Here is a 72,089-nt window from a genome sequence, read left to right as displayed (position 1 = left end):
AGATCATATATGAAAAATGGTGGACACACAAATGTAGGGAAATGCATAATACGGTGCAGAAAATAATTTGGATCACCTTCCATATCTAGTATTTTCCTCTTTTTTTCAAGGATTATGGCAGAATGAATGATGTCTCCCCAGCAGTACTGAAGCACAGCAAATAAATACATCCTGGAGTGAACCTGATAAATGTAACAGGTTATAAAATAACTTGTTGTGGTGATGGAAACAAAGGTTTAAAAAGCATGTTCTTTCTATGTGGGTGAGAAAAACTGATTTTCACAAGAACTGGAAAGGATCTGAGTTTCCTTAAGACTTCTTAATTGTTGGCAAGGAGTAATGGTCTTTTATTATGTTATATAATATTATCCAGGAGGAATTTGGTGACTTTAGGGTGTGTAATTCAAATTATGATTGAGGTTTTTAAATGCTATTAAAAATAATAATAATAGTGTGGCAGAGGTTATTTTGGAGGTTGCTATTTTTAAATTCTGTTAGTAAAGCTTCAGGCAGAAAAGGAAATACTTTAAAAACTGTTTCGCTAATAATGATATTGGGTTGAATCCAGACTAAGTTAGTTGATGTTAGATCCCAATGAAATCAGTGTGAAAAAAATTAGTAAAATCAATGGGTCTTAAGTAATCACTAAGTGCAACTCAGTCTGGGTCCTAACTACTGTATGGTCTCTTATAGTTTTCCATCTGGATATTAAGGGTTAGTAAACCAGCTTTAAAGTGCTTAGATTTTAGAAGCCGCTGGGAGAGGTCATCCGGAGGCATGGAGCTCGGTGTTATCAGTACACTGATGACACCCAGATCTATCTCTCTATGTCTCCGACTGATACAGTGACTAAGGATGGCACCTCCCCTCTGGACCCCTGCCTGGAGTCAGTAATGGGCTGGATGAGGAAAAACAGACTCAAGCTGAATCCAGAGAAAACAGAGGTACTCATGATAGGCACCCCGAATCCAGATAGGGAAATTTGTCACCCTATCCTTGACGGGGTTAAGCTCCCCCTAAAGTTCGCAGTTTGGGAGTACTCCTGGACTCATCTCTACAATTATCATCTCAAGTGGATGCGATGGCCAGGAGTGCTTGGTACCAGCTTTGGCTGGTACACCAACTGCGCCCCTGTCTGGATCGAAAGGACCTTGAAACTGTAGTACACGCACTGGTAACCTCCCGTTTGGATTTCTGTAATGCGCTCTACATGGGGCTACCTTTGTACCAGGTTCGGAAGCTTCAGTTAGTTCAGAACGCCACAGCCAGATTGGTCACGGGTACCCATAGATCGGACCATATAACACCTATATTAAAATCTCTCCACTGGCTGCCTATTAGCTTCCGGGCACAATACAAAGTATTGGTCTTTACCTTTAAAGCCCTACATGGCTCGGGCCCGAGTTACTTGAGGGAGCGCTTCTCCCTACATAATCCCCCCTGCACCCTCAGAACATCTGGGACATATGTACTTGAATACCCCAGGGTAAAATTAGTAAAAAGTTATCAGAGAGCCTACACGGCGACAGCTCCTGCTCATTGGTATGCTCTCCCTGAAAAGATCCGGCTATGTTCCATGCTGGAAGCCTTCAAGAAGGCTTTGAAAACGCATCTTTTTCAAATAGCATACCCCCCTGATTCTCTTTAGGGATAGAATACCCTAATTAATATCCAGATACCCAACCACAACCGATTGTTTTTAAATGGACTTGTATTTGTTAAGAGATTTTTACTGTACTGTGTAATATTGCTGATGTAATAGATGTTATATTGTATTGCTTGAGTATTGTACTGTTTTGTATTATATTGTATGCTACTGTGAACCGCTTTGATCAGACGGAAAAGTGGTATACAAATAAAATTATTATTATTATTATTATTATTATTATAGATTCATCATCCACTACACTAATCCAACCTCTCGCAATATAAATGCTACAGATAAATAACACTGATAGAAGGATGTAGAACTTACATGTGAAATCAAGTTTATAACTGTAAGAAATGCATATATTCCACACATTGATTGCAGCTAATACTACTTTAACTGTCTTGGCTTCATTGTACAGAATCTTGGTATTTGTAGTTCATTGAGGTGCATAAAATTCTCTGCTAGAGAACTCTGTAGTATTATAGTGCATGGGAGTATCCCAGCAGAGAATTCTAAGTACCCAATCAAACTGGAAATCCCAGGCTCCTGTATGATGGATTCATTGCAGTTAAAGTGCTACCTAATGCTGCATGTGTAAGGTAGCTGCACTTGTTAGCCTAAATCCTATTATTAGTCCTGACTAGTACAGACCCATCAAAACCATAGGATTTACTTATGTGTTGTCTTTCCATACAATAACTGAGTCAATGGGTTTACTCTAGTCTGGACTAACCAACAGGATGCTGTCTTGTTGTATCTGGTCTTAATTCCAACTACTGAAAGCTGTTTCTGAAATCATCATTATCATCAGTCATCCTCTTCATCATCGCCACCATCATTTGCTGAAGCTCAAGCCCTTTTAAACAGAACAGTAAAATAAAATAATTAAGTAATAAATGGAATATATGTTAAATCAAGTAAACACCCTCTAACAATCAGATTGTTGAATAGGTTACCAATAGTAAAGACTTTTTTTACACCATTGCTTTAATAGAGAATGAAAATGAAATATTCAGGATGGCTCTTTACCTCACTAAACTCATTTTGTGGATAAAAATATAAATAAATCTATAGTCATAGTAGAAGGAGCACCAGAGCCTATTAGAGAAATTCTTGCCCCTCCATCACTTTCACTCTAGCTTAGAGCTTATAAAAAGTAACTTTTTGGACTGCAACTCCAGAATCTCCTGACTAGGGGAACCTGTGGCCATGTTGTGTGGATATTTCTGGGAATTACTGTCCAAAAAGTATATTTTCTAAATAATAATAATAATAATAATAATAATAATAATAATAATACTTTCCTGCCTCCTTAAGGCTTGATGTGGTGTACAGCATGTTAAAAAACAAAGCACAATTAAAAGCACATAAAACCAACAGTTAAAATACAATACTCATAAGAAGACATTCTTTAGAATATATAAATAAAAAAGCCGTGATTTAAAACTGACTCGGCAGGCTTATTGGAAGAGATATGTCTTTAATGCTGTTTTCAATGCAGTCAGCATGTTCATCTGTCCTATCTCTTCCAGCAGGTTATTCCAGCATCTGGGGGCAACAAACAAAAAGGTCCTCTGGGAAACTGGCACAAATCTACTCTTGGCCAGTTGGAGCAAACATTTCTCAGAGGACCTGAGTGTCCAGGGTGAATTGTATGGGAGAAGGCAGTCCTGTAGGTAACCTGGACCCAAACCACATAGGGCTTTAAAGGTAATAACCAATACTTTGTACTTTGCCGGGTAACTAATTTTCAGCCAGCTGAGTGATTTTAAGATGGGTGTAATGTTATCCCTCCTGGATGTACATGTAATCATTCTGGCTGCCATATTCTGGACCTGGTACAAAAGTATCCCAATGTATAGCACATCACAGAATTCCAGCTTTGAGGTTAACAAAGCATGCACTACCACCCTTGGGCCTTCTAGTTCTAGGAAAGGGGGCAGCTAGCATATCAGCTGAAGCTGATAACCGGCATTTCTGACCATCACATCTGTTGGAGAGACTGATCCAGGAGTACTGCCATACTGTGAACACAGTCTTTCAGAGGGGGTGTGACCCTATCCAGAACTGGTTGACACACCTCCAACTCCAGATTAGGACCCTTGATAGTAAGCAACTCAGTCTTGTCTGGTTTCAGTTTCAATTTCAAATTTCAAAAAGCCAGGTACTTTTGAAAAAGTTCTGCCAGGAAGTGTCTGAAGACATCTACTGGAGTAGGGAAAGTCTGACCCTCTTTTGCTGGACTGCAGCTCCTAGCATCCCTCATCATCATCAGCTGTATTAGCTAGGGCTGAAGGAAGTTCAATAACATCTGGGGCAGGCACATATTCTCCAACTCTGAAAAGGAAGCTAAGCTGGGGGCCATTCAGACTACATTTTAACCTGGATCAGAAATCGATTCTTGCATGTGAAGTTCATATTGGCCCCGAATCTCTCACAATCCATTCCAAGGCATGCACAAGCATTTCGTGGCAAATGCCCCTTAGCGCGGGTCATTTGCAATCGGGGCAAAAACCGTCTCTTTTGAAAAAAACCAGGTTCCGCAAAAATGAACTTGTCATGATTGGGTCAAGTTCAGGGGCGGGATTCAGGTCATAGGGAGGGCAGTGGGCAGAGCATTTCCTCCCCTTCATCAGGGCAAAGGAGGAGGAGGAGGAGGACGGAGGTGGAGGAAGGATGCAAAAAAGGGAAATCAGGATGACAGGCTGCAAAAAAAGTGGTGGCTGATGGGGGCTGCAAAGGGCAGTCAGAGGGAGGGCAGGGGGGGAACTGGAGAAAGTGATGGAGGAGGAGGAGGAGGAGGATGAAGGAGCCGGCGGGAAGAAGGGGGCCATGGAGGGCATTCTATAACAGAGCAGGAGGAGGCGAAGGAAGAGGCAGGAGGAAGGGTCAATTCAGGGCAGGTCAGAGGGAGGGCACGAACGGAGCTCGCACCAGGCAGCTTTCCCTTTTTTAAAAAAAAATTAAATTATTTTTAACAAAAAATGTGCATGTTTTTTGCAATAGATATATAGATAGAACGTAAGCAGGACGAATGGTCAATTCAGGGCAGGTCAGAGAAACAGAGCAAGCCTCCCTCTCACACCAGGGAGCTTTCCCTTTTTTATTATTATTTTTGGCAATCTATGCGCATGGTTTTTGCTTCAGGTAGATATATATTAGAACGTGGCTAGCTGCTTGTTCACTTTCCCTTTCATTTCCTCGCTTCCAGCAAAGGGGAAATGCTGCAAAGAGCACTGCTTTTTTCCTTTGCGAATGAATGCTACAATGCAAATGTTACAATGTTTCTCTTTCCAATTTGGCAAATTGGCAAATTGATACACAGAATGCTTTTGCTACTGTCTCTAAGGAATTCAGGGGTAGCCTAGGGAAAGCAAAGAATGCATGGGATCGCATCCTTTTCTGGCATTCCAAGGTGAGGAATTAATTATTTAATTATTATGTATTATATGTGCATGAGGCATTCTGGAGTGGCAAGGAGGGAGGATACAGGATGCAGAGATGGCATTAGCTTGCATTTTGGGGTTGAAAACAGGGCCAAGGGAAGATCATAACCTGCACTGACCCAAATACCCACAACATACACACATACACCGGAGGTTTTTAAATTTGACAAAATATGCACATACTATACTGGCACCTGGTTCTTAAAAAAAAAGGAGGGGGAAGCACACTTCTGATGGGCCAATGAGTGCTGGAAATGTCACCTATGACGATCGCGGAACTGAATTTGATTGACAGCCAGGCGCCTTCATTTTAAACCTGATTTCTCCAAGAGGGCATTCAGGGTTAAAACACCCTGATTAGTAGTCAACACTTTCTTCCGGAGGGATCCGGGGGGAGGGAAACCGGAGCTTCCCAGTTGCCTTCAGCGCAAAAGTACCAGTGAGAATAGGTCCCTGGTCTAAAGGAAGTTAAGTTAATCATGGTCAGACAAATGCTGGCTAGTAGACCTGCTAGAACAATATATTTTTGCAGTAGCTTACACAGAAAAGGCAACAAATAAACATACTGTAATATAAATATATAAATATAATATAATATAATAACTCTTCAGAAAATATAAGAAGAGATTATTGGTGCATAACAAATGCATCATATGGGCTGGCAGCATGGATGTCCACCTCTTCTTTCCAGTGGAGTGCAAGCTTCAATGTGCAAACTGCATGTGAGTCATGCAGTTTACTTGTAACGAAGGAGGACCATCTGCTAGTCATGAACAGATGACAAATTCGATGCATCGGCACTGCTGTTATTTCCAAATTTTTAAGTAAACACATTCTGTAACCTTGCAGTTATCACTTTTCTCTCTCTCCTCCGCCCCCAGCTCCACTAATGGAAAAGTTTAAATGTATGCAAAACATTGAAAAACATCTTATTTGAAATGCAGTTTTAAAAACACTTGCTTAATTTTTACAGCAGAGATTGTGAACATCAAGCCACTGAGTGGAGCCTGTTTCACACCACAAGACAAATAGTTCTGATTTTTGGTGGAGTTTAGGTATTCTGTTTCCTTCCAAAAGCTCCTGCTTCAAAAGCCAGCTAATTGTCTTTTGAATTGCATGATGTGTAGTACAGCTCTGACCTCTACTGGCTACAGATTTTAAAGGGAACTCCCAAAGGGAATCAGGCTGACTTCTTTTGCTGCTTGAAGAAAATGCTCTGTAATTGTGTCAAACCACAGAGTCATAGTGCTAGGACATTCAGTTCAAGTCACTGTACTGTGGCAGAGATTGTTGCACCTACATCCACATCCACTCATGACTTGATCCCACATCCGTGGTTTATTGTGGGTTATACAAGCAGAGTATGCAAGCTAATCAAGAGGTATTGTGTAGGGAGGGGAAGAACATGTGTAATAAATCAAATCCAGATGGCCCAAGCAAGGGAATGGCACAGTGTTGCAACATGCACCACCACACCAGCGCAGGGAGGAAGGGACTTCGGGGGATTAGAGTTTGAATCTCCACACAGCCAAGAGAAACCTACTGGGTAACCTTGGGCGAGCCACACATTCTCAACCTTTTAGGGGAAAGCAATGGCAAATCTCTGAAGAAATCTTCAAAAAAACAAAACAAAACAAAAAAAAAAAACTACCATGATAGGGCTGCCATAATCTGGGGTTAATTTGAAGACATATAACAATGGCATTAAAATATAAATGCAACAGCAGGGATGGGAATCCTTCAGTACTCCAGTTGTCCTACAATTCCCATCAGCCCTACAGAACAATGATGAGAAATAGTTGGAGTTAGAATCAAAGCTATTTAGTGTGCTGAAGAAACCCCACACCTGTGCTATCAGCCTTCCTCACACTCAGTTTCTCAGACCGTGACACACATTTGCCTCAGTCCAACATCCCTTCAGATCAGCATATGACACACTGTTTCCACACCTATGCTACACTGAGCCATATATCCTTTTGCAGATTTACTAATAAACCCCTGACACCACCAAGCACAGCCATTCCATGTCTTGCCATGAGCAGGCAGGCTTGGAGAAGTACCTGGCTACAACTCTCATAGCCAGACACAACATGATTTGCAACATCACTGAGATACCTGAAGGACCTCATCTGAACTCAGTGATGATGTCATCATTTCATATCTGGTTATGGGACATATAGTCCCATATGGTTATGGGACATATGTTTCTCTGAGCCTGCTTCCTTGAAAAGAAGCATGGAATGGCCATGTATCAGAGCACACTGCAGAAGGAGAAAGAGAACACAAGCCCAAACAGTCCCCCCCAAAGGTCATCAAACTTGTGTGTGCAGATATCACTACCATTCCAGCCACTGTGCAACTGTGACACAAAACTTCAAGAAGTCTTCTGCTGACCTGAACATGTCCATGGAGTACCATATTACATTTTCTCCATTTTAGCTCCAAGCCTATATATTAACTAGGACTTCACATAATACAGAATACAAAGATAATTGTAGAAATGCAAATGCTAGGTATTTATGTTATACTGTGGTATGTTTCACCCATCGATTTTATAAGAACATGCAAGGGAACAAAGGATTGAGGGCAAGGCAGGGAAAAGTGCGGCATTGGGACAATTTTTGTAGTGTTAAATTGTTAGCCAACTTTGCTAACAATGAGGCAAATGGGAATAGCCATCCTTCAACATCTGCTGTTAAGAGCATTGTGCTGGTTTTACTGGTTTGCGGGGGTGGGGGACTTTTCCAGGCAATAACTCTCTGCAGGACCTTACAGGCTGAAGTTTTGAAAGTGGATAATTAACCCAAGTGGTTAATTTCCAAATAAAAATGAGGTAGAAGGACAGTGTATACTCAATGCAAGCTGTTTCTCAAAGTAAAGGGGAGGGGAATACAGCATGGAAGCTTAAAAAAAATATCCATCTTCTAACCAGTCTAAGGGGGCTTGAGTTTAGGGACTACATGATAAAACACACACATGGATTTTCTCACCCTTCAAGTTGAAGACAATGATTGGAGATTAGAGCAGCAGATGTCAAGGAAGGAGGTCTGAGAAGAATTCTGTTGTGTATCTGTGTCTGTGTTTAGCATCTTTTCTAACTTGGGGCTGTGTCCTAAGAGTGAAGGGAACATCTCTAAGAGGGGCAAAACATGACCTCAGTGTTATATTTAAGAAAAACCCAAAAGGGGCTTGCAAAGGGCAGAGGTGGATGTGTCTTTCAGGTACTGATAAGGACTTTTAAATGGTCTGGGCAGTATTGAACAATGGGGCTGCGTACACAGGACAAAAGTAATCAATATAGATATTTAACCTCGTTCAAATCCAGATAGGTTTCTCAACTACTTGGGTGTGTGGATAGGTGGGTATGGTGGGTGGGTGGGTGTGTACCATTCTGAGCCAATTTGGCAGGTATCCATTCAGTGGAGGTGGACAAGACAGCTAAGCACTGATTGCTCTCATCCATGAAACCACATCCTTGTCAGCAGGAGGGGGAAATGATGAAATTCCTAGTTTGCACTTTAGAATAAGACTTGACTTCCCCCCAAAAAGATGGACAAGGATGGAGGCTACCATTAGCCCTACCTGTCCAGATTGCTTTCTTAACATTTTTTGCAGTCTCTGGCAACAGATTTCCTATCTTGTGCCTCAAAGTCTAATATTCATATTTACTGAGGATAACTGTTAACACTGCAGGTCCAAAGGCTCCCCACCCTTGGTGTGTGACGTCAGATCCAGGCCATAGGAAGGTTAGTTTTTTAGATTACAGTTCCCAGTCTCCTAGCCAGCATGGCCAGTTTTTGTTTTTTGTTTGTTTGTTTGTTTGTTTTTGAGTAAATTTTCCAAGGGCTTGTTCAGACCTATAGAAAATTGATAATATCATTTGATAATTGGTTAATCAGAGAATAACCTAGTATGCTTCAGTCTTAGAATGTTACCAAAATATATGAGTGCCCACATCTTAATGGCACAACCAAGAAGCCAGGAGGCTCACCTTTTATTTCTGTAGCAACAATCTTCCCTTGTATATACTTGTACTGTCTTACATAACAACAAGCCAGTCAATCTGCAAGTATTTCTTTTATAACCAATTAATGACTATGCACCTAACAGTTTGAGATTAAGAGTGTTCTGCATTGTATTCTCCTACCAATAGGCAGCATGTGCAGTGGCAGGTTAGGTCAAATGAAGGGTGGGGGGATAGGAAGCATTGCTTTCAAAAAGGCATAAAAGGCTCCAGCTAGCACTCCTAGTGATGTTGTCATCATTCTTAGTCAATGAATAAAAAAGGATCAACTTATGAACAGTGTGACCTGACACTAAGTAACTGCATGTATGATCTTCAGGAATGCTTTCAATATACTGCACATTCAGTACTTTGTAGGACTTTTGAGATACCTAAGAACTTGGTTATTTAAATTTTTAAGAAGTTGTCCTCACACTACTTCCATTGTGTTCCCTGCTGATCTGTCTGATGGCCTAGTGAGCGCAGGAACCATCTGATTTAAGAGGTTCATTCTTCCATATTGTCTTACCCATCAGTTCTGCAAATTGTCTTCAGTGATCTCTGCAGTATCAGTCTGTAGATGAATATGGGCACACACCCCCACCCAACACTATTCCCTCATATTCTGTGTCAGTCTTCCTGCTAAGCAGAATGAGACATCCACAAGATGCTGAAGAAAGAATTTGTGTACCACACCACAGCTCAGAAGCAATGTAATCCAATCAATGTCATTGCTTGTAAGTCATTATTTCTTTGGGTAAAGAAGGCATAAAGATGCTACAAAGTAATATAATGGGTGGAAATGATATTACCTTTTAGTTTCTTTAATAAATAAGGGCTGCATTCAGTACTGCAATTATGAATTTGTAACTTAGAGTCATGGGTCATAACTTATCAGTATTCTATAAGACTATGTAGTCTTAAGAGTCAGCAGCTGAATCAGGCAAAGGTCTGTCCAGCTGCTGATTGGGGTGCAAGGATGATGATGTTTGGGGACAAGGCTATGAAATGAACTTATTTATTGTATTTATTTATTTCATTCTCCCAGAAAGGGACCCAAGGCACAAATGAAAACATTTTAAAAGACTTCACAATAAAAGTTTTCAAAACATCAAATAAAACAGTATAAAATTGCATACATTAAAATCTACAATACACACTCCATATAACAAACACCTCATATAAAAGCCGTCCCATGATTATGTATTAAAAGCCTGCCTAAATAAAACTGTTTTTGCTTGCCAACAAAAGGAAAGCAGAGGGCCTAGCCTCCCATGGAAAAGCATTCCAGAGGAAGGAAGCGGCCACTCAGAAGGCTCTCTCTCATGTCCTTACTAGGTGAGTCTGTGACTTGTGACAGGGGTTCAGCTTCAGATTGTCACAGCCTCACATGCTGGCACTTCTGTGAGCAGAAATGTCATCCTCCTTGCACCTTGATCAAAAGCTTAATGAACCTCCTTTACCTATCTGGCTGCTGGCTCTTAAGGTGGGTGGGTGGGAGCTTTCTCCAGGAAGTATTACCAAGTTACATGTACATAACTGAGTAGCTGATGTAGAATATAGGCAAACATTTTCATGGATGTTGTAGAGGCTATTGCCATTCTTTTTTCAACCAGTTTTTTTAACCCATTCTATTATTATACCCCACTCCCGGAAGAGAACTGTAATGAATTACTTTTAGAGGTTCTGCAGTGAGTTGCACAATGAATTACATTTTAAAAGTAGCTTTACATGCTCTGTGTCACATGGGCTACCCAGGAACCAATACCTTAGATTGCTTACTTCAGGGACAATCCCATCAATGGTGCTGAAGATGTATTCAGCAGGATTTTATATATGGAATAGGAAGGGATGTCATCTTGTTCTTTGTCTCAAGGAGCAGCATGTTTTGGAATAGCCTAACTTCCTAACTTAGGTAAGTTAGACTACTAAGAGCCCTGGTGGCACAGTGGTTAAATGCCAATGCAACCACTCACTCACAAATCATAATATTGCGAGTTTAATACCAGCAAAGGGTCCAAGGTTGACTCAGGCTTGCATCGTTCCGAGGTTGCTAAAATAAGTACCCACCTTGTTGGGGACAGTTACTTTATACTTTGTAAACCGCTTAGGGAGTGCTTAAGTGCACTGATAAGCAGTATAGAAATGTACTTGCTATTGCTATTGCTACAATTCTATCTCTACCCCTGCATCCCCTAACACTTGAGCCACTTTTGTAAATTTTCACTTTGAGAAGTGAAAGAGCTAAGCAAAGATCCCATGGGCTTTTGGGTGTCATCATAAATTCTAGTGCCCTCAGAGAAATTTCAGTAGTTACCTTGATTTCACATTTTGGGGACATGGTTGGATATAAATAAAGCTAATAACAATTATCGTTGTTGTTGTTGTTATTTTCTATGAGTTCTTATTTGCATGTGAAATGCTAAAAAAATCCAACATTGATATGCAATAGTAGCTGGTGGCATCCATGTCAGTGATGTGATCAGTCTGCACCAGAATTCAGCCCAAACTTTCAAGGAATTATTTAAAGTGCTGAATGTATTGAGGGATATGGCTCAGCACCTTACACAGCTCCCTTAAAGCTCCTGTGAAATGTGGAGCGGAATCACCTTTCCATTGACAGAGAAGCTACCAGCCCTCACTGCTGACATGGTATCATCACATCTGAAGGCACTGTTAAGCACAGCATTTCAAGAAGTACCCTTCAATTATAATTAATGATAATTATAATCAAGTAAGTAAACAGATTTGGAATAAATAATTCTAGATTATTTTTTGCAACTGTTAAAAATAATGCATTGATACTCTATATTGGCTACTAAGTTGCATATGTGTAACTCAGTAACATCTCTTAGGCCAGCTCTCCAATTTCACTTTAAGATCCAGCAGCTGTGTTAGGCAAAGGAGATCTGTTCAATATCTGAATGGGGCACATGGAGGAGGATGTTTCTAGCCCTCTCCTACCAGCACATGAGGTTGTGACAAGGAATTGTGATGGGGAGCCCTACTTCTGATTGTTGCAGCCCTTCTCATTGATAGGAGGGGGCTGGAAACATCGGACCTTATCACACATGGGGGGGTTGCAGCTCAGATCCACAGTCACTCCTGCTCTAGCAATGCAAAAAGTGATGTTTTTTTACACCAGATCCAGAGTCACTCCTCTCTAGCAATTCAGATTGAGGTTAAAACATCATGTTTTTCCACACCTGGTTGCCTTTCCATTGTTCTTCCGAAGTGAAGGGGAAGAGAAGTCAGTTTGATTCCAAGCAAGTCACATGATGCGGACTCAAGCAAAGGGGAGTGAGTGCACATTGTATTACCACACCAGAGCATACTTTGCGGGGTCAACGATTTGAATCGGCCCCCTTGGGCATGCTCAGTGGTGCTCTGGACGCTGTCCTCCTTCCCTGCCCCCTCCTTAGCTGTCATCCTTCATCGACGTGGAGGAGGCAGGGGAAGATGGGATTTGTGGCAGGTTGAAGGAGAGGAGCAGATCGGGGTCTAGGAGCAGTCAGAGGATGATGGGATAGGTCTCTGGGGGTCCCTGGGGCCAGGATCGGGATGCAGGACAAGGCAGGGGATGATAGGCTAGGTCGCTGGGGGTCCCTGGGGGCAGGATCGGGATGCAGGAGCAGTCAGGGGATGATGGGATAGATTTCTGGGGGTCCCTGGGGGCAGGATCAGGATGCAGGAGAAGGCAGGGGATGATGGGATAGGTCACTGGGGGTCCCTGGGGCCAGGATCAGGATGCAGGAGAAGGCAGGGAATGATGGGATAGGTCACTGGGGGTCCCTGGGGCCAGGATAAGGATGCAGGAGCAGTCAGGGGATGATGGGATAGGTCGCTGGGGTCCCTGGGGCCAGGATCAGGATGCAGGAGCAGTCAAGGGATGATGGGATAGGTCACTGGGAGTCCCTGGGGCCAGGATCGGGATTCTGGAGAAGGCAGGGGATGATGGGATAGGTCGCTGGGGGTCCCTGAGGCCAGGATTGGGATGCAAGAGCAGTCAGGGGATGATGGGATTGGTGGGAGGCTGAAGGAGGGGAGCAGATCGGGGTCTAGGAGGATGCAGGGGACGCAGAGGATAAAGGGATCGGCTGGTTGGCAGAGAGGAGGAGATGGCATGAAGGAGGAGGAAGGGAATGACGGAGTAGGATGCAGGGGCCAAGGGGGTTGGCATCGGAGTGCTTTTCAACACCAGAACAAATCACAGTGCAATCGAAGGCAGCCTGGAAGCGAATTCTCTGGAGTCACTTTTTTCCTGTTTTTACCAAAATGAGGGGTGACTTCAGAAACACTGCTGAAGCAATTCGCAAGAGGCTCCCATAGAAATCAATGGCATCTGATAAAACAGTCAGTTTATGACATGAAACCGCATCACTGGAAGTGCAATCACTTTGGAAGTGAGCTGGAACTGAGCCACAACACCACCAAAAAGCTCCGTGTGATGTACTCCATCAACTTACTTGCACTCTGAGTGGCTGCTGAACAGAGCTCCTTACTTTACTTTACTTTACTTTACTTTTAGTAAAGTAAAGAAATATTGGAACCAAATTCCCAGAAATCTATCTGCTGAACATGACGAATAGAATCCCATAGGAAATTGAGAGCCGACATTGGTGTAAAATCTTGTACATGGTCTCAGCAGGAAGATTACTTCTGGCACAATATTGGAAAAATAACGAAACACTGTCTATAGACGAATGGCTGCTAAAAATATATGACATGATGGAAATTGACAGATTAACAAATATTATTCAAGGAAAGGATGAGGAAGAAGTGGAAAGGGAATGGGAGACACTAAAGATTTTTTGTGGAAACCGATGGAAAGATGTATAAGTTAATGTAAATATAAAAGAACTGGTAAGCAATACCACTTAGCTCTTAGAGGATAGGGACATTTAAAATGATAAAGCAATAATTAGACTGGAGTTATAAAGAAAGATTCGTTTTTGTGAGGAAACATTAATGTAAAAAGTAATAAACACACAAGGCATATGTTATACATTGGAAGTTTACTTATCATCTAAATCTGAAAATACAATAATCTTTTATGCAATAACTGTATAATGAAGATACAGGAAACTACTGAACAGTTTATGTTAAAATTTTTGAACTGTGTATAATATGTATTTTAATCAATAAAAACATTTAAAAAAACAGAGCTCCTTAACCTGATGTGGCTGCTGGCTGCTATAGTGGGCTGAGGGGGGGAATTTATGATCATGGCAACAATGCCACACTTAGGACTACATAGTCTTACTGAATATGGAGCAGTTACAGATCTATAACTATAGGATACAAATCCGTAACTATGATACATTATTTTTAAACAATTTGTTTCATAGATAGCATATTGTTTTCTCCCAAAGTGCATCCATGTATTGTAAAAAGTCCAAGTTATAGACTGGTGATACCTTTATTAGGCCAATTAGAAGGTGCAAAAAAAACCCCTCCATTACACTAGTTTTTCATGTCTTGGACTAAATCAAGTCAAAGGATTTTACTAATGGAACTGCTTCACCTAGCAGCATCAAGAGTGCATTAACCTCCCCTCCCTACTGCAGACCCTGCAACTCCCTAACAACCTGCTCTGGAAAACTCTCTAGAGCCAGAAGATTTGCAGGGCTTGTGGGGAAAGTTCCATCACATCAATGCTGCCTGTAATAGAGTTAGGCCCCTGTGCTAACATTTTTCATATCTATTTTATTTTTCTATTATAATACCATACCCACTTCCAGCCTGTGCAAAATATATTACCTCAATGATTGCAGCATTAAGGGCTGATTCATGTGGCAATGAAACATTGCTGGTCAAGCACTACAGACCATGGATGCCTGGATGCTTGATCTTGCCTTAAAACTGATGTCTCAGTACAATTTGTCCACTCAGCTGGGGCTCCTCAAGTGTGTCAAGCAGTGGAGAGATGAGGTAGTGACTGAGCTCTGCTCATGTATAGAACTAACTTGACACAATGACTCTGATGATATTTTATATTGGCAGAGCTGATGGTAACAAAATGTTAGCCTCATTCTGCTGGCTAATTAGCCCAACTGTACTGTTAATACTGTGCTCAGGTAGTAGGTGCATGCTTCTTTTCTACATACAACACAAGTATCTGCAAATTGAAGACTTGTACAAGAAGAAACTCAAGAGGAAATCAGAAGTGGATTTATTCTTTCACAGGGAGCTAGAAGCTAGGCAGCAAGTGCTGAACATTGCCAACCCTTTACAGCAAAAAGAAAAACTGGCTTTCTTTGCTTAATCATGAATAAAATTAATTTCCACATTATGGCTGCAATCCCATATGGCTCTGCATAGCCTAGTAATTGTGGACCTGTGCTAGGCTGAAGCATATACCACTCCCCTGCATTTATCATGCAGCCTCTGAAGGCTGTCCTGTGGGACACATGGGAAGCAGGGAGAAACATACAGCTGTGCCCCAACAGCCAGACACACAGTTATTACATCAACGCTGAGATCCACCAGATCCTCCAGAAGTCTCAGCACTGCTGTAATCATGTTGTCCATTGCTATGGGGGCATGGCCAGATACCTCTCTCGTCCTGCCTGCTCCCCACAAGGTACAGAACAGCCATTTGGGGGGGAGGCTTCAGGGGCTGGGCAGTAGGTCTGTTTTTCCTTATGAAAAGACAACATCAGAAGGCTTTTGCCAAACTTCGCTTTGAGCAAATGGTCTAAAAGGTGATTCAAGGAAGATACCAGGATATCCCTTTTCTTGATAGACTCTGTATATGTGGGGCACCTAAAGTTGAAAATCTTATACATTACCTGCTGCATTGTCAGTTATATAACAGTATTAGAGAGCAATATCTAGCTCCCATCCTCAGAAATTTGAGGAAAAGGGATGATGAAAGCAAGCTGGCTCTGCTATTGCAAGGAGTTGAGCTTTTTATTACTCTTACGTTTGCCTTGTTTGCAGTGAAACTGCTATTCTACAGAAGCAAGAAGAAGAAAAGGACCCCAGATAGATTGTTGTGCAAATTACAAGAACAATGTAATCAGAGCCATATATTTAAATTTTATAGAGATTTCTTTTTATGTAAGTTTTAACTTTGTATGGTGTTTTTTTTTAAAAAATAGAGAATTCTTTTTATATAAGTTTTAACTATGTATGGGTTTTTTTTTTTCTCCATTTAATCTTGTATTCTTTGAAATGGTCTGGAGACTTCAATAAAGATGTATGTATAGTAGGTCCAGGGTGGGGGGTGGGTTCTGGGTACTGTGGATGGAAGAAGGAAATGCCAAACTCCTTAGTGCTTCAGAAAATGACATACACACATGTAAGGAAAAGTTAAGCATGCCCATGCCAATAAAAGGATGCCATCCTATGTAAGTCTTAACCACAGCTTGTTATACTGTAGTTACTTTTTTGCAGTACAGCTCCCAGAATCCCTTGTGCTGACTAAGGGATTTTGGCTGTTGTAGTCCAAAATAAATAAATAACTGCAACAAGCTACTGTATGTTCCCATACTGCTCCAACCCCTCTTCTGCTTGTCTGAGATGCCAGTGCATTGGAACTGGTTACAGTCTGGCAGGTTCTGTCCACCATCATATTTCTGCACTGTTAGGACTCCTGTCTTATTCTTTATTTCCACCACCGCCAGCCAAGAAGCCAGAATTCCTCAATTCTGTGACCATCTCCCAAGCAACTGATTCATAGAAAGCAGGGAACTTGGACATTCCTCAAGTAAACTGTTCCCAAGCATTCAGCATCCCAGTGTCTGATGTCCCTGGCTAGCCAAAGAGAGTTCCCATGAATCCCTGGAAAGACATTGGATAGCCAAGTTGAGACAGACAGCAGGAGTTGCCATGGATTTTGCCTGAACACTGTTGTTAAGCCCCTATTGTATGCTGATCTGAAGAGAGTTCCCATAGACAGGCTCATACATTGGTCCCAAAATGCTCTGTACAAAGATTAATAAGTGGTGAACATTGTCAGTGGTTGATACAAGAGACAACAAAGGGCAGAGCCCAAGACACTTCCTACTTAAATCTTGGAAGTAACTACTTGCAAAGAACTAGTTACTCGCAACTAGTTTACTCTCCCCCCCCCCCAATAACTAAGACACATTTAGATCATAATTTAGACTGCTGTCACACTGCAAAATTAATGCAGTTTGACACTGCTTTAACTTTCATTGCTCCATCCTATGGGATCCTGGGATTTGTAGTTTGTTGTGGCACCAGAGCTCTTTGTGAGAGAAGGCTAAATATTTCACAAACTACAAATTCCAGTGGTGTCAAACTGCAGTGTAGATGCAGCCTTTTCCCCTCTTTGTCCCTGGCATACTTCATTTACTGCAAACTGGTTTGCACTTAGTTAACTCAGCAAAAGGGAAAGGAAGTGATAGTCTTGCCCTTCCTATAATCAGTACAAAAATTCCAGAGTTTCACTGCTTAAAATAGTAGTTTTGCCTATTTTCATTAATAACTTTTGCCTCTTGTTGCTTGGCCTCACCCTTTTGGCAACATCCTCATGTGGCTCAGCCATACGCGTCCTGGTTTTCATCTGTGAAAATGTTAGAGGATATGGTCATAGTGAGGAGGTACAGGCCTCCAAAGTCCCTGCACCATCTTCAACAAAATACTTTTTAAAAGCATCTTCTCAGGCTCAGACCCTGATCCTGCAATTGCTTCACTGTTGCCACACAAGGCAATTGTGGAATGAAAGACAAATCTCAGCTTCTTCTAGAGTCTTCTTTGTTCCTGAACTTCTTAGGATGGTAAGAGCAGGAATTTCAATTGCAGATTGTTTAAGAGGCAAAACAACAGTTTTTCAAAAACACAACCTGGTTAAAAGACAGAGCAATCCAGACAAAACAATCCTAATACCCAAGATGAAATGGTAGGCCCATCTGCTAAAAGAGAGAAATTGTGTCACTGAAAGGGCAGAGGCATCCTCACAGGGAGTGTCATTTGCACTCACAGAAAGCTCCATTGCCATAAACCTACCACTTACAGTGATTCTGCCAGAATTTTCTCCTTTTAGCAATAGGCCCTGAAACAGGATGTTTTTGTACACCCAGTCCTCAAACACAGAGGTTAGGAAGATATTTCAAAAAGGAATTTGTTGCAGTTACAGTTCCAAGACTGGAAATTTTAAATTAGTTGTCATTATAGCTACAGGCTTCAAATAACTCATTTTATCATTATGCAAAATAACTACATAATTTGTCCTAAATAACCTAAAGGCACCAACCCCTGTCTGATCTTGGAAGCTAAGCAGGGTTAGCCCTGATTACCACTTGGATAGGAGACCCCCAGTAAATACCAGATGTTGTAGGCTATATTTCAGAGGAATGAACTGGCAACCCCACCTCTGAATATTCATTGCCTAAAGGTGCATCTACACTGTCAAGATAATCTGGTTTACCTCCAAGTTTCCCTGTTCTGTGGCTACCATGGTCTTGTTTAGACACACCAAGACAGTTCTCTCTTTGGAACTCATCCCAGTCTGAAAAAGTGCAGTATGCACAACCACACAGCCATGGCCTCTCCAGTTTCCCCTTCTCCCTCACCCCAGTCCCAAACCAACGTCACTGTGAGCTCAGTCCACACAGATGAATATCTGGATTTTCTACTCAAAATTGGGATAAATCCCCACCCCCACCCCCCAGATTAAAAACCTGGGATGATTAAAAAGTCCCAGATGCAGCCCCAATCATCCCATATGTCATTTGGACAGCTCACCTTTAGGTGAGACCATTTTACTTGTCCCACGTAGACATGCTCTAGAAAAAACCTATGAAGTTCATGGGGTTGCCATAAATCAACAGGCAACATGAAAACACACACACACAAATAAATAATTTATTTTTAGCATGAAAAAAAATCAGAATGCTACAATCTCTTGTCCCGAGGTATGAAGTAAACATTGGTAGACAGTCCATACACCCTGTGACTACAAAACTAAAAGAATTACCTTTACACTGCAGGAGTGATAATATCCCTCGTGTTACAGTTCTAATGTAACTTAGTTATGTTTTAGTTACTGCAAGACCAAAATTAATCACAAGGAACTCATTATTTGTAGCATGTTTATGCCAAACTCTGTCCCCAGCCCCATGAGGCCCCAGGATCAGGCCCTTTACTGACATCACCCTCAGGCTGTCGGTGGATCCAATTTCATTGAGAATCATGAGGAGAGATACTGATACAAGCCCAGATCACTTCCCCATTCATGCTTTTTATGTGCTAGCAGAATTCTGGATGCTGTAGGATAGGATTTTTTCTGTGCCACTCAAGGCCACTCTGAAGGTGTGCCACATGGTACCCTATCATCTCAGCACCAAGCTCAGGTCCTGGTGGTTTACGTCTGACTCATGAAGAAGAGTACCACCAACTGAATCATCAGCCTAGCTTCCTTCTGCCACCTATATTTTCCTTGGAGATCTTCCACCCATGTGATGAATCAGGCCAAACCTTCTTTGGGGAGTGATATCCAACAGATTGAGGTGTTGTGGCTGCAAGCTATACTGTCTGGTACTCAGGAAGTGCCCAGAGATCGGAGATTCAATATTCCCTTCTGTACAGTCTTCTCTGGGTTGCATCTTAAGAGGTTCTGTAATGTTTCCAGCCCCATCTCTCTGGAATACTCTTCTGCTGAGACAGTGAGTCACTTCCTTGTTATAAATCTCATACCAAATCCTTCCCTTTTGCTCTCATTTATAAGTTATTATGAAGTCTCTTAGGGAAATTTTACCCATCAGATATGGTCATAGTATCATCAAATGGAGTAGATGGAAGTCCACATTAGAACAGAGCTTGGGAAAGTTACTTTTCTAGACAACAACTCCCAGAATCTCCCACCCAGCATTAAACTCTAATCATCATTACCAGCTGCATCTGAGATTGTTCTGGACTCTATTGTGAATTTTTATTATGTGCAAAGTCTCAGAGTGAACACCTAGGTGAAATTCTGCATATGTTCACATGTTTCCCATTAATCTTTACTCTGGGGTTCTTTGGTCTACAGACCCTCTTGTGGTTTGAGATTTTCTTTCAGGCAGTCTTGGAGGTACTCAAAAAGTGTTCCTTGACAAAAGCAAAGAAAAATAACTTTTAAAGGAAAGAAGGGGAATATGAAACAATCCACTAGGTAGACATTACCGACAGAGAAATGTCTACATTCTAGAATCAACCACATTCTGAATTTGACCCTGTAATAGGATTTGGATTAACACTAAAAAGAATTAAGCAGCAGAATCATGGAATTACAGACTTGGAAGAGACCCCAAGGACCAGTCCTGATGTTCCTTCATTTCCCAAAACTCTGAGATAGTAGTTATGCTCACTGAACATGTGGTGCTTATTGGTCCTTACTTGGTCCTGCCCTGAACATCTGTGAATTCAACTGGATCTGTGCAGAAAGCTTAGGGATGTAGAATCTGTACAAACACAATAGTCATACCAGGTTGTGTAGTCAGAGTCTATCCATGTGCAGTTTGTGCACCGTCAAATATGTGGAAGCTGGGGGGTGGGGGGGGTGGCAGGCAGACATGACCCTCCTCTCCCTCTCCCTGACTCAAGGCAAGTTGGAGGAGCTGGTGGCTTAATGTCGGGGCAAAGCCTGAGTTTGTAACACATCAACAAAAATTAGGCATTTGACTTCCTCAGCTGGTACAGTTTCAAACCTTATAGGCATTTACTATAATGGAAAGCTGTAGAGGGAGTTTTGAACCAAAAGAGGCTTCCAGTGGACTTCTGCAGGCCTCTTCCTTGCTGATAGTGTCAGCGTTACTTCCGTCCCAGTCAGCGTCCATATAAAATCAAGCCAAGAATACATCACCCAGTTACACATGTACTTGCTGGAGCAAAGGCACAGAAAGAGAAAAAATAATGGTGGTGGGAGGGGGAGAACCTGGCAGTTCTTCCAAATCATAGTGCTGCTAATCTCCTTTCAAGAGAGTCAAACATAAAGTCATGTTCTTTCTTGTGAGAAGCATTACTAGCCTGTGGGTGTCAACACAAACTCCATTTCCAAGAAAAGTGTTGAGGCCCACAGCGAGTCTAGAGAAATTGCATTCTGATGACAGTGAAGACAGACTGCTAGGAAAACATCACACCACACACTTAAGCTGTACAACCGCAACTGCCTTGTTCTTTAAGACTCATAACTGTCTGTTTTACAAAGCGCTAAATAAAATCTAAAACTTGTTTCTCTCATTCTGGTTTTTGCTGACATCCTAACGAGTACCTTCTCTTTTCCTTTGATTGCTATTATTTGCCAAGCAACACCTTTCCTTACACCCAGGAGAATAAGCAACATATGCATTCACTCAGTTCCTTCTCTTTCCTTGTACATCCTAAAACTGAGTAATAATCTCAGATATGCAGCAAACTACAAAGGAGTGATTTCAGTGTAGACAGATTTTGAGTGGAATGGAGGATATGATAAAAATTTCGTTCATAACACTACCAATTAATTTCAAAATAGTGTTATTACATATGTGCACATTGCAAAATAAACAGTATCAATCAATGAATTAATACTAACCATAACATTTTATAATGATTATGCATTATATGCATCCATTATAACACTAAAATGTAGGGTTGCCAGGTTCAGAGCGTCACAGGACCCAAGATTTCAATGCCAAAATTAGAGAGCTAGAGTCACACACACACAGTGATCCCATAGGAGGCTGACTTTGATGATGTTATTAAGCATAGGACATTAAGCATAAATCACAGTTGCTCAGAATATCTCATTCATATAATAAATATCAAGTCTAACTCAAATGACAAAACATTTTTCTAACTAGAAATTCAGCTTTCCAGGATCTGCATTTAAAAGCACTACTATTGCTTTACCCACCTCTGTTCTTAAAACAAGTACTAGTTTCATCCAACCAAAGAAAGTTTCTCAAGCTCTGTTTTGAGTTGAAAACACCCAACCATAGTTCCACAAGGGTGGGAGGGAATATTTTCAAGGTAATGGTCTCACCTTTTTCTCTCTTGCCCTGAGAATTAAAAAAGATGGGAGAGGGCCTGAGGTCTCTGAACTCTGCTAGCAAAATGGGATGGCATCTCTATCATTCTTGAAAGCAGCAAGGTAGCTTAGTGGATGCAGGAGAGATTCAGTTGTAGATGTAGTTCTGTCTTCCAAACACCACTGCTCCAATCATCTGCCATCTGAAGTGTCTACCTTTCCTAATAGCAGGGTTAGCCCTGCACAAACAAATAAAGAAATGTAATAATTGCTTAGTCTTAGAATGCCCATCAGTGTCTTGAACTTCATCTACCAGTAATTCTCCACAAAAAAATATACTACAAAGGAAGAAATGTTCCTGATCTCTAGAAATGACCTCTCCTTCTTTCCAGATGCCCAGTATTAGATATTGGCAGTAGTTTTGCATGTATTCTTAACACATGCCATATACATGTGCATCTGTGCATGCATACAGACATGCTTTTCAAAAGAGAAATTATGAGAAAGATTTATCACATCCCATCAGAGTGTGGGAAAAATCCCTTTTTGGATGACAGCTGGAGGCTGCGGGATTCTGGAAGCTGTAGTCCAAATAAGGATACCCCCCCCCCCAAGCTCTGCAGCCCAATTTAATCACCCTCAAATACTTGGCTTGACCCACAAAAACAGATAGATACATGCCCTCCTGGAATTGTTTGGTCTGATATGTCTCAAAATGTATTTAAAAAAAACGGGGTGAGAATAAAAAAAAAAATACAGCTATGGCCAGGAACTGTCAGCAAACAGACTGGGATTTAAAATAATAATAATAATAATAATAATAATAAGATAGTTTGAAAAAACAGACAACTACAGCTAGAAATACTGTGACCGTTTCTTCATCTGTTTTCTCCCTTGGAGAATTCTGCATTAATTTAAATAGAAGGCAACCAAGGAATAGGCAAGTGGTAGGTGTACAGAGCAAATGAAAAGATGGACCAGGTTACCATTAAATTAGATGGCTATTTGGATATGGAAAGTGGACAAGAAGGGATTAAAGATTCTGCACCATAGCTTTTACAATGGCGGTGTGTTACCATTAGGGGTACAATTAGAGACTGGCTATCCTTTTCAATTAGGACAACCACCCTGGCCCACTCTTATGCACATGTATGTATTCTGTGACCAAAACAGCCCAATGGCATGCTGAAATTCAACAGCTGCAGTGTTTTCAGTTTTGGTAGCCAGGTATCATGCCATTGTCAAGGACACCGAGTGTTTCTTTGTCAGGAATAAATGAAAAACTGGAAATCTTAGCAGGAATGCAGCACTTGCATTATGCTTCATTGCACTTATGTCCCTTAGTATCCTATAATAATCCGTTTAACTTTTTTGCCATTATGAGCTAGGAGGTTTTAAATTCAGGTTAGGTTAGGAAAGAATAAGGTGGGAAAACTTGAGAACATGAAGTCATTGTTTTGTTTTTTGTGAAATATACACAGTACCAACAATCAACCATGTATTCTAATGTAACAGTAATTAACAGAAAAGAATTCAAAAAAAAAAAAAGAATCAGCATGTATTTCATAGACTACAGGAAAACATTTGATTGTATAGATCATGAAAAGCTATGAAACACACCCAAAGACATAAGTGTCCCACTACATCTGATACTCCTAATGAGGAATCTGTACTAAGGACAAGAGGCCACAGTCAGAAGAAAATTCAGGGAAACAGAGTGGTTCCTAATAGGCAAAGGGGTCAGGCAAGGCTGTATCCTATTACCCTAATTCTTTAACATATGCTGAAAACATAATAAGAAAAGCAGAATTAGAATCAGAAAAAGAAGGAGTTAAGATAGGAGGAATCAACATTAACAACCTAAGATATGTGGATGACACCATATTACTAGCAGAAGACATTCAGGAATTGAAACAGCTAATAAGGAAGGTCAAAGAGGATAGTGCAAAGGCAGATCTGATGCTGAACATAAAGAAAACAAAAATAATGACCACAGAAGAAATACACAAATTCAATCTAGACAATGAGGAAATTGAAATAGTTAAAGAACTCCCACATCTAGGATCAAACATTGACCAGAAGGGAGACTGCAGTCAAGAAATAAGAAGACTAGGAATGGGAAGGGCAGCTATGAAAGAACTGGAAAAGATACTGAAGAGTAAAGGTATACAACTGAGCACTAAAGTCAGAATCATTCAGGCCATTGTATTCCCAATTACTATGTACAGATGGTATATGAGAGCTGGACAGTGAAAGAAAATCAACTCATTTGTTAGCTGGTGCTGGAGAAGAGTACTTAGGATATCATGGACAGCCAAAAAGACAAACAAATGGGTTCTTGAATAAATCTGACCAGAGCTCTCCTTGGAAGCTAATATGATCAAGTTGAGACTATAGTACTTTGGCCACATAGTGAAAAGGCATGGATCACTAGAAAAAACAATAATGCTAGGAAAGGTAGAGGGTAGAAGAAAGAGAGGAAGACCACAAACCAGATAGATAGATTTGATTGGGAGGCTATGGGCAAGGGCTTGCAGGATCTGAGCAAGGCAGTGGAAAGTAGGGATTCTTTGAGATGTCTCATCCACAGGGTCACCATGAGTCAGAGCTGATTCAAGGGCAGCTAACAACAACAAAGGTAAGGGCATCCGTAGGGGCAAAACATGAATTGGAGGAAGGGATTTTTACTCCCCATGCATAGCCATATTTATCTCTTGCACACCTCCCACAAGCACATGGCTGTCATGCCTTATTCTGGTCTTGGATTGCAGCTGGGGAAGCAACAGGATGAAAAAGGGAAAGAACATTTGGAGGCTTCAATGAGAATAAGTAAGTAGGGAAAATATTAGTCACTTGTTCCCATCTCATACCCTCGGTCATCCCCCCTCATGAGCCTCAAAAGAGAAAGTTAGAGTTGGGAATCTCTTCATATTAAATTTGGCCCTTTCACACTGAACAATTATAGCATTATCATTCCACATTAATTGTCATAGTTCAATCCAATGGGGTCCTGAGATTTGCCATTTAGGGAGGGGTATTTAAAAATACCTTTTAGTGCCTTACCAAACATCATATCCTAAGATCCTGTAGGTTAGAGCCATGCCAGTTAAAGTGGAATGATAGTGCTATAACTGTGCAGGGCCCACTGTATGGTTCAACAAGGGCACAAACTCATTGTTTACAAATAAAGAAGGAAACAGATTGTTAGTTTTTAAAAATTAAGGAAAGAAAGGACATGAGTAAACACAAGATGGGCTCAAATCTATCAGCTCCAAATTTTGTAGCCTGTTTAAAAAAAGCAGGAAAAAGCAGAAACAAACGGATATGGAACACAAACATGGAGAAATCATAACAGATTGGGTGGACTGCACACTCACCTTGTGCAAATATGAGTAAGACAGCAAAAACTGGACAACCCATGTCTGTCTCTAGGGTTGTGGAATGATTCAAAGGTTCTTCAGTTCAGAGAGCTGTGAAATGTCCCACAAATCAGTTCGAGATGGTTGCTCTTCTACAAACTGATATTTCTGTTGATGGTTTAGACATATAAGATCTGTATACTAGCATCCATGACATGAAACATCTTGGGAGCAGCCCTTCTGTGTTTCAGTTCAATAATATATGGGTCTTCCAAGTGGCACTTGCATCCCTTTTTATGTTAGAAACAAATTTACCCAGCAAATGTTACTGAAGTGTCCTCACAAGTCAGGTCACATTTCCAGTGTGATGTTCTGGGACACAAAAGTCAGGTAGAATTCATAGTGATCTCATGCCAAAGGACAAGAATCAGGTTAGTAAATGCACTTGCATTCATTTGTTAACAATGAGAAGGGATATGCTCTACTCTACTTCTCTCCCACAGCCATATTCCTCTGCACCCTTTACTATGGCACTATAGAGAAGTATTCACTCCAGCAGGTAAAAACTGACCATAGGAAATGGAAACAATGGGAGGGGTGAGGTAATACATAGGCATGAAATTTTTGAGCCCACTAAATGTTTTTGACTTTAACTTTTAGAAGCCTGAGCCAGATAGCCCATGGTAAGGGATTATTGGAGTAGAAGTCCAAAACTCAGTGGCATTGGGGGGGGGGGGGGTGATGGGAGAACGGACCATACCATGTGTTATCCTAGAAGGGGGTGTCAATTGGTGGAGCAGTACACCCAGAGAGCCTGGTGTGGCTACTGAACAAGTGAGAAAAGGTGCTTTCTCACTTGCTGAGCAACCACACAGGACCCTAATTGGGCCCTCTAGAGGCTTCAGTTCCAGCCCCCTCAATAGGGGTGACTGCTGAGGGTGCGGTGCCTTCAAAGTCAGGTGCAGCTGCAGCCATGCCACACCCTGAAGGCCCTGCAACAGTCTGGGAGGGATTGAGGCCATGGGGGAGAGAGCAAGGCAGTTTTCCCTCCTCCCTGCACCAACCTCTGGGACGCTACTACCAAAACTTATAGATGGAACAACATTCTCCATGAGTTGCATCCTTTTTCATACTTGCCAAGCTGATCAGATCGATAGCATCTTCATGTTGCAATCATTTCTCCTCACTCCATAGAACATGTGCATCCCAGCACTCTCCAGCTTCCTTGCTAAGACTACATGGCAGTGTTTCCCCAGTAACCACTGTTCATTTTAGATATAATGCATAAAGTTCAACTCCTGCTTACAAGAAATCTTAATCAAAATTAAAGAGAAAATTTTAAGCTAGACCACCACACAGGATTTTAACAGGAGTTGTCCATGTGGCAATAATTCTATTTAAACATGATATAGTAGGTATATATACAAATTTTGAGATATATTCCATCCTTATCTGAGCTATGATGAACACTATGGGGTTACAACAGTGGAAACATTACACTGGAATGTACTGGTAGCTGAAAGATAAGAGACCAACTTACTCACATATCAACTTAAATATGTATTTTAGTATCTTTCACATGGTCTCTTGGAAAATGTGGCTGCTGTTGAATCACAAAGTTGGAACAGATAGGGTCCATGCAGTCAAACCCCCTACCATGCCGGAAGTCACAATCAAAGCACTCCCAACAGATCCAGCTTCTACTTAAAAACTTTCAGAGAAGAAGACTCCACCACACTCTGAGGCAGCACATTCCAATGTTGAACACCTCTTACAATCAGGTGGTTCTTCTTAATGTTTAGGTGGAGTCTCTTTTCCTGCAGTTTGGACCCATTGCTCCAAGTGTTAGTAGTTTAGCGCACAGCTAAAAACAAGTAACTTACCACTACCAAATTCAATTCTAATTCAGGCTGTATCTGAGTATTATCAGACAAATTTGCTGCTGCTGCCGGCTGGGTGCAACCCAGATAACTTCCGGGTAGAATTTGTAAAACTGATTTGCAAAACTAAGAGCTTCCCGGTTTTGAAAAGAGGCTGGCTGAGTTTGGATTCTAGCCAAATGTTACGTGGGCTGCACCTGGCCTGTGACAGCAACAGCGGCAAAATGTGTCTGATAATACCCAGATGGAGCCCAAATCAGAATTGAATTCGGCAGCGGTAAGTTGCATTTTTTTAGCTGTGCACTAAACTCCGTAGTCTCTGGAGCAGCAAAAAACAAGCTTGCTCCATCCTCCATATGATATCCCTTCAAATATTTAAACATGGCTATCATGTCACCTCTTAACCTTCTCTTCTCCAGACTAAACATACCCAGCTCCCTAATGTTGCACTTTAAAAAAAAAAAATCTTCCTCAAACTAGAGTGAGAAATGTTTGATCATGAAGTAATTGGTAATGGACCTAAATGCTTTTTCAGTTCAGTACAAAAAAGAAATCTCACAAAGAGGGTCAAAAGTTAAAATGAAAGCAACATGAAAGAGAGAAGATATTACTTTTCTATTTCCTTCCAGTGTGCTCAAGATACTAAAAGCAATCTCTGAACAAAATTGCTTCAGATTCCTTTGATTGACATTTATTAGGTGCATTTGTCAGCAAGTACAAAATAGTGGAAGAAACCTGATAGGTGACAGTTTTTACAACAAGAAGGGGGAAATGGAATGGCTTTAAGCAAATTGCATCACTAATATCTGGAATTTCAACATAATTTCTGTTTGTGTTCAAGTTCACCATCCCACCTCCTCTCTCAAGTATCTGTTATGCAAAAGGGAAGAAGCCATTGCAATTTCACTTTTGCTGGACTGGGGGATGTTTGTCATCTCTACCATTTTCCAGTTCTGCCAGTGAGGTGGCTCCCACCATGCTCTTAGCTGTAATAAGACTTCATAGCATTTTGAAGACATTGCAGTAGAGCTTTGGTGATATACAAAGCAACTTGGGTAATCCCTCAAAGCTGCTGCTGCTACTACTACTAGTAGTAGTAGTAGTAGTGTTGCTGTTGCTGTTGCTGTGTGACTTTAAGTCATTTCTGACTCATGACAACCCTAAGGTGAACCTATTATCTGACTTTTCTTGGCAACATTTATTCAGATGAGGTTTTCATTCTCTAAAGTCTAATCTGTAGTGCAGAAGTCATGTAATTTGACACCACTTTAACTGTCATGGCTCAATGCTATTGATTTCTGGAATTTGTAGTTGTGGCAACGGAGCTTCTGACAGAGAGGGCTAAATATCTCACAAAACTACAAATCACAGAATTTCTTAGCATTGAACCATGGCCATTAAAACAGTGTCAAACTGCATTATTTCTGCAGTGCAAATTAGATCTAAGGCTGAGAGAGTATTATTTGACCAAGGTCATTCAATGGGTCCCATGGATTCAAACCCCATTTTCCAAGTCTTCGACCCCGATGTTCAAACACCACACTAGATGGTTTCTCCCTTTATAGATGAATACATTTTATTCAGCATAAGGATTTGTGAGCTGCAGCTCAATTCATCAGAATTTGTTGTTTAAAATACGTTATTTACAAATCAGGACTGCTATGTTAACAGTAATGACCATTGTGGGGGATAACATGTTTTGCAAGCAAATGTTTCCGATTCATTCCTCAGCAGATCCAGTTAGGTCAAGAAAAGAAAGTTCTCTGTTATCCTAGAAAGTCACTGCTGCCATTATAGACAATATAATTATCTATGTATATGGATCAATGGTCTGATTCACTATAGGAAAGACTCTTATGTTCTCATAGATCTTGCTATTTTTAGCCATATAAATGGGGATAGGAAGGACCAAAGGGCAAAATTATTTCATACTAGTAAAACAATTATTTTTACTATATAACCACCAGGGCTCCTGCAATTTCATCGTAAAAAAGTAGCACACAGGAGAATCAAGGATTTGAAATATTTAGTAAGGAAATTACTTTGAGTTAGAGGGAGCATACTAGCAATGCTAAGTAGGATGGAGGCACACTGGCACAGTTAAGAAGACAGCTCAGTGGTGAACATATTGGTCTCTGGCGTGGGTCTCTGGCGTGGGTCCAAGCCACTGCTTTTACTGCAGCAGGGAAAACATATTAATATATCAGGTTCCAAAAGTGTTCCAGGAATGCCTAGTAACCAAATAGCATTTAAGAACAGACTGAAAACTTTGGTGTAGCTTTAATTACATATGAAGTATTTAAATGTCATTCTGTCTTCAGTTACGATATTTAAAATAACACTTGGAAACACATTGCTAGTACCATGTTCACCAATACCTATCTAATTTAGCAGCATGCTAGCTGTATACGGAGATCTATACATGCACAAGCTACCCTTCTACATATAGCTTAATATCATTTATATTTTGACTTTGGTTCCTCACAGATGGGTAGATAAACTGTTCTGCATGATGGTGATAATTTCTGCTCTGGAAAAGCAAAAATAAAGTCATTAACAAAGAGATGAATGCAACAAACATCACATTTACACAGTTCTGCTGTTTTGAGAACTAGGCATGCAGTTAAGCTGGGATCTTTCTTCCATCAAGTGTTAAACCTAGTTGAATCCATGTTAAGTCATTTCAGATCACTTGGGAGATCACACCTTATAACAATCTCAGGATTTCATGCAAGATTCATTGTACTTCATAGTTATCTGGTTTCATTTTGCATTTCTGCCTGGTGAAATGATGTGTTCTTGTAAGTTGATGCCAAAAGGTGGCATTAAAAAACATGCCTTTTAAAAAAAAATCCAGATGTGAGAAGTTCATGTAATACTTGATTTGACCAAAAGATGTCTCTGTGTACTTCCCAGTTCCAGGTAAACCACTCTTGTTCAAAGTGAAATTTGAGCAATGTATCAATTTTTTTACCTTGGCCATAATGAAGTCAGTGTTTAACTAGTGGTCTGGTTTGGACACAGTGGCTGGAGATGTGCCTTACCAAGAACTTTCTCCTCTGTCTGTCTGCACCATCTTGTCTGCATTAAATGCAACATATCTGGACATGTGTTATAAATGTAGACCTCAGACCATATTTGATCTGGACAGCAATATATAGAAAGCCTCTCTCTCGTATGCTGCTCATACATACAGGATAAGAACTTTTTACATGAACATTTACCCACTTTAGATAGACAGGAGAACTGCAGGCAACAAATATGGCTAAATTCATAATTTTTTTAAACTTTATTCAAAATATATCATACAAAATCTTGCAATCATAAGACAATGCTATAAAAAAGTTTCATGTCATTAAAAAACTTCCCTTATTAAAGGTTTACACAATTTGATTCATTTAAAATAAATCTGGCTAAGTACATAATAGAATAGAATGTGGAATATTTTGTATGATTAACATAAAATGGTTGGAATGTATTTTAAGCTTCATATATAAAAAAACAAGCACTGGAGAAAAGCACATAGTGTGATGTGCTTTATTTTCTTTTGTGAATGTGTGTGGGTGTGTCTGTGTCTGTCTATCTGTATGTGTATTTATTGATGTGATTAACAAACAGATATATATATATATATATATATATATATAATGAGTAAAAGATTTTGGCTTCTGTCTTATTCACTTGCGATAAAACTGGGTTGTTTCCAAGGTGGCAATTTACAGGTTTTATCACACAACAGTGGAAAATCACAATTACAGCAGGATAATAGTATCTTTGGCCGGTACTCATCATGATGCCATGCCCCTCCTGTTGCTAGTTTGCATTTCAATTGTTGGTGGAGTGCACTTTTCATTGATAGGAAAACCCTGTCAATGGCTGCCAATATTGCTGCTTTCCGCTACTGCCTCTGGCGTGACAGGTCCCTTCCACTGCAGTTCCGACATTCTGGCAGTCACATGGTGTGACTGCTCCGCTCTTGTTCCCTGCCTCTCTCCCCCGGCTATTCCCAAGCAGGCTGAGATTGCTTTTACTTCATTTTCCTTTCCTTTTCTATTTCATTTATTTTAATTTTTAAAATGTTTATTATTTTCTCATAAATGTGAAATTGCAGCAAAAATCAAAATTAAAAAATTGAAATGCACTGGGTAGGGCATACATGAAGAGATAGCTGGGATGAGCAAGGCAGTGCAAAAGAGTGACTGTGGGACCATGGATCATGATTGCAGAGAAGTGTGGTAGTGATTGTTTCCAAACTGGAATGTCCCCCATTTGCTTCAACCACACAATTGCTGTGAGACAACAGGTCATGAAGTCCTAAAGCACCCTGTTTTCATCATTATTCAGGGCCCATCCAGGCAAAAAGGTGGGGGGGAGAAGGTCCCTAGCTTTGTTTCTGTCCATTCTGATCTATCTATCTATCTATCTATCTATCTATCTATCTATCTATCTATCTATCTATCATCTATCTATCTATCTATCTATCTATTTTTAAAAAATAAATCTACATGATGTACATATTCTCCTTAGTGGCCACCACTAAGAAACACAATGACTATTCCCAGGGCAGTAGATTCAACAGAGATCAAGCGAGGGGAAGAAGAATGCTAGCAATAAAAGGAATGGTCATAATGGCTAACTATTCTACTACTGCTAAAGCAGTTTAACACTTTGAATATGATGCCTGATTAAAAAGAGCTCAGTGGAAAGTGGTAAAAGTCAATATCTGAAATGTCTGAGTCTAGATGTGACACATGAACAGTGGAAGGGGAGAAGAAAGAATGCAAGGGAGTGGGGAGGGAGGAAGGGCCACCTGGGATTTTCAAGAAGGAGCTTGGAGACAAAACCATGAATATGTAGATAAAATCAAAGCAAAAAAAATATGGAAAGTCTCTATACTTCCAGGGACTTTTTCCCATTCTGCGTAAGCCCTCAGTGGTTGGTAGCATTATCTTCTAGAAGATTGAGGATGTACAGTGCTAGTATCTTAAGTCTATGAATCTAGAAATTTTCCCTTTTTTCCAAAATGTTTGAAAGAGAAAGCAGCTCAGTACCTAACAGAGATGAATGAGAGAGGCTGTGTTGTTCTGTGTTGAAATGCCTGGCTACTGGTTGCTCCAACTTTCTGTTCAGTATTACAGACTTATGGTTATTGATGTGTGTGTGCAGGTTTATGGTTGTTTTCCCCATGTACTTCATATGCCAACCTGGATTGCTGACTGGTGTTTTCATGAACCCTTTTTCCAGCTACCTCTGTAGAACTGCTGGTCTGTGGAAAGCTATAACTGGAAGCTTGCAGATTTACCTATTTATCTCCAAAAATATAGACAAGAACCATCATGATATAGTAGTTTGGACTACACAGTAGTCCTCCCTCAGGCATGGAAATCCACTGGGTAACCTTGTATCTGAACAAATCTTGCCAAGAAAACACCACAATTGGTTCTATGTAAGTCAGAAATGACTGGAAGACACAACAACAACAACAACAACAAACAACAACAGCCAAACTAAAAATATATAGATGTGGAGAGGAGTTATCAGTATCAGAAATGACTTTATCTGGAGTCAGAATGGGGTTGTACCCTCAGAATGTACCCTCAGGTGAGTAGGAAAGTGGCCTCTCAATATTCATCTGAAGCCCCTAAACTAGCCTGCTGCCGTCAGACTGGATGGAAGATTCTGTCCTCTTGAAAAAAAAATCATTTTCCAGGTTCTGTATGTGGGACACATGGGTCATGCTGTTTTGATCTTTGCCTCAGGCAGCAAAATATCTTTGGCCACCACTTGACTAGTATAATTACAACCCCAACCAAAAACTGTAGCTAAAGCAAAGCAGCTCAAGCTATTTTTCTCACTCTGGGACACTTTGATGTTCATGGCAGGGGAGAATGGAGTGCAGCATCATGATGGTTCAGTATTTGAAAACAAAGGGAGCTAGAACTTCAGCCTTTAATATCTGTTTCAGACATCAGTTAGAGGATCTTAGTTTTGTGGTTATGCACTGGAAAACTTGGCTATTGGGGGGAATGAGAGGCATGTATGCAACATTGATTTGCATGTGCAGTTTCCCATCCAGGTACAGACAGAAGTCAAAGGCCTTTCCCCCCTGAATCTGTAGCACAGCTTCTCCTAGCTGGATCAGGGCAGTGGCAGAGAGCAAATAAACTGAGTCAAGTCAAAGGTAGGAATAACATCCCTCTCTTTCTATCCCATCAGTGAAAAAAGAAGAAATCTTGTAGATTTAATAGAAAAAGAAAGAAAAGACCTTAATATACTTGTTAATCAAAATGTATATTTAATATGTAATTTTGTTCCAGTTTAGCAGGGGAAAATATTTCCCCTGCTTGACCAGTGTTTATGCCAAATTTCACTTGAAACTGCTTCTGTGTCTTAAGTGCTCAGATGTTTAAAAGGTTTTCTGTTAAGCTGAAGGTGTTTTCCATCATCTGGTACTTGAGATTTGTACATTAGCACTTTAAGTCACAGAACAAATAGTACACTGTCTACTTTGCCTTGGAATGAGTCAAATCAGTATGGAAATGATGGAAGGGAAAATAAGCTGCATGAATCTATAAGTCTTTTACTGCATAGTCTTCAGTATTTCAAGGTCAGCAGTTCTACCTCCTAAACCAGCCCACACATATCTTCTTGCCCAGTGAAGATAAGGCTACCAGACGTGTTGAAGGCTGGCTTATTCCCATGTCTGGACAATTCCACACTTGCCATGGTGTCTGTAAGCCTCTGATCTATCGTAGACAAAGCTTCTTCAACATGAATATTGAAGTTAACTAGTACCATTGTACATAGGTCCTCAGCACCACCTCTGAGACTAATAAATAGTGGGTTGATCAGTATTGCCAGAATCCCAAAACACCAGGTACATACATTTTAAACCAGTGCCCTACTGGACAGACTATTTAAAAAAAAATGGGTAGAATGTATGTATGTATGCATGTATTAAGATATTTATTAATAGTTCTGTATCAAAAAGTTTAGAGAGTAACAATACTATAATTATTGACAAGAAAATAATGAAATGAAGTGATGAAGCATAGGATTTTAGAAACAAATAATACAAAGTGGACTAAAATAGCATTAACAAGCTAGGAAAGATTAAAAGTCCAAAAGAACTGATGGAATAAATAGGCACAAATTGCAACAAAGTACCAGGGAAACTGGATATTGTTAAATAACTGCAGTGCCGATGCTGATCAGAAACTTTCATTGAAATCTTCCTGCCATACCTCACTGGTTGGGGACATCCAGAAAAGGGCTTCTAAGGGACCTCAAGGTCTAAGTAAGTAGGTGTGTTAAAATGCTATCCTTCATGCTCCCTGGTTCCAACATGGGAAGGGCCCTTAAGTCCATAAACAGCTTTTCAATTGACTAGAAGCTAATGGAGATGGCAAACTATTCCACATCCTGAAATACAAATGTTCCCTTTCTCTGACTTTCATGGCTTTGTTGGTAACTGTTTCATAAATCTAGGTGGGCACTGGTAGACAGAGTTCTATCTGTCCATATCTTGATAATATTAATTTGACTGTCTCCTTTATCCATATTTTAGATCTGGGCAATAGTTCTGAGAATATTGTGAACCACCAAAAAGACCAATGGATGAGATCTAGAGCAGATCAGGCCTGAATACTCCCTGGAAGCAAAGATGCCTAAACTGATGTGGTCACATTTTGGGCATATCATGAGAAGAAATTTCTCACTAGAAAAAAAATTATAATTCTTGGGAAAGTGGAGGGCAATAGGAAAATACAAAGGCCAAATTCCATGTGGATAGACTCAATCAAAGAAACCACAGCCATGAATCTGCAGGAGCTGAGAAGGGCAGCTGGGTATAGGGTGGGTTGGTGGTCTCTTATTCATAGATTCAACATGGGTTGAAGTCAACTCAAAGAAAGTAAACAACAAATAGTTGTCTTCTTGAAAACAATTTGGTATTCAGCATCAGAATCAAAGACAATGCAATAGAACAGCTCAGAAGAAAGGGAGGATGGCCCTAACTAATTAACATTTACATTTTCAGAAGGATGGATATAGACGTTTGTGTGAAGAAAGAGTCATTTAAAAATTGGAGGGAGAATGATTTATTTCTCTCTCAGTTTCCATTTCTCCATAGTTTGAGGGCCAATTTGTATGAAAGTGTGGCATTTCACAGATGTATCCCCAGTGCAGAAAGGTTGAAAGTTTCAAAAGATAGGTTGAAAGGCTAGAGAATTATACAAATGCTGGGGTAGCTGTGTTGATAGTAAGACAAATTCCAAAGTCATATTATGGAATGCCTTTATTAAGTGAATCAGAATGGCACAAAATTACAGGGGAATTGTGGTTCCTGAAAACATGTGAAGTGGGGCAGCATTGGGCAGGAGGAGCAAATAGTCTAAAGGATGCCCACTCCTGCTTGGACTTCAACTGAATCTGGTAAACATCTTTAGATTCAACAAAAATTAAATAACAACTTTGAAACTTTGTCAAAAGTATGTTCTAAGTGATATTGCCCTTCGTGTTCACTATGATTCTCTCACTTGGAAACCCTCACAAATACTGTGTAGATTTATCCCATCCATCCGCCCATCCATCCATCCCTTTACCTAATTCAATGTAATACTGTTTAATCCTCCTATGAGAAGACAGCATCATGGCACTTTTGCCCTTGTAGAATACCCAAGCAATCACATGACAAATTCACTTAAGGATCAGAACTCTACCTGGACAGGCTAAGGTCATTAGTGCTGCATTGGTTACTAGTTGACTCCTTGTTCCCTTAGTATTAGCAGAGCCTAGCTGACAGGCGAAGTAGGCTGAACGTGAAAGCAACAAAATGGCCAGAACAAAATGACCAGAAATATGAAACTTTCCATTTTAAGTAGGGATAGGTAAAGGGAACCAGCGTGGTGTAGTGGTTTGAGTGTTGGACTAGGTTTCTGGAGTCCAGGGTCCAAATCCCTTCTCAGCTATGGAAACCCCACTGGGTGACCTTGGGCAAAGCATACTCTCTCAACCTCAGAAGAAGGCATAGGCAAACCTGATGACAGAACAAATCTTACCAAGAAAACCCCATGATAGGTTCACTTTAGGATCTCCTTATGTTAGAAATGACTTGAAGGCACATAACAACCATAAGGCAAAGTGAGCATAAATACTCTGTAGGCATCAGATCCTATCTGATCTTGGAATTTAAGCAGAGTCAGCCCTGGATAGTACTTAGATGGAAGACCTCAACAAATACCAGGTGCTGTAGGCTTGATTTCAGAGGAAAGAACTGGCAAGCCATATTTGAGTATTTGATGCCTACGAAAACTCTATGAAAAATTCATGGGGTCACCATAGGTTGACAGGCAACATGAAGCCACATACTCATACACAGGCAAAGTACAGCTTTGTGGGTCCTAGGGCCCCCCAGGGTTAAAACAAATATTTTTTAAAAAACCTTTTTCAAAAGGAGTTTTGCCACAAACACCTTCTAGGGAGAATGAGGGCAGTTTTGCCTTATTTTGTGGGGTGGGGGTGGGATTAGGCCATTTTAGGTTCAGGACAGCATTTTTTTTAAAAAAAAACAAAAAACAGTGATTTCTGATTAACCTCCAGTTGTGAAAAAAGCCAGTCCAGGCTGTCCAAAACATCAGTAATTATTGTTGTTGTTGTTGTTATTTGTATCCCGCTTCTCCAAGCAGATAGAGGAGGCTAACAATAATAAATCACCCTTAAAACACAATAAAACAGTTATCATCATTATATCCCAAACCTCCCAAACCCATCCATCCACAATAAAATACAATTAAATATTAAAGAATTGTTAAAACAAGGCAGAGGCAGCTCCAGACAGTAGTCAGTGCTTGATGGAATTAATAGAAAAATTACTAGGATGTTAATCTGTGTTTATCCCTGTTTAAGGGAACACATACTAGCCAAAGCCACATTGTCTGGACAGGCTAGTGTTGCCATGGCATTTCTTTACTTTTTCACTGTCACCTTTATCCCCATAAAAAGCGAGTTTAAAAAGGAATGGCAATTCTAGAGCCAACCATCGGTGTGGAAGCAGCCATAATTTAAGTAACGGTTAAGACAGCATGGATATTAATCAGGTTAATTTCAGAGGAGAGGGAATGAATCAAAGGACCCTTGATTTCATTTGGCCAACATGTATTGAAAACCAAGGAAACCTTGGTAAAACTTGGTTAACATGCTAAGCATGGTACTCCCCTCTTTATCTTTTATTTATTAAATGAGGGACTACTGTCAGAGTGTCAAGGGTTAAAACAGCACACAGGGAAATGCTTCATGTGTGTGTGTTTGGCCATGAGCATTCAGCACAAAGATGAGGCTGATTTGCACAGCTGGTGCTCATAGGCTCAAGGACACTTTGGTGTCTAAATGCACGTAGCCATGGGTGATGAAACAATGTGTCTGGATTACACAGGGGACACATGTCATGGTTACACACCTGAACTCACTGGGTTTGGGAGACCACATGGTCTGGAGTCTATATAAACCCAGGGGTTGCAAGTGATAGCTTGTGGGTTTGTAGTAGGAGTTGGTTTGGTATGGTTTGGAGATCTGTATCTGTATTATAGCACTGTGAATAAAGAGCACTTCAGGAGACTTGGCTTCTCTGGTGGTTTATCAGAAGAAGTCTGGCATCGGTTTGCTGTGTGTCCCCGGAGGTTCCTGCATTGCTTCAGTTCCTGGAAGACATCCAGCTGCTGTTATCTCAACTGCCTTTGGAACCATGCTTCTGCTGAAAATTGCTAGCTCTGCTCAAAGGTCTGATTTAACCACAGGGCTCGTTTGAGTTACTGACAGTGGTTGTTGGACCCCAGCAGTTGCACTGACAACTACAATATCAAAATAAGGTCATTTTTCATCTTGAAGTTAGTTTGTTTTATCCAAAAATAGTTCCTTTGTTGAGAAAAAAAAATAGCCATTCAAAATGTTTGTATTTTTACAGATGGATTGCTAATTAGTAATGTATTAATTACATTTTGTGCTTAGTTATGTTTGACATTCTTTCTGCTTCCCCTTGAGTTGTCAAAAGCATGTTTTCTTGGGAATGGCCTATCCATTATGATTTGCCACTGTGATAATTAGAGTAGAAGAGGATACAAAAATGAATATTTTATTTGCATTTCTCTTCTAAGTCTCAGAACGACTGGTCATATATACAATGCATTTGTGCTGCTTGTGGAAAGGTTTTAGGGAAGAAAACAATACATCCTGAAGTGAAACAAAAGAGTAATGCATAACTCTAACACAGTGATATCATGTAAGGAAAGTGTAACTTTAATTAATAAATATTTCTCTCAAGTATCATGTATGGTAAAGGCCACTAAATAAATTATAGTTCTTCCTTGAGTTTTCATTTAATGTTACAGATGAATGGAATAGAGGCCAAGCAAAAATGGGCTAATCATTCCAAGCTGAGTTATTCAAACATGTCAACATCCTTGGCTGAATTATTTGAATTGCTCCTATTGGGACGGTTGGGAGCAGGAGCAAGAGCACTCTACTCAGTTATGTTCTGTAGCAAGACCCTGCTCAGTCACGTCCCAAAACTATCTGGTTATCCACTTTGGGAACAGAATGATAGACGCCATATATTAAACAATATATGCAGAGACACTGCAGACTGGGCCAGCCAGAAAAATCAGCAGTAGCAGAACATGCCACAAACCATCCTGGGCATAAAATACTGTTTGAAAACATTGAAATTCTGGTCCATGTCAGGATACACAGGGAAGCCATTGAAATCCACAAACACCTGCAAAATTTCAACAGGAAAGAGGAAACCCTTAAAGTAAACAACGTTTGGCTACCAGTCCTGAAAGATAGCAAGACAAAGACTCAACAAATGCAAATGAGAAAGCTCCCGGCATACAATGAGCACTAATCAAGCAGACATTAATCCTCTTTTGCAGACCCTCACACCCTGAGGCCTGCCATTAGCAACAAACAGTATACATGCAAATCACTCCTGCCTTTCCAGGTCACACAATATATATAGCCAAGTCCTTTCCAGGCAAACATTCTCTGAAGATGCCAGCCACAGATGCTGGCAAAACGTCAGGAAGAAACTCTGCTAGAATATGGCCACATAGCCCGAAAAACCCTCAAAAAACTATAGACCCCATATACCTTTGGTCTGATTCACCATGGTTTTTCTTATGCTCTTAAGTAAGCATGTATGAGCCAGTGAAATGATCCATCATTGTCATTATGTGACATCATGTTTGCTTATATGAGATATCAAGCAATAACTGTGAATGCCCCTGGAGCATGTGTGAAGTAACCACCAACACAACTGTTTTTGGTTAAAATTGTACAATTGTCAAAGAACTCAAACTGAGTTTAAGAAATATTCATCTCCACTCCATCATTAAAGAAGAAAGAAAGAAAATAAATTCCAGAGTGTACTAAAAAAACCTGACCAAATGAAAAACATTTATATTCTAAAGTATTGTGGTTTCTGGACCTTGTTTCAGGCACATTCATGGTTCTTGGAGCTGGCTCCTCAATATTTATTCAGATTTTAATGAGATTGTGGCTAAGGTCCCCTGTGGTGGTTTCATCTGGACAGAAACAGAGATATATTTAGCTAGGTTCATACAATTCTGGTAACTTCTAGGAAAGAAGGGGAGATAAATTGAGTGTTTAATCATTTACAGCACTTTTTTTTCCTTTGGAAGTATTCAGTCTCCAAATAGTTAACTGAAATCCATTAAATGTTAAATTTTGGTAAAGCAAACTGGTCTTTATGTTAAATAAATGACCAGGGTTTAGATATGCTATAATATTGAAGAATTTTACAATATTGGTGGCATTGCGTTGGAACATCCACTTGTCTCTGCAAAACAAGGGGGCAAACATCAAGGTCTTTGCATCTCTTCCATTCATTTCAGTGTTTTAAATGCTTCTGTCCTTGATATGTTTGTTTACACCACCAGTGCCTTCCATTCTTTCAACAAAAAGCAGGAACAAGTAGCTATTAACATGATATTTTAGTATTGCTCAGGAAAAAATACCATTGCTGCCATTAGCCCTTGCATAAACACAACAGACAATTTTAAAGGTTAGTCTATGGCGGGGTTTTTCTAGGCAACTCCATCTCATTCTCAAGTTGTAATGAGCAAAGCTAATTCAAGGTAAGCTTCCATTTTAATGGCATGATTGAAGATGACTGTGATGAGACCCAAAATGGAGATACCACCTTTCCCTTTACTTTCAGCATTGGTATTTTCAAAGTATTTATCTGGTGCTGGTAAGATAATTTCAGAGAAAATCTTAAAACTGCCAATCTTAAGCTTTTAAGGGGCATGCTATACAATTCTCTTTCTTTCTTGAGCAATCTCTCCTGCACAAGTCCAACATACTAAGCATTGCCCTACTCTTGGCAGTTCAGTATTCTGTGATATTTGATTGATGTTTTAAAAATGGGTATTATATGATGCATTACTGCTCTTTGGGGAAAGGAGTGTGTCTCTTGTGTTCCTCAAGGTTTGGTTCTGTCCCCCATGCTATTTAACATTTACATGAAACTACTGAGAAATGTTGTCCAGAGTTTTTTGTGAGTTTTTTGGGCTATATGGCTGTGAGTGAGTGATTTAGTTAGTGAGCTTGGTACCATTAGTAAGCAAATGGCACCCAACTTTATTACGCCATTCTACCACAATCCAGGTTAGTTGTTTCAATCCTAAAACAGTGCCTGCCATCCATAATTGACTGAATGAGGGCAAACAAATAGAAACATTATCCAGACAAGTCAGAGGTGCCCCTAGTCAGTTGCAAATCAAGGAATGAGGATTCAGCCAGTGCTGGATGGAGTTACATTCCCCCTGAATGTGCATATTTGTAGCTTTTGTGTACTCCCGTATTCAGCCCTGAGCCTGGGGACTTATCTTTCAGTGGTGGCCAGGAGTTATTTGCATAGTCAAGACATGTGCACCAACTGTGCCTACTCCTTGAGGTGTCAGATCTGGCCATGGTGACATGTACCTTAATTGCATCCTGACTGGATTACTGAAATATGTTATATGTGGGGCTGCCATTAACGAGTGTTCAGAAACATTAACTGGTCCAAAGAGCTGCAGCCAGATTGCTAACTGGGACCGACTACAAGAAGGACAGAATTCCTTGCTGCAACAGCTCCACTGGCTGCCAGTCTATTTCCAGGAACAATTCAAAGTGCTGGTTTTGACCTATAAAGCCCTATACAGCTCAATTCCAGGTTATTTGTAGGATCACATTTTCCCATACAAACCTGCTCATGTTTTCAGAACTGCTGAGGAGGCCTTTCTCTCTGTCCCACCAGCCTCACCAGTACATCTGTTGGGAACATGGGAGAGGGCTTTCCCAATGGCTACTCTCTTGTTTAGGCAGGATGGGCCTTGTACAAGGTTTTCTATCACTTATGTTGTGCTGATGCATGTGTGTGCATGTGCTTAAATGGTTCATGTTTTTAACTGAGTTGTATTTTTTTGCTCGTTTAATCACTTTTAAACTTTTATATTTTGTGAATTTCATTCTGCCTTCTGTGGTTCTCTCTCTCTCCTTCTCTCACCCCCTCAAATACTTTATTTTTTAATACTTTGGTGAAGTAGATCAGGCTGAGAAATTGTGACTGGCCAAAGGTTATCCAGTGAACTTGGTTAAACCAAGGATTTGAACCTAGGTTTCACTGGTTGTTGTCAGGCACACTAACTGCTACACCATACTGGTGTAAAATTACCATAAAATTACCCTCCTGCAAAAAACCATATATTTCTTCCATATTTCAAGGAAAGCAGGAAGGCTGGATTTTTCTTCCTCCTGCCACTACAGCTGCTATCACATCAGCAGCCATAAAGTGAGAAAAGCTGGAAAGGGTCAGTCTTCAAGAAAGAGAAGAAGAGAGAGCTCAGTGTGCTTACATCATATTGAAATGAGCATGATGAAGCACCCAGGCTCATATTCCAAGACAAGCAATTACAAATGTTGGGGGTATCACTCATTCTTCTGACTCTCTGCCATCAATGCTGGCAAAGGTCTTCTCCAGAGAGCTCCTCACAGCACTAGCCTTCTAGAAATCAATCAAGACAGGACCTTATGACCTTCGCTTACAGTTGCAATTGGTAGCCTCTATGTCAATGAATCAACTCTGGATATTAGTTGGAACATTAGATAAGTTTTCCATAGTGCTTAACCTAATTTGTGGGACACAGTTCAGTCTGGCATCTCCTTTAAAGTTCACACTGGAACCCAGAGTAGATTCATGGCTCCACTGACATGGAAATCATCAGCTGCCACTGGCTGCATAGGACTGACATAAAGATTACAAGATGAGCCATTTTCTTCTCATGTAGCAACATTTTTAAGTATGCATTTATTTTTATGTATAGCATTTAACATTGCTATACAATATTCCAGCCACTTTACAGAAGAAGAAAAGAAATCTTAAAATCATAAACACAGAAACATTTCCATAAATTGAAGTTATGCTGAAGTTATAAGCAGGGCTTGGGAAAGACTCACAAATAAGATTGTTGACTGCACCTTCCTCCTTTTTAAATATATAATGGAGTTTAACAATGTTATAATTTAAAATCTTATAATATAAGTAGAACAAAGTTATTTTACTGGTAATAATGACTAAAATATTACTTTTTAAAGTAACATTGGCGGGTTACAGACCGCCTGTTTGGGGCGGGCTGCACCTGCCCCTTTCCCCGGTGTATCGGGGCTTCAGTGTCCAGAGCGGCAGCCGCTGAGGCCCCAATCCGCCGCTTTCCAGGCTACGGGGAAGCGGCAAAAGGCCCCTTCCCCACAGCCTGGAAAGGGGTGTCCTTGGGGCTTCAAGCCCCAAGGACACCCAGCAGTGGCGGGGAGGAGGAGAAAGGGGCCGCTTGGCCCCTTTCTCCTTTAGTCCGCTGGGCGCAGCCGTGTGAAGGCTGCACCCAGTGGACCAAACCAGGAAGGAGCTCCGAAATGGCGCGGAGCGAGGAAGTCACGTCCGCGCCGCCCCGTATAGAGGGTGCGCGCAGAGCCCGCACTAGGATTAGGGGGTGCGGAAGCACCACCCCTTTCTAACCCTAGTACGCGCTCCGCGCGTACTTTCCTGCCCGTTTGTAACGGGCCATAATGAGTTAATTGTTTTCTTCATCAGAATGAATATGAGAAACAGATTATTTTTAAAATACTGTAATGAGTAAGCGAATGAATTACTAAGAAAATAAAGAGTTTTGGCTGGAGCCAGAAAAAAACTAAGGTACTAAGAAAGAAGGCATTCCAAAAACCAGGGCAACCTACACCTTCACACTTTTACAACAGTAAAGCATTATGAGCCAGAAAAATTACTGCTGGATTGGGTAACATCTTTCACAACAGAATGTAAGTTGAAATTTCTGTAGCCCAATGCCCATTAGAAGTCAAAGTTGGGGTAATCCAGGAATCCTCCGTGATCACTGCAAACATAACCCATTTTGTTTCTGTGTCTTTGCCCATTATGTAATACAGTACCTTTTAAAAGCCTAGTGAAAGGGGAAAAAATTTAAAACCCACCATGACACAGGAAGGATGTTGGCCCCAAGCAAATGGTTTCATTTTCTGATGACTTACTCTTAAATCCTAATTATAATGTTGGCCGGAAAAATGGAAGAATTATGAGTCGAGGCAAAATCATGAGTGTGGGTAGGGAGGACAGATGGATTCATTTCTCAGAAAGGATTTTTAAAAGCCCCATCCAAATTGGTGACTGAGGTCAAATAACAGACTTTTCCCAAAGAAAAATCTCACAGATCACAAACTTGGGGGAGGGAGGTTAAAAAATAAACACGGTAGTTTAAGAATACCATTAAATACTGAAGATTCCTCAAAAACATGCAAAAGAAACACTTTGGACACAATGCAGGACAATAACAACTATTACTAACGCAGAAAAAATAAGCCTGACCTAAGGTTCCATCAAATGTAACTCTGTTGTTATAGATAACAAAGCTGCTATTTATGGCCCTGGACAAACGGGCCCTGTAGCATGTCCTGGCAATGTGCTAGGGTTGCCTCGGGGCACCGTTTCTAGACGCCACACAACCCTAGGATGTCACCAGGACGTCACAGCTGTGCAGCGCCGTATACACATTGCACACAGCTGTGACGTCACTGCCGCGCGCTTTCCAAACAGGCGCACTTGGCACTGATGTCCTTGCGCTGCCACAGGCAGTTTGCAGTGGCGTAAAAAGGAGCCGCTTTTTAGCAGTCCTTTTGCTTCCGCGTAGCCGTGCCGCACACTTGAATGCTGAGGCGTGGTTATGCGGAAAAGAGAGACTGCTCTTTCTGGCAGTCTGTACCCCACCTATATTGCTCTGTTTAATCAAAACTGCTGCCCTCCAAACATGGTGGTCTACAGTTCCATCATCCCTAGCCATTCTGGAAATAGGTTGTTAGCTGAGGATGAGGTGAGCTTATCCAACACACAACTAGAAGGTCCCAGATTGAGGAAGGCTATTTTAATAAAGAGATTGTTTTACTCAAAATGCCTATATTTTATAGGAAGCATAAGTCAAATGTCACTTCTATCTCAAATTTATTAAGCATCTTGGGACACATTTTTCTCAAATACATTACCTATTTGTAAAAGGTGTGTAACAGTGACTTGTTTTAAAGGCATGTTCTGAATGTATAATAACTGCATTACACATCAATATTTGCAACTTGAAACATGACATGTAAATGATTAATAGAGCATCTCCCAATGTTGCAAGCAAAAGTTCAGAATGGATGGGATATAGCACATCCCCCACCCCATTCTTTAGTCAAGTTGAATTCAAACTTCTTGAAAGTCTCATTGAGAGCTTGGTATAGTTCAGAAGGCTCTTACTGTCAGCACTGAAACTTACCTGGCATTTGGTAGAAGCACCAGTATAGTAAGCCGATGATGTAGCCAATGATGTATAGTAAGCCAATGATTGGGAGCAATATCCTGCAGTCTGTCAGGGTTATGCCAATGGTGAACTGGTGTGTGTATGTGCCTTCCTGTCGCCTGTTGATTTATGGCAACCCCATGAATTGCATAGGATTTTCTTAGGGAAAGAATACTCAGAACTGGTTTACCACTGCCTTCCTATGAAATACATTCTACAGCATCTGGTATTCATCGGCAGTCTCCCATCCAAGTACTAACCAAGCCTGACCATGTTTAGCTTCCAAAATCAGACAGGATCTGGTGTATTCAGGATACTCAAGCTGTTTATAGTGAGTAGAATTAGAGCCCAATTAGAGCGTTCCAACTTCATCTCCATTTATTCATTCTGTATTCTCCCTTTTATACTCCTTACTCCAAAATGGAATGTGTATATTTTCCTCCTTACTCGAGAAGAAATGGAGGAGATGCTTTCATTTTAGAATGTCTTCCATTTTGTACCTCTGAATTGGGGTTACCAAATCAGGATTATGCCACACTCTGAGATTTTAAGACCAAAACCTGAGACAGGCACAACCTCTCACAGGAAGCAGGCTCTACTGATATTACAAGAATGACCTTACAGGTGGCAACCCTTGGTGGTGCCATTAAGCATGAGACATTAAGCAATAATTCTGTTGCAAAAAGTTTAGTATTTAAATAAAAAATATTAGTATTAACAATACTAAGATGGAACAGAGATTAGGATATGGAGCAATGGATTCAAACTGCAGGAAAACAGATTCCACCTAACCTTATGGGGAACTTCCTGATGGTGAGAGCTGTTTGACAGTAGGAATACTATGCCTCATAGTTTGGTGGAGTCTCCTTCATTAAACAAAATCTGGATGGCCATCTGCTTTGATTGTCTATTCCTATGTAGTGTAGGGGGTTGGACTGGATGTCCCTTGTGGTCTCTTCCAACTCTATGGAGTTTATCACATGGGGACCATATGTACCTCCATCCCGATAATGATTAACACGTCCGCATCCTGCAAAAGCATGCCAATGCACTAATCATTTTCACATGCAGAGCACAATAACACATTAAAGGCTCATTAATAAAGTGACAAAAATGGGTAGAATGTATATTTGGTTTTCACACAGATGTGTGTAAATCCTGTTGATGCTTTGGGAATTGCGTTTTTGCCCATGCGCATAGAAGAATTAGTTGTGTCACCAGAGCACACGTGGCAGCAAACAAAATCACCCAGAGAAATTTAAAAATACACAATTTTCTTTATAAAAAATATATTGTACTGTCCCTTACTTTCCCAGAAATGGTATCCAACCTAAGGAAAAGAACAAAACATTTACCCAAAATAGGTAAGTTTTTTTAAAAGCACAAAAGGCTGCTTTCCTCTCGGCAACCAGGCACAACAAAGCAACATTGGAAGTAAACTCACCCCAAAGAACCATGGGAAATTGCAACAAGTACAAAAACTGTGAGAATCCCATGAATAAACCACAAATAGTTTTCTCACTAGAGCAATTGCACAAGAAGAGTGATATTGTGACTGAAACAGAAATGAATTCACAATATTTTTCTGAAAATGACTAATTTCTGGTTCATGTCTCTTTCTGGTCAGATTCCTAATGGTTTGTGCACAAAGTCATGTGAAAACCAATCATGCAGTTGCACCTAATATGCTGGATAATCATAGGTCCATACCCTTTTAAACTTCCAATTTTCCCCATGTGATAAATTCCTATGATTCTAACAAATGAGGAAAAAATGTATTAATATTTTCAAGGCAATGCTATTGTCCTGAGCTTCCTCCTCATCACCCTGAGAAATAGAGATGAGGGTCCAGGCCTTGAGATCTGGTAATCCTACTCTGAATAAAGGGAAGAACCTAGAATAACATGTTTGGAAAAGAGACTTCCCATGCAGTTCCAGCTGTGCTTCCTAATTCTGTATTCTGTAGTTCACCAAGACAGCCACAACCCCCTGTAATCCCAATCCAGGAAAAAAATCACAGCAGCCTTTAGAAGGAATGATAATAATAAGGATGTCCTCCTAAGCTTCTTTCATATCATATGGAAGAATTATATAATTAAAATCTGGGGGCTACAAAGTTCAGAAACAAGATGAAAGCATTTCCACTTTTACCGTGGTTAGTTAAACTGCATTTAGCTTACAACAACAGTAATTTCAATAGTAATGAATGGTTTCATCTAGCTTTTGGAAAGAGTATAATCGTCAGCATACAAATATCAATAAGTTGTGCTGTCCGCTTCTGATGTGGTTGTTCTGTTTGAACATTGCTTGCAGTTGTTCCTGCTTAAGTTGGACCTCCCCAAGATATCTTGTTTTCTGAAAGATTTCTGCTATGAGTAATTCTGAATCAGCACCCTTGAAAAACTGTGCAGTTCAAGACTGCCATCTTGAGGTACAATATGCAGAAAAACAGTACCATTGACTACATGAACAGTGGCTGATAGTTTCTCTAGGGAGAAAAAATGGTTGACAATCCCCCAGATCCAGAGTTTAAAATAAATACATAACAACAGAACTTTAAGTTACTCATTTTAATTTGTTCACTGCCCTGAGTCCTGGTTTTGAGGGGTAGGTAGGGCCCTTGGAAGGAAAAAGAGGAGGAGGTAAAGTAGTTCCTTGACTGTTACCTTCCCACTATCTTGAAATCCAAGTTTTCCATTATCTTTCTTATTGGAAATTTAAAATCGCTGTAACCAAAGTTACAGTAAAACTTTTTCTCTTATGAATGAAATAGAAATACCATATGTCCAATGCAAGTTTAATTTTATAATGTGGACAAGATATTTTTGTATGTCATTGACATTCTTGATTCATGGAAAGGAGACAAAGACATAGAGAGGGTGTTGGGTTCATGTCTGGTAGGAGGAATCCAAGTCACTGAGATCAGTATTTCACTTTGATGAAACATAGTTCTAATCAAAAATGAGGGGAAACTAGAACTTCCTTGTTAGCAGATAAAGGGGCAATGTATAAAAGGAAGAACACCAATGCAGATACTCAGAGACTCAGAAAACATGGGTGAGGAGCTGTGCCCACTGGAAAGGCCAGGTTGGGGATGGGGTCGGAGTGTAGCGTCCATATGACACATGCCCCGGCTCTGCCCCCAGGGCGGCGTGGTGCTGCGTATCACACCACATGGCGCACGGCATCACAGCACTCCTCTGGCACTTTATCCACACAGTGCAGTGCTGAAGGAGCCCCAGAAAGCTGTGGTGCCTTTTGCAGGGTGCAAAAATGACCCACTTTTTGCGGCTCCTTTTTGCACCCTGCAAAGGCCAGATCGGGGCCGCAGGGTGCGGTTGCCTTGGCCGCAATCTGATTGTAAAAGGGGTGGCTGCAAAAAGGGTGATGCCTCCTCCTCCTCACTTAGCTATGGGGATAAATCTTTCTTCAAGATCCATCTTACAAACTGCTACTTCCTCCCCTTCCTCTTCCTCCCCTTCCTCCTTTTGGCTGGGCTGGGAGCTGCTGCTGAAAGTGCTGTCCGCCTTAGGGATGGTCTGCATAGCACCTTAGTCAGTAAAATCACAATTAGGAGCCAGAAAGACTTTGACCATAGGCATGTGTGTTCAAGTTAAAATCAGGTTTCTAAAATCATATAATATTCTTATTTTTGTTGTGTGACTTCAAATTGATTCTGATTTATGATGACCCTGAGGCAAACCTATCACAGGGTTTTCTGGGTCTGAGAGTGTGTTACTTGCCTAAGATCACTCAGTAGGTCTCCATGGCTGAGGAGGGAGTCATGGCTGTAGTGCCATGGCTATTGCGCCTAGTCTGCAGAGTCATAGTCCAGTGCTCAAACCACTACACCACACTAGCTCTCCATATTTTTATTTACTTATTCACATATGGGCCAATTCTGGTAAAATTATCTGAGATACTAAACTAAGGGAGAAGGAGCCCCTGTCACAAGGTGTCTACTCCACGGCTGAGGTCCTTCAAGGGAAGATGCAGCATAAAGTTCTGCCCAGGAAGTACTCTACTTTGTCTACCCTCTTAAAGGACTCCCTTTCCTCCTGTGGCCTCCTCCCTCAGCAATACAGCCATGTGGTGACAGAGGAAGGTCTGGGCAGCCAAGAAGCATCTGAATATGTCCTTATAGCCAGGACCTTCCTGGGATTCTCTGGAGGATGGCACCATTATTGTGTATCTGGCTGTGTGAGACATAGATGGATGCTTCTCTGCCACCACAGCCTTCCCTGGTCACTGCCTGGAGGTGAGTCAAAAGAGGGTGGAGGTCATTACATAAGGGAGGTAGTGAGTTCCCCCCTCTCCAACGACCATAAAAGAAGATATGCATGTAACAGGATTCCAGTCACTGTATTTAATCACAATGCAAGTTGGTGTAGGGAGCCTTGGCTTGCTTTGCAGCTGAGATATGAAATCTGCAGCTTGGAACATATTCCTGGCTGTTAATGTTCTGATTCAAATATTTCAAATACTTTTAAATTTGAAAAAAAAAAAAAACAGCAAGTAAAGGAAATATATAAAAGTAGGGATAGCACAGAGAAAGTGATGAGAGCTAACATGTTGTAGTGGTTTGAGCTTTGGACTACAACTCTGGAGACCAGGGTTCGAATCTCCACTCGGCCATGGAAGCCCAGTGGGTATCTTGGGCAAACTGCACTCTCTCAACCTCAAAGGAAAGCAAAGGAAAACCCACCCACCCCCTGAATAAATATTGCCAAGAAAATGCCACGATTGGGTCTCTATCAGTCAGAAATGACTGGAAGATACACAACAGCAACACAAAATGATATAGTTGTGGTGAAGAGTTATCAGCATCAGAGTCTGCCTTATCCCACGTCTGAGTGAGGTTATACCCTCAGAAAGTGCCCTCAGGTTGGTAGGGCTGTGGCCTCTCACTGTTCCCAGAAGCCCCTAAACTAGCCTACTGCCCTTAGACTGGATGGAAGATCTTGTCCTGTTGAAGTAAAATTCAGCTTCCAGCTTTTGTTTGCTTGTGAAACCTGAGTAATGCTGTTTTGTTCTTTGCCTCGGGTAGCAAAATATTTTTGGCAACCACCTAACTAGTATAATTGCAATGAAATTACCTGAATCAAGTTAAAGAAAGGGCAGGTATCTCTCTCTTTCAATTCCATCAGTGACAAAGGGGGAGGGAGACAAGCATAAGATTTCCCATGATATAGTGATTTGAGCATTGGACAATGACCCTGGAACCCAGGATTCAAATCCCCAGTCGGTTATGGAAACTAACTTGGCGACCTTAGGCAAGTCACACTCTCCCAGGCTCAGAGGAAGGCAAAGGCAAACCCCTCTGAACAAATCCTGCCAAGAACACCCTGTGATATGTTCACATTAGGGTCACCATAGGTTGGAAAAGATTTGAAGTCACAACAACAACAAATAGAGAAAATGGTCAGGATTACAAATAAAGCTAAATGTCAGGAAACTAGGGCCTGTTACAGACTGCCCAAATAAAGCTGCTTCGGGTCTCTTTGGAGGTATGCTATTTAAATGATGCATGGGTCCTAAGAGTCCGGAGGTCGCGCCAAAGCCACACTCCATTCCTAAGCACAGGAGTGCAGCTTTGGTGCAGCTTCCGGACTCTTAGGATGCATGCATCATTTAAACAGCATACCTCCAAAGAGACCCGAAGCAGCTTTATTTTGGCAGTCTGTAACAGGCCTAAATACAAAGTAAAAAGAAGTACTTCTTTACACAGTATGTAATTGAACTGTGGAGCTTTCATTCCACAAAAACTTATGACAGCCACCTAGTGGGATGGTTTTAAAGAGAGGTTGGGTCCATTCACAAATGATCCCACTATTAATGACTACTAGTCATTATGTGGTCTATATGTTTCATAATATATGAGAGGCAGTATATCTCTGTATGCCAGTTGCTAGGGAACACAAGCAGGAGAAAGCTGCTGAGAGATTAGAGCACTGGCTTTTATTCCCACGCTAGTCATGGGATGTAAACACACAGGAATGGATGTTGGAACTTATCGCACACACATTCTGGGGACGGAAGGAGGACGCTCGTGTGCGCGCGTGTGTTGCAGAAAATGGAGTTTATCGCACACGAATATGTCCTCCAAGAGGCCCTGTTCCGTCCCCCGGCGTGCACCCGTTCACATCCAGTCCTGACGGGCGTGATTTTTGCCTGACGGATCATGCCCATCAGGACTGGACGCGAATGGGTGCGCGCTGGGGGATGGAACAGGGCCTCTTGGAGGACGTATTCTTGAGCGATAAACTCCGTTTTCTGCAACACGCGCGTGCACACAAGCATCCTCCTTTCGTCCCCAGAACGTTTAAAATTGTGTGTGCAATAAGGTCCTCTATCTCACAGTTCCGTCCCCAGGCAGCACTCGTCCCGTACCTGACCCAGGCTTCTCCTGGACTTTTTTAAGAATGGGGGAAAAAACCCCGAGTACTGCCCAAGGACAGAGCTGTGTGATAGAATCTGCCCCTGTGCATTTACATCTGGCGCCTAGTGCTGGAATAGAAGCTGGTGCACTAATCTCCATTATGTTCTCGGTGTGGGTTTTTCTCCCCAGACATCTAGTTACATACTCTAGAGTCCTCCTAACACAAGCAATATCAACAAAAGATAATCTGGTGAGGAAGAAGGAGAAAATATTGAGAAGTTAAAGGCTTTCATGGCTGGCATCCATAGTCTTTTGTGGCTTTTTCGGGCTATGTGGCCATGTATTAGAAGAGTTTATTCCTGATGTTTTTGCCAGCATCTGTGGCTGACATCTTCAGAGAATGCTGGCATTGCACTCTCTTCCATGCCAGCATTCTCTGAAGATGCCAGCCACAGATGCTGGCAAAACGTCAGGCATGAACTCTTCTAATACATGGATACATAGCCCAAAAAACCCACAAAAACTATAGAAAATATTGAGTTTAGAATGTTTCCTCTTTTCCATCAAGTCAGAAAAGCTCATTTCAATTCATAATGAAGTAGAAAATCTAGAATAACTGATGGTTAATAATTCAACATCATTAAATATTCAGCATAATTAGTTGATAACTGAGGTAGCTGTTGCACTCTTCTCCAGCTTGTGAGTGTCTTTCTATAGGCCTCTGCTTTGAACTTTGTGGAGGAAATAGTATGCTGGACTAGATGAGTCTGTGACTTGATGGTCAAGGATGGAGGGAGATGTGTAATGTGGAAGAGGGAAAATGGCCCCAAATCAGTCAGGTACAGGTTCTCTTCCTTCAGCCCATCCACCCCCTTCAGCCCTACATTGTTCATAACCCAAGAGGTTGCTCAGAGCAGAGGCAAAGAAACTGGAGGGATGAGGGACAGGAAGCCTTTCTTCAACAGACATCTGTAAATTCTGTGTCTGTTCAATACATCTGTGTTGACCTGCTGCTGCATTTTGAACACACTAGTCTCAATAACCAAAATGTGTATAAATGCTTTCCCTATTGCTGTTGTTAACTGCCTTCAAGACAACCTTGATTTAAGGTGGTCCTGTGAATGAAACACCTCCAAGATATGCTATTCCCAACAGCTCTGCTCAGGTCCTGCAGACTCAGGGCTATTTCCTCCTTGATTAAGTCTATCCACCTGATATGCGGTTGTCCTCTCTTCCTTCTGCATTCTACCTTTCCCAGCATTATCATCTTTTCTAGTGAGTCATACCGCCTCATGATGTGGCCAAAGTACAATAGCTTCAATCTTGACTTCTAGGGGGAGTTCAGGCTTGATTTATTCTAAAGGCCATTTGTTTGTTGTTTTAGCCATCCACAGTATCTACATAACTCTTATCCAGTACCACATTGCGAATCAGTTGATTTTCTTTGTATTTTAGGATCTTATCTATTTCTGTTATAGCTGTCCTTCCCACTCTTAGTCTTTTTCTGGTTTCTTGACTACAGTCTCCATTGTGATTCATGATTAATCCAAGATATAGGAAATATTTAACTATTTCAATTTTCTCATTATCTACATTGAATTTATGCAAATCCTCCATGGTCATTATTTTTGTTTGCTTAATGTTCAAAATTGACTTTCCTTAGTAATTGCTCCAAGACTTTGTTATTTTCTGCTAGCAGGATGGTGACACCTGCATATCTTAAACTGTAAACATTCCTTCCTCCAGTCTTCACTCTTACTTGCTCCAAGTGTAAAATGTGTTCTGCATATGATATTTTCTGCATACAAGTTGAACAAAAGGGAGACAGAATGCACCCTTGTCTGATTCCCTTTCTGATCCCCCCCTCCCTTATTACAATAGTTTTATTAAATGCCTACAATCAATAATTGAACTAGTAAATTTCAATACACAGGAAGAACCATGGAAGAACCTCATCCTACCTCCATATTCTTGATACATGCTTTCACTCCCACATACCTGCCATCATTACACAGATGAAAACCAGGATATGTGCAACCAAGCAGAGAATAGTGAAAATGGCAAAGGTTATTAATGAGGAAGAACACACAAAGTAGGCAATACTGCAGGAGTTTGCATTTGCTTGAGCCACTGGGAAGGGCAGGATTCTTCCCCCTTCCCTCCTCTCCCCCCTTCCCTCCTCTCCCCCTGCTGAGTGAACTAAGTGCAAATTACTTTTGCACTTTAATTCAATTTGCAACAACTAAAGTAAGCTGAGGACAAATGGGGAAAGTGGGATGAGAGGAAACAAACTGGTACATTTGAAAGGCAGCCGGAAAAGTGGAACAAGAGAGGATTAATTGAGATTGTCCCTGCCAAATCAGAACAACTGGAGGGTATATACCACCCCACCCCCCTTTTGTAATTCTGTTCCTTGAAGCTCTCATCTCACCTCCACTTGTCCCAAGCTGGAGCTCAGAAAAGTTTTGTTGTTATTGTTGTTGTGTGTTTTTTGGACAACAGTTCCAGAACAATTAGGAAATCTCACATTACAATTGGCAATGCTAGCCGGGAAATTCTGGGAGTTGTTCTTCCAGAACAAGATCTCGTCCAGGCTCTGTCCCAGACACGTATGCACTTGGTCTCCCCTTTCCACACATATAACCAGATATACCTCACTCCTGGATGCCACATATCTTGCCACAATGGCTGTATAATGTAGAAATATTTTAATAGTCGTCATCATCATCATCATCATCATCATCATCATCTCTTTAGCATCAGCTTTCTCATGACTGGTCTTTGCTATGCAAAAAGCAGTCTTTCTGGGATTGCTTTTTTCTGTAGTAAACACAGCCATGCTCCCAGCTCAGCCAAATATAAATCAGAGGAGAATTTTCCTGTCTGGAAAGCTACAAACGATTTGTCATTCTCCATGTTAACCGTCACCATAATAATTTGCTGTAGCAGATAAAAGAACAGTCCCTGAAAAATGTTTATGAAGGAAAATAAACATCATTAGCATTTTGTACAAAATGTTTTTGCAAGAAAGACACCCAATTATTTTGTCCTAATGCCTCTTATTAGCAACAGCTGTTCCTCAAAAGGCTGGTAAAGTAGCATCAATCAACCAACATCAAGAGAACATGTTATCTACTTAGTGGTTTGTGGTGTGTTGTTGTGTGTGTGCTTTTTTTTTAAGGGAAACTCTTTTGGCAAAACAATAATTTGTTTTTGAGGCCTTGAGCAGATATAGATACACAAACTACTGTTTCAGTGAATACAAACAAATAGCCAGGTTTGCTAACAGGTATAAAGAGAAGTTCTTCAATGGCTAAAAATAAACCTATGTGCAAAATAAAAAATAAAAATAAATAGTCTTAGCTGAGTTCCATTCATATTTACTTGGTAATAAATCTCAGAGATTTCAGTCAGATTTACTGCCAATAGAGTGGGTATACAACATTGCAAGCATTACTGGAGACACCATCTCTTGTTCTGTGAGTAAACCTTTTATTTCAGTTCTTTTGATTTACTTTGGAAGAGGATCGAAGTGTTGTTAAATAATGGCTAGGCTTATAACTAGAGAGAGAAACAGGTGAGTACTACCTACATAAGACCTGCATAATAACCAGCCTTGTGGCATCTTTAACCAAGTGACTATACCCAGATTTCTAAGTAACCCCAAGAATGGCAACTGTGGGCTTACAGTATAGTTGGAACAGACAAGGTTAATGTGACACAATGCTGAGTGTCATTTCTGAAGTTCCTGCAAAATGTCTACATCATCATCATCACTAGAAAATTTCAAGGGGAATTATTCTAGTACCCAAGTGAAAAAAAGGCATATTGGGACAGAAGATAGTTAATTCTATGCATTCAGCTTCTTATCTAAGAATGACTAATGTAGGTCTAAAACACACTGCATAAATAATCCAGTTTGAGACTGCTATAACTGCCCTGGCTCAATGGTAGGAAATTCTCGGTTCTGCGAGACATTTAGCCTCCTCTGTCAGAGAGCTCTGGTGCTACAATAAACTACAGTTTCCAGGGTTCCCTAGCACTGAGCCAGGGCAATTAAACCAGGCTCAAACTGGATTATTTCTGCAGTGTGTTTTGGACCTAAGAGTGTTAAGGAATCTAAGTAAACTACGTACTAGGGAGAATTGTCATTTGCATTGTTTTACTCTACTCCTCTTGGGAAATGAGGCAAAGGAACATATCATATATACTCAACTATAAGTCGACCTCGTGTATAAGTCAAGGTCAACTTTTGGGGCCAAAAATGTGGATTTTTATATGACCTGTGGATACATTGAGGGTTAGACTGAAGGGGACAGCCCAGCTGGGGAAAGGCTGCTGGCGATCGATTGCCCTTCCCAGCGTCTCCCCAGCTGGGCTGTCCCTTGTGGAGGCAGCCTGAATTGGAAGAGGCTTGGTCAGAGCACTGTATTGCCTCATGTATAAATCTACCCAGGATTTTGGAGGCCATTTTTGGGCAAAAAGTTGACTTATAGTCAAGTATATATGGTAGAAAAGTAAGCAGGCAGTATAGGAATAACTATACAGTTGTAGCTAACAAATTGTAAGAGGTTATCAAACTCCCTAAGAACAGAAATGAGGCAAATATTTTCTCCTGAGATGTACAGTGAGTTTCTCAGGTAGAAATTGTTGGCCTTTATTTTAACCAAGGGCACACATTGCCATCTACTATATTCTTTGCAAATACCTTTAAGAGTTTTGTCACTGTGCTTTAGCCAACCTGTGTTTTTCAAAATATCTACCCATCTTCCGGAAGAGAAATCAACAGTTTCTGGGTACTAATTTGTCCAGATGGTTGAAGCTGCATGGGCTGCCTTTGCCATATGTGGCACAATTAGGGATCAATTGGAGAGTCAGATTTGGGTTGCCAGTTTGCTACACAGAGATTCAGGTTGTGCTTTGCCATTTCCTGATGACTTTCACCCAGGAAAATCCCCAAGTAAACTTGGCCTGCCGGGTACTCGGTGAAGGACCAGCGCAGGTTAGGTGGGCGGGGGGGGTGTGTGGCCTTGGTACATAGGAACACCGTGTCCCTCACCAGGAACCACCTCCGACAGACCACCTATATCGAGTGTATTTACCTGACCCTAAAGGCTAGGGACAGTCTAGGGATTCTGTTAGTGTATCGGCCACCCCGTGCATTAGCGGACTCCCTTAACGAGCTGACACAGCTGGTTGCTGAGCTGATGTTGGAGGCGCCCAGGCTCCTTGTCCTGGGTGACTTCAACATCTCCCTCACGGCAAGCTCTGTTCCATCTGGTGCGGCTCGGGAATTCATGGAGACCATGGCGGCCATGGGCCTGTCCCAGCTGATACAGGGTCCCACGCATTGCGCGGGTAATACTCTCGATTTGGTCTTCTGCTCGGAGGCGGAAAATCCGTGGGTGGAAATAGCTGATATTTCCCCCTTGTCATGGACGGATCATTTCCTGGTAGAGGTGATAATCAAGGCTTCTACCCAGATCCCCCCCGGGGGTGGTGGACCGATTAGGATGGTCCACCCTCGAAGGCTGATGGAACCTGAGAGGTTCCAAGAAGCCTTAGAGGGGCTCACGGTTGGAAATGACGGCGACTCTGTTGATGCCCTTACCAGTATCTGGAATACCGGTCTCTCTGGGGCTATACACAGAATCGCTCCCAAGCGCCCTCTCAGGCCCGCTTCCAAGCGCAAGCCCTGGTACACGGAAGATCTCCGGGCGAGGAAGCGGGCTCTGCGACGGCTAGAGTACCGTTGGCGGAAACACCTTCGCTTAAGCGACAAGACTCTCCTAGACCGACTGTTAGAGGACTATGGAGAGGCAATACGAGCAACAAAGAATTCGTTCTATGGTGCTCGTATTGCGTCCGCGGAGTCGCGTCCAGCAGAGTTGTTCAGGGTGGTCAGGGAGCTAACTCAGCTCCCTCCCGCCCTGAACCAGATCCTTGAACCCTCTAAGGCCTGCTGCGACTTGTTTAACGACTTTTTCGTGGATAAAACTTCTCGTATAAGCGAAGGTCTGAACGCCGACATTATGGCAGAACCTAGGGTAGAAGCGTCCAGAGCCTCCGTGGACTATATTATACTGGATCAGTTTGAGTCGGTGAGTACCGAGGATGTGGACAAGATCCTCGGAAGTGTTCGGAAAACAACCTGCTCTCTTGATCCCTGTCCCTCATGGTTAGCGGCCCAGGGGGGACCGGCGGTGACACTCTTGTTACGCCGGATAATTAATACATCCTTCAGGGATGGGCGATTTCCATCGGATCTTAAATTGGCCATAGTAAGACCGATCCTAAAAAAGCCCTCCCTTGACCCCCTGGTTCATGATAATTATCGGCCGGTGTCGCTGCTACCATTTTTGGGGAAGGTGATTGAGAGGGCGGTTGCGATCCAGCTTCAGGCGGTCTTGGATGAAACGGATTGTCTGGACCCATTTCAAACTGGCTTCCGGGCGGGTCACGGGGTTGAGACGGCCATGGTCGCCTTGGTCGATGATCTCCGTCTGGGCATTGACAGGGGGAGCGTGTCCCTGTTGGTGCTCTTGGACATCTCAGCGGCTTTCGATACCATAGACCATGGTATCCTTCTGGGGCGCCTGGCTGAGGTGGGAATCGGGGGCACTGCGCTCCAGTGGTTCCGCTCCTACCTCTCTGGGAGGTCCCAGATGGTGCAGCTGGGGGACGTGTGCTCCAGCGAGCGGGCCCTTAAAACTGGGGTCCCTCAAGGAGCCATTTTGTCCCCCATGCTATTTAACATTTACATGAAACCGCTGGGAGAGATCATCCGGAGATATGGGGCGCGGGGTTATCAGTACGCTGATGACACCCAAATCATTTTCTCTATGTCTCCGACTGATGCAGTGACCAGGGATGGCGTCTCTCCTCTCGTGGCCTGTCTGGAGTCAGTAATGGGCTGGATGAGGGAAAACCGACTCAAGCTTAATCCAGAAAAAACGGAGGTACTAGTGATAGGTTCCCCTGGACCAGGAATGACGGTGGTTCCACCTGTCCTGAATGGGGTCACGCTCCCCGTGAAGGACTCCGTGCGCAGTCTGGGGGTGCTTCTTGACTCTTCCCTTCACCTGACTGCTCAGGTGAATGCGACGGTCAAGAGTACCTGTTATCAGCTTCGGCTGATTCGCCAGCTGCGCCCATACCTGGCTCAGAGGGACCTTGAAACTGTTGTACACGCTCTGGTAACTTCGAGACTGGATTTCTGTAACGTACTCTACATGGGGCAACCCTTATACCAAACTCGGAAGCTGCAACTGGTGCAGAACATGGCAGCGCGACTGGTCACTGGTGCTCCCAGGACCAGCCATATAACACCCGTGCTTAAAGATCTCCATTGGCTGCCCATTCGCTTCCGAGCGCAATATAAGGCGTTGGTTATTACCTATAAAGCCCTAAATGGCTTGGGCCCAGGATTCCTGAAGGACCGCCTCTCCCCGTACATTCCGCCTCGCACCCTCAGAACATCTGGGCAGCAACTCCTGAAGGTGCCTGGGGCTAGGTTGGCTGCTACTGCCAGAAGATCTTTTTCCACAGCTGCCCCAGCCCTCTGGAACATGTTGCCCACGGAGCTCCGCTCATCTACCACCCTGGCCCAATTTAGGAAGGGCTTAAAAACCTTCCTATTTAATCAGGCATTCCCCGACTAAACATCCTGTGGGCCTCCCTCCTCTCTCGTGGCCGTGAGGTTGGGCTTAGGGGTTTTTTATTGTTTTTAAGGATTGTTATTATTGTTATTGTATGTTTTTAATCTTGTATCTTGTTTGCGCTTCGGTGCATTGTGTTAGCCGCCCTGATCACTCGGAAGGGCGGGGTACAAATAAAAATTTTATTATTTATTATTATTATATGAAGAGGATAGTAAGAGGGGAGATACACTGATTAATTCCTCCCCAACCAGCCAACTATCTAAACAAACAAAAAAGCCAAAATGTGCTGAATCTTGTTCATCCACTCAGTTCATAGTGCCAATAACAAATGTAGCTTTCTGAGAAAATGTGCAGGGTCCAAATGTGCAAGGATGGGAGAGACAGAGGATATTTCAGTTACAATAGATGTGGAGGGCAGAAAGCAGCAGACACAGAATTGGTCCCAGGAAGAGAAAGGAGTGAAAGTATTTTATGGGAATTTTTTTCTGGTTTACTTCAAAAAGACAGAATATGGACAGCTCTAGTGGTAAGCCATCAGGTCATAAAATGCAGCTGCTGCTTAATACCAAATCTGTTAACTTGGAAGAACACAAGCCAAAATTGAATCCTGGATAAACAAACTGATCTGGTTTGTTGATTAAAACCTAGAAGAGGATGGGGAGGGAATCAGTTAAACCCACTTGTACCCTCCAGGTTTTCAAGAGCCAGTAGAGTATAATGACCAAGAAGGTAGAACTATCCCAAATTCATCTCCATATTAAAGGACTCCATCTAGTGATCTCCAGTGCTGGGAAATAAAACAGCACTGAGCTTCTGTTAGTTTCTCACTCACTCCTACCTGAAATGATGAGGATGGTATTGGAAGTAGTGTTGATTATTTCCCCCCAAGATGGTTATATTGGAGAATGTATTTTTAATTGTGTTGTAATCTCACCTCAATCTGCAGGGAGAGGCGTAAAATATAAATAAACCATATTATTATTATTAGTAGTAGTAGTAGTAGTTTTTGTGGGTTTTTCGGGCTGTGTGGCCATGTTCCAGAAAAGTTTCTTCCTGACATTTTGCCAGCATCTGTGGCTGGTATCTTCAGAGAATGAAGATGCCACCTACAGATGCTGGCGAAACATCAGGAAGAAACTTTTCTAAAACCTGGCCACATAGCCTGAAAAACCCAAAAAAACTATGGATGCCGACTTTACATTATTATTATTATTATTATTATTATTATTATTATTATTAAAATAGGCTGCACAAAAGGGCCTACCAGGCTCAAAAGATTCCTGATTGCTCTGGAAGACTTTCCAGAAATCAGAATTAGTAAATCTGTCATTTTATGTCCCTCCATTTGCCATTTGCGCATGATCAAGGGATGTGGATTCGAAGTCCACACAAACGGAAGAATGACTGTATTATTTGTAACTCCACAGAAATGGGATATGGAGAAGCAATGATACTGAGCTACCAGATATTATGATAGGTTTGCTGGTTCTGAGGGGACCTACTGGAAGCCTACTAGGGGGAAGGTGAAAATTCTTAGCTTAAAATGTTGATTAAATGCCAGTTAGTACAGTCAGCCCCCCCCCGCCCCCCCCATATCCATGGACTCTGCATCCACAGATTCAACCATCCACAACTTGAAAATATATATTTTTTAAAACACAAAAATCAAACATTTATTTTGCCATTTCATTTAAGGGGTGCCATTTTATTATGCCATTGAATATACTGGAACTTGAGCACCCACAGATTTTGGTATCCACAAGGATACCAAATGTGCCAAGCAGATACCCAGGGCCCATTGTATTTAACTATCAGTTCTCTATTAAATCAAGAACACAGAAACTTTCCTTGTTAATAGCAATTTATGATGTTTTATTTTATTTTATTTTAAATTTTTCTGGGCTTTCACCACTGACACTTACACAGATCGCTTACTAAACTCCTCACTGTACTTTCCAATGGCTGTGAATGATAAATAAAAATATCTTTCTGCACATTTTTTAATTAACTCAGAATCAGCATAGCTTGTCACAAAGTGAGTGTATTTCTTATAGCATTGATAGGGCCAAATATCCAACCAGATATGCCAAAGCTGAAACTAAAAGGGAACTGAAACAGCAACTAATACAACAGTGTCTGGTCTGATTTAGCACAAGAGAAAGCCGATCATAAGACAGAGGGAGGAAAGTGCCTCAGGCAGCAGATGCTGAGGACATCCTCATGAACTCCTAGGCTGTTCCTCCTTGTTGGAGAACTGAGTTGTGTGTGACAGACAACTTGTCCAGAGCCATTTAGATTAGAATGCCTTGAGATTAGTTTAGAATATCCTGAGCATTCATAGCCATAGTACAGTGAGGAGTTTAGTAAGCAATCTGTTTAAATGTCAATAGTCAAAGCTTTCTTAAGTCTAGTAGAAGTCACTATCCCATTGTTTGTGTAATTTGTCTGTGATGGTTGATATTGACCATCTTCACCTCAGACAGCAAAACATCTTGGGCCAAGCATATTTAGCTCAGCAGTTACTGTACATTTAAAGTAGACTGGTAACAGGGGCCAAACTGAAAGTCTCAACCAGATAAGCTCAATTTAAGACTGGTAGCACAGAAATAGTGCAAGAATCCAAAGGCAGCAGATCTGTAATTTCCCAAATTGTTTTCTGAATGTTCTTGGCAGCTGTAAAATAAAACAGGAAATATACTCTGCTCCATGTTTTAACTTATTATAAAGCTACTGGTTGCTTTCCATTTGTTCAAAATACAGTTGGCAAATGGAAAATCCTAGTGGGAACCCCATTTTATTGTTCAGCCCTTCCTTCAGAGTTGCTGAGGAGGTTAGGGAAGCTAACATGATGTGTCTGAGTAAAGATCAGGAATCTGAACCCAGTTTCCCCCAGACCTACTTCCAAGGATCTGTTGCTGCATCACCTTAGCTTTCTTAGAATTCTTGGCATTCTTGGCAACAGAGAAGTGCTTCTGACCATCAAAAAATTCTTGAACTTTTAAAAAGATTTAATTCTATTTGTGAGAGAGTAAGATTTTCCCTGTTTGCAATGATTTTATTACTGCTGCAACCTGGTTCTGTGCCCATTATCCTGCAGTATCAGAAAGGTATATGAGAGAACTAATAAAATGCATAATGGTATATCCAGAAGCTATGGATGGGAAAAGGAAAAACTTTAGTGACAGTTTGTGGAAGCAAAAGCACTGAGACTGTTTTGAACACATTATGTAATCTGTAGCCAGTATGAATTTGCAGTTCTTCAAGGCTTCTTTGCTTGTCATAAAACGTTATGAGTTTCATCTCCCATTGTTTCTGTGCTCATAATCCTCTGAGTCATGCCATGGTACTAGAATGGCCTTAAAGTCTTCCATATATTAGCAGCAACAACAAAAAAGAGTACTAGAAAATATAGCAATTACATACACCTAACTAGGCTGACATGTTGAGCACTTCCCTCAGTCTATTCCACATACTACTTTATCACTTTCTTCACAACTGTCTGTCACCTGTTGTTTATTTTTGCACAAGACTTGTATCTAGAGGCAGTAGCATCCCTAGGGTTGGTATCACCTGGTGTGATAACTCATGCTGTCACCCTTCCCATTGACTTCCTAACATTTCACACCATACAAAATCCTCAGTCAGGCAGTTTGCATTAGTATTACTAGTAAACTGTAATTCCCACATAGCAGTCAATGTCATGCTAATAGTTGTGACATAAACAACTAGCAAAATTAAAATTATATATTCAAATTACAATATCATATGCACAACCTAAATGTACTTACATACACATAGTAAATATTTGGTTAAAATGTAATGTTTTTTAACTAAAATTTTAAAAGAATTAAAAAATTAAAAAATAATAAAATAATAAAATTTTGAAATTTGAAATTTGAAATTTAATTTTAATTTTTAAAAACTCTGGGGCCTCTGATTTCTCCTCGAAAAGAGATTCATCCCACTCCAAACATCACTTAAAGCATTTTAAAAAGAAGCAGGTGAATGCCACAGCTTGTTTCTGCCAAAAGTTAGGTGTTTGAGGAGCAGAGGTGTCACTTCCCTTACGGTGTCACCTAATGTGGTCCACACACCCTGCACTTCCCTAGTGATGCCACTGTCTAGAGAGAAAATATAAAACAACACAGCATTATCCAGCACTTTTTCAATATTTTTAAAAACTTTGTGCTTTTAAAGGATTTTTTTTAACTTTTCATAGAATCAAAGAGTTGGAAAACATCACAAGGGCCATCCAGTTCAAGCCCCTGCCATGCAGGAACTCACAATCTAAGCCATTTACCCTCTGTTTAAAGACTTCCAAAGAAGGAGACTCCACCACTCTCTGAGGGAGAGTGTTCCACTGTCGAACAGCTCTCACTGTCAGGAAGTTCCTCCTAATGTTGAGGTGGAATCTCTTTTGCTGTAGCTTGCATCCATTGTTCTGGGTCCTATTCTCTGGAGCAGCAGAAAACAAGCTTGCTCCATCCTCAATATGACATCCCTTCACATTTTTAAACACGGCTATCATACCACCTCTTAACCATCTCTTGTCCAGGCTAAACATCCCCAGCTCCCTAAGTCGTTCCTCATAGGGCATGGTTTCCAGACCCTTCACCATTTTAGTCGCCCTTCTTTGGACACACTCCAGTTTCCTTTTTAAATTGTGGTACCCAGAACTGGATGCAGTATTCTAGGTGAGGCCTGACCAAAGCAGAATACAGTGACACTATTACTTCCCTTAATCTAGACATATACTTCTATTGATGCAGCCTAAAATCCCATTGGCCTTTTAGCTGCCACATCATGCTGTTGACTCATGTTCAACTTGTGATCTACTAGGACTCCTAGATCACTTTCACATGTAGTCTCATTCAACCAGGTGTCCTCCATCCTATATCTATGCATTTCTTTTTTTTAATTTAATTTAATTTTTTTGCCCTAAGTGCAGTACCTTACATTTCTCTGTGTTGAAATTCATTTTGTTATCTTTGGCCCAGCTTTTTTATCTGTTCAGGTCATTTTGAATTTTGATCCTGTCCTCTGGGATCCTCTGGATCCTGTCCTATTCCTCCTAATTTGTTGTCATCTGCAGATTTGATAAGCATGCCCCCTATTCTTTCATCTAAGTCATTGATAAAGACATTGAATATCACTGGACCCAGGACTGAACCCTGTGGCACCCCACTGGTCACTTTTCTCCAGGATAAAGAGGAGCCATTGGTAAGCACCCTTTGGGTTTGGTCAATCAACCAATTACAAATCCATTTAACAGTTGCATTGTCTAACCCACATTTTACTAGCTTGTTTGCAAGAATGCCATGGGTGACCTTGTCAAAAGTCTTACTGAAATCAAGATTTGCAATATTCAAAGCGTTGCCTTCATCTACCAAGCTGGTAATTTTATCAAAAAAAGAGATCAGATTAGTCTGGCATGACTTGTTTTTCAGAAACCCATGTTGACTTTTTGTGATTATAAATAATACAGAGCACTGGTGATGCAGTTTTTAGATGCCTGTACTATAGCCACTCACTCATAAACCATAAGATTGTGAGTTCAATACTAGCCAGAGCTCAGGCTCAGTTCAGGCTTGCATCCTTCCTAGGTCACTAAAATTAGTACCCAGCTTGTTGGGAGCAATTAGCTTACACATTGTAACCCACTTAGGGAGTGCTTAAGTGCACTGATAAGCAGTATAAAAATGTACTTGCTGTTACTATTGCTAAATGTCCACAGACTCTCTGTTTAATAATCTGCTCTAGGATCTTTCCTGGTATTGATGTCAGAATAACTGGGCAATACTTGTTGTGATCCTCTCCCCCCCCCCCCCCCTTTTGAAGATGGGAACAATGTTTGCCTTCCTCCAGTCTGCTGGGACTTCTGTTCTCCAAAGGTTCTCAAAGATTATTGCCTATGGCTCTGAGATTTGCCAGCTCTTTTAATATCCTTGGATGTAGTTAATCTGGTCCCATAGATTTAAATTCATTTAGATTAGCAAGGTACTCCTGTATTACCTCTTTACTTATTTCCCCCTTTGTGTCCACTACTCCATTTTCCTCAGATTGAGCACCCTTTTCCTTTTGTGAGAAGACTGAGGCAAAGAAAGTGTTGAATAATTCTGCCTTTTCTCTGTCCCCGTTAACATTTCATCATCTTGTCCATGTAGTGATCCTACCATTTCCTTCTTCTTTTTGCTGCAAACATACCCCCAAAAGCCCATTTTATTGTTCCTAACCTCTCTAGTGAGCCTGAGATCATTCTGAGCTTTAGCTTTTCTGACTTTACCTCTACATGTGCTCGCTATTTGTTTGAATTCTTCTTTTTGTATAATAAGATTTCAGCTGTCCTTTGTTTTAATTTGCTGAAATTGGTCTTGGGTCCCATGGTGGGGAAAAGGTGGAATATCAACTAAATAAGTAAAGAAAAATCACTAAAGTTAAACTCCCAGTAAAAAAGAGGAAACACTAAAATTCTGTCCTGCAGAAGCCATTGAAATTTTCACTGGCTAGTCTGGTACCCAGCTTCTTTCCTCACATTTAACATGGAATCCCATTGATGCTGGAGACTTTTTTTCTAGGTCAGTGCTCTTACTCCATCCCCCAAGTAGCTGGTTGCCTGGCAACTCCCCATGCTTTATGCCCTCTTCTTCTGAGACTGTCAAGGCAGCCAGCCAACATGTTGAGCTTTAACTCCCAAGATTGTTGTCCTCTCCTCCTAGATCCTACTAGGTTGCCTTTACTTGCTTCTTTCTGTAAGAGTCACTACCACTTGGTAGCTGGCCACAAAGTGCCTCTTAAAAGGAAGTGCCCAGAACAGTTCTAACAAACATTCTCCAATCTGCCAGTACAATTGCGGAAGCATCATTCATAAAAATGCCAGTTTCCTGTGTCACAAAGGAAGGCCTTCTGCCCACCAGATATTAATTTATACAATCCAGACTGTATTGTACCACGCTGGAGTCTGTTTTTGTGATTTTCTCTGAAAAGAACACTTAGATCTATATATTTCTTTAAGTACAAATTAATAAATACATATGCGCCGCATGTACCTATATGTAGCAACATGGAATAAATTTCATTAAGAAAGATTAACATCAAGAAATAGAACTTGCAGTTGAAACCCACAGGGGCAAGAATTTACTTCTTTCCATCCTGTTCTAAAGCATATTCTTTATCAGAGCTAATGTACATCAGGGGTTGACAACACGTCATCAATGGACTACATGTGGCCCACGGGACACTTTTGGAAACAACAACAACGAAAAACCCTGGTGCCTTTAGAGTCTTTGCCAGCATTGCTTCCACCATGTTTTAGCAAGTTGGCACTCACTTTGCTTTAAACAAAGTAAGGTGCCTGGGGAGCACACAGTGTGTTTTAGGACCCAATTAGCACTTCTGTGAATCCCCCAGATCACTAATCACCTACTAAACATGGTGTGTTCTCCCTGTGCAACTTGTTTTCCAACAAGTTCCTTGTTAAAAGCAAAAAATAAATTAAAAATGGAATGGTTTTTGCCAATAATAAGGCAAATATGGTCCAAAATGTTCAGATCCAACCTATTAATTGAAGCACCATATCCTTCTGTATGGACCTACTTGTGTTTTGAGATCTTCTGCAGAGGCCCTGCTCTCTGTATTGCCACCCTCACAAGTAACAGGGGAAAGAGAAAATGGCATTCTCAGTGGCTGCTTCCAGTGACTCCCTGGATCACCCTTTTTCTGACAAAAAAAAGGTACATTAGCTATCCTGGAAAGGTGTATCTCTCTCCTTACACTGTTTAATACACCTCCCCCCCCCCAAAAAAAACACCTGCTATTCAAAAGAAGTGGCACTCCAGCCATTTCTGGGCTGTGTCTAGTATCTCAGCACCCAATAATTTCAGGAGTTGACACTATTGAAGGTCCCCCAGATCTTCCTGCATCTTTGGTCTCAAAATCTCCATGGTGAAAGTTGGCACACGGCTTCTTCACAGATGAGTATGACAGGTACCTGCTCGGTGTTTGCATCATGCACTCATGGATTTCCATTAAAATTTTCTTCTGCAGGAACAGGAACTTCATGAAAGTCTGTAATTCAGCACATGAAAATTCTACACCATTTGTTGACATGTTTCTATCAATGATCTGCTACAGTTCAGAAATTAGAGCTATGATGCTCCAAATTGGCAATTTACAATTCAAAAGAATACTCTTTCAAGCTATAGTGACAAAATTGCACAGAGATTTTGGGATATGTGCTGGACCAAGGACTTTTCAGCACCCCTCAGAATTTCTTTTCAATTTTGGTAGGCTGTTAATTTTTAATGATGTTTTTGAAAACTGTTGCAATCTATCTTGAGTTTCAATTGGTGGTGGGGGGAGTGGAGGAACATTAATGGATTGGTCCTCTGATGCCAGGCAACTGCCCACCTCAAGCTAAAGAATAAGAAGAATTTTACTCCAGATCAAAAATACATTCAGCACCTGCAGCTGCAGAACTGACTCTTTCTTCCTGGTACCTTAAGGCCCATGTACTGTGGATGCTGATACCTATGTGCATATCGCAAACTCAGAGGTCTGTCTTATCTGTTCAGAAGCAAAATGAGGCCAGCTAAAATGAAAGTTGTGGTTTCTACATACTAAAGGGATTCCCTAAAAGAACTTTTTAGAAAGAGATACATGGTTACAAATGCATAGTGTGTGCTATAACTCCTTGTACATTATGCCTTGTTGCTTAGAGCTACTTTCCACCTTCAGGCTTCATACAAGATTCCACAAAAAGGCAGACAGCCTGAAGAAGGAGATGCTTTAGATTTTTATAGTGGGAGCTCTTGGTATGTACTTCTCTCTGTATGGGAAAAAACAATCTATTAATTTATCTTGAATGTATAGTAGTATTGTGAAAGAAAAACTTGTTTTGACTTTTTTTTTTAGTTAAGAGAAAGGCTAGCTTTTGACTTGGAAGGAGACAAAAAAGAAAATATTTCCAACAACAGTGGATTCTTGCAAGAGCCAAAAATGCTTATTTCTTTGAAGTGCTCATACTGATAAATCTATATAGAAGTTTCTTCTCGTTTGAAAAGTCAGTAGTCTTGCCTCTAAGCATTCCCTCCTTGTATTTTGTGGGTTCTTTAAACAAAGAGATTTTTTTAAAAAATTAAAAACTCAAAAAATGGCCAACATATCCAGCATATTTGATGGGAACTTTCTCTCCAGGATTCTCAGGTGGAGATCTTTAAAATCACCTGCTAAACCATTTATTTATGTCTAGGTATGTAGGTGAAGTGTAGCCCTGAGGCCACATCCCTCCCTCAGGTTATTCTTGCAGCCCTTGAATTCCCCCCCCCCCCCCCATCACCCAGTGACTCCCTGGATCACCCTTTTTCTGACAAAAAAGTACATTGGCTATCCTGGAAAGGTGTATCTCTCTCCATACACTGTTTAATATCACCCAAAAAACCTGCTATTCAAAAGAAGTGGATATCTGGGCATAAAATGGGTCACTAGACCCAACATATTTCCCTACACTGAGCTCAACAGTAGAAGGACTTGGACTAATAGTGTCCACTCCAGTCACTCCTTTCCAGAAACTGCCTTGCTACACACACACAAAACTCCTGTTCCAAGTCATAAACCAAGCCACCATGGAGCCAGGACCAAGAGTAATCCCACATGTTCCCTCTTCATATCCACTAGCATAAGCTGAGAGCCAATGGACTACGGAAAGGTAAGTGCAGTATTAATACTGTGAGTACATGAAGCAAATGAACCAAGCCACACTATTTCAAGGAGGGCAAAAGTAAAAGATATGTGCAGACATGAAATGGTAGAGAAATTGGAAGAAATTGGAAGAAAATGTAATATCTTTATAAACTCCATAACAATAAGGTCTAACACTAGTAGGCAAGGGATATGATTTATATTTTTTAATAAATAACTACTAAAATGTTTTTACTGAATAATTTGATTTATAGTTTCTTTTTGTTTCTTGAAAGTAATTGTTCAAGAAGCAAAATGTGAAAAAATAATTCAATTTTTATTCATTTCAGTTTTTAATACTAAGATATTACCTTATTAATATAGCTTATATTAAAATTGAGCAAGCATAATGAAGTTGTTTTGATATGAATAGTAATATGTAAATATGATTAATGAATTGTATTAATGTGTGTGGTTTACTGAAAAAAGTGAACTCCAGAAAAGTCTCTTCCTTCAGTTTTACGTATTCTACCCATTCTGTAGAATACACATTCTGTAGTATTGTCTTAAGTGCAAAATACACTGCAGAAATAATCCAGTTTGAGACCACTTGAACTGCCCTGGCTCAGTGCTAGGGAATCCTGGGAAATGTAGTTTATTGTGGCACCAGAGCTCTCTGACAGAAAAGGCTAAATGTCTCATGAAACTACAGTTCCCAAAATTCCCTAGCATTGAGCCAGGGCAGTTAAAGTGGTCTCATACTGGGTTCTTTTTATGCAGTGTGTTTTGGACCTTAGTGACTGACTTGATGAAGGATGTCAGACCCCAGCTAGCAAATCCCTCCCTGCCATCTATCAAGGTTACTGACCATGGGGAAGAGAGACCACCAAGAAGAAGAGGCATATTGGCAAGTGTAGTCCAAAAAGGTAACTTTTCCCAGATCTGGCCACCATATACTGGAAGAGCATGCTTTGGATGTTGAATTTTTTTGTTGTTGTGTGCCTCCAAGTCATCTCCAACTCATCTTGACCCTAAGGTGAACCTATCATGTTGGGTCACATTGACTCATGGTTTATGTCCAAAGTACAATAGCCTCCATTTAGTCAAGTTGACTTCTAGTGTGAGTTCAAACCTGTAGGGAAAAAAAGGGTTGGGGATAAGCTAAATTTATCATTTACGGGGTTGTCACTTAAGAACACAGGGAACTACCTTGTACTGAGTCTTTGAATCCTCTAGCTCCTTGCTGTCAACATTAACTGTGAAAAGATCTCCAGGATTTCAAACTGGGGTCTTTTCCAGTCTTCTGCTGTGATGATGAGAGATTCTGGATGGCAAGCATGAGCTGTACCACTGAACTCCAGCAGGAGCCAAATACAGTACACAGGCTCACCATACATGAACTTGAGGTCATGTGGACAGCGAGCCCTAATATAGTGAATGGGGCATGCGGCAGCATGCCCCATTCAAATGAATGGGGCTTAATCATTTGTGGATCCCCTGCATAAGAGAAGGGCACATTGTACAAGATTTGGCTACTCATTACTGCCAATGCCATTTTGCCAGCATGTGCTTATGCTATAGCCTGGTGCGAAAAATTAGGACTGCACATTCAGACATATGTCTTGTAGCCAAGAGTCCGTTAGGGGAATTTTATTATTGTTGTTATTAGCTCAAATATTGCAAGAGGGGGCCTGCTACGACGGTCCCTCCCAGGATCGCCCTCCCGATATTTATACCGAGACCAGGGTATCCCAATAACTGAAGCTGAGACAGATTGCAATAACTAAATGTCTACTTTATTGAAAACAGGGGGAACACACTCAATGCACACACTCACACACACATTCAAGGCTCAGGAAGGTAGGTTGGAAATATGGAAAAGATGTTTAGGCTTTGCTAATGGTATACTCACCAAGATGTAGTCTTCCTCCGGGAAGCGAATGGGATGTGGGACAGTGAGACAAGTCTGCTCCACAACCTGGGTTTGAGCAGAAATGCCGGCTACCAGAACACAGGTCTAACTGACGTGGAGTAAGTAGACCTTTGGGATGGCGCGCTGAGCAGCCAAAGTGGGGACTTTTTATAGGCCAAATCTGGCCTGAGGCAAAGAGGCTGGCTTGGCCGAAACAAAGGTGTTCTAAAGATTTTCTTTTCACCTGGATGTCTGCTTTAGATAGTATAAAGGGCTTATGCATCTCGGACAATAGGTTCGAGGAGGAGGTTGATAGCTTCAGGGAAGGCAATCCTTTCACTCTTCCCAGCCTTGAGATAATCCCTTCATGCGACTTCCCCGGACCCTCTGAGATGTTAATATGGGTGCTCCCTTAGGGGAGGTGTACATGTCCTCTCGCTTTGCCAGTAATGGAGGACAGGCTGCTAGAGTTCATCCAGGGGTCATTAAGGGTTATCATTGATTCCAAAATTTATATCGAGCAGCATGGGTAACAGTCTTACTAAGTTAAATGGGTCTTGCATTTAAGAAAATGTACATAAATAATCTAGCTCACTCACTCTCTATTTGTGTGTGTGTGTGCTATTGGGGGAATAGAGAAAGACTGTACTTTATATTTATTTAATAATGTAAGAATATCATTCATTGTTGTTGTGGTGGTGGTGGTGGTGGTGTGCCTCCAAGTCATTTCTGACTTATGGCGACCCTAAGGAAAATCTAGCTTAGTATTTTTGGTGAGATTTGTTCAGACGAGGTTTGCCTTTGCCTTTCCCTGAGGCTGAGAGCATGTGATTGGCCCAAGCTCACTCAGTGGTACCCTATGGCCAAGCGGGGATATGAACCCTGGTCTCCAGAGTTGTAGTCCAACATTCAAACAATTACACCATCTTGGGTCTCACTGTCATGTAATTTGTTTCCCTGCTTTGAGTTACATGCAGTAGTGAATGCAGTTACTACAACAGAAGGAGGGTGGGTGGGAGATTTATATTGAGAAGTGGAAGCAAAATATGGGAATATGATGTTAAGAGGGTAGAATCTGGTCTGCTTTGGCACTTGCTTTGAAATGTACTTCATGGAGAGTAGATAGGCAAGTGGCAGCACGAAATGAGGCAAGTGAGGTGGGCAGGAAATGAGGGATGTAGCAGAAAGAAAGAAGGAAGCAAAGGGGTGAGAAGGGAAGATGCAGAAGAAGGGAAGACAGAGAAGAGAGTGGCAAGGGAGTTTTTCGC

Source organism: Sceloporus occidentalis, unplaced genomic scaffold (assembly GCF_023333645.1).
Source record: "Sceloporus occidentalis isolate IW3139 unplaced genomic scaffold, rSceOcc1.0.p SCAF_2, whole genome shotgun sequence".
Taxonomy (NCBI): Eukaryota; Metazoa; Chordata; class Lepidosauria; order Squamata; family Phrynosomatidae; genus Sceloporus; species Sceloporus occidentalis.
Note: the sequence above shows the minus strand (reverse complement) of the source record.